At 35.7% G+C, this 72,089-nt stretch overlaps 2 protein-coding genes across 2 annotated transcripts in view; both read right to left on the bottom strand.

Moving 5' to 3' along the window:
* Positions 1-1,060, bottom strand: part of LOC105444805 (clumping factor A-like) — a 2,107-nt gene extending 1,047 nt beyond the window's left edge. Inside the window, exon 1 of the mRNA XM_011679515.2 lies at positions 430-1,060. Coding sequence (XP_011677817.1) covers positions 430-536 — 107 coding nt within the window. The 5' untranslated portion in view covers positions 537-1,060. The remainder of the gene's footprint in view (positions 1-429) is intronic.
* Positions 1,061-16,291: 15,231 nt separating this feature from the next.
* On the bottom strand, positions 16,292-55,866 carry LOC105447146 (NACHT, LRR and PYD domains-containing protein 12-like). Its single transcript, XM_030978745.1, has 16 exons — positions 55,766-55,866; positions 53,321-53,610; positions 50,279-51,954; positions 48,495-48,653; positions 33,928-34,089; positions 31,919-32,086; positions 29,865-30,032; positions 28,943-29,110; positions 26,919-27,086; positions 25,998-26,165; positions 23,868-24,035; positions 22,948-23,115; positions 20,181-20,348; positions 18,158-18,325; positions 17,235-17,402; positions 16,292-16,474 (listed from the first exon to the last, which is right to left on the bottom strand). Exons 1-16 carry the CDS (start codon positions 55,855-55,857, stop codon positions 16,292-16,294), a joined length of 4,242 nt encoding a protein of 1,413 aa, XP_030834605.1. The 5' UTR covers positions 55,858-55,866.
* Positions 55,867-72,089: the final 16,223 nt, after the last annotated feature.

Consider the following 72,089-nt stretch of genomic DNA (forward strand, 5'->3'; position numbering starts at 1 on the left):
TTATTATCTGTTTGAAAGATGAGAGATAAAAAATCAAATACTATTGGTATTATTGAAATTACCTGTCTCAATAAACATTTTGATCAGTGAATGAAGAAGAAGAAAAAAGGAAGAGACTACAGTGTAACAAAAATATCAAGAACACACACAAAGAAAAACCAGGAATGCCAACAAATCTACAAATTTAAAGTTGATAGCACATTACAGTAGGATTTGTTCTTCAATAAAGCTGTAACCGAATATTTAGTTTTGTCAGACCAGAAATTTGTAATTGTTTAAGGTACACAGTGTCACTTTATCACATGCTTCCTGCTGTGGTATATATCATAATTATATATTTTCTTAGTATACCATTAGAGGCTCTATAAAGGCACATGAAAAGTATACATGCTGTTATCGATTAAAAAAAAACACATTTACTGTACTGACCTTTGCAAACATGTGAGGGCGTAAAGAAATGAGTCCAAGTCATCTTGAGCATCTCCATTGAACCTGAAGTTTCCCTTCCTGATCTGAGGAAAACAATCCTGTAACATAGAACAGCAACACTGCTTGTTAACTCTGTATCAGTAACAAGTAAGTGGATCTATTTCATTCTTGCTAATAATCTATTTTCTTTGGGAATATATACACTCAAGATCTAAAGTTACGTCACTTAAACAAAATGAAAATAAGAAAGATAAAAAGAAGTATGAAGAATTAGAAAAAAAGGAAGAGTAAGAAACATTTTGCGCAGTAGATTTACGAAAAATTCAAAAAGAAATTGATCCAATACATATTGCAATTGCATAAAAACTGTAATACTAATATTAATGGTAGTTTTACTGTAGTATTACTGTAGTAGTATCCACTACCTATAGCAGTAGTAGTTGATATTTGGTATCGACATCAAGTTTTAAAAAAATACCTGTTAGAATTTGTTTTAATAGTTTTTTTTTCATAGTATTAGGGGATCAAAGAACAGGAGAGCATTACTCTTACAATTAAACCCTTATTATCTCATAACATTTATTGAATTCCCAATTTCTGCTCTTGACCCATAACTACACCTAAAGGCAGAGCTGCCAACCTTGTGCAACCCCCCCCCCCCAAAAAAAAAGGAACCATGATGGCAAAAAAAAAGGAATTTTAAGCAACAAAAAAGGAATTCATTAAAACGAAACTTACAGCCACACGCGACAAACTTTTAATGCAGAAATGTCCATTCTTCATGCTGTTATTTCCATATTTTGGACCTATAGTTTTGGGGTTTTTTGTTGTTGGTGGTATTACGTAATTTGGAGGAAAAGAACAGAATAATTCCGGGAAAAACGTAATGGTTGGCAGCTCTGCTAAAAGGGGTGGGTCGGATGGAAGCTGGCTCCTCTCCTCTAAGCAATATGTTTGAGAATAATTTATTTTCCAAGATCTGTCCTGACTTAACAGTCTAGAACCTTGTGCATCTTTGATAATAAATGTATAGAATTTAATCATGGGTTACTGTGCAGTGCCAAGAATGATAGTACAGTGCACAGCCAAAATAGACATTTACCCATATGTAATGTACACAATGCAGATTTAAGAGGATAAATGTGACTGTGTCTCCGATATGACTCCCTCCCGGGTCATAAAAATTAGGTTCCTGTTTCCCCAAATTGTATGATGATGAAAAAAATAAGCCCATCATAAGTAACGTTTCTTAACAATGAAAAACAATCAACACATGAGCATCTCGGCACAGATTGGTATATTATTCAATTTGACATTATATTCATTATATCCATGTTTGACAATGTTTAGTACCAATATCATGCCTTTAAGTGTCAAAATATGTGGTAAAAGTAGAAATAGAATATGGGACACACCATTTTGATTCATGCAGGATGAAAGAATCATGCTAAAAAAAAATGTTGGAATAACAAAATGGCTTTCTAAAAATTCTTCTACACAACATACAGCTCAAATATTTTTTTTAAAACAATTTTTCTTTTCTTACTCTAAACACTGCATGCTTTTTAAAAAGTTGATATTTAGTTTGTAATCATACTACTTTTTACCGCTGAGGGTAGTAGAGTTGATTTAAGCGTAGTTATCAACATGAACAGTACATGTGTAAGAACCTCATAGCAAGCCCATTCTGATCAAAATAGACCTAGTAATTCCTCAAATATCTTTATTTCTGTGGTATTTCTTGGAAAAACTATTGAATGCTCTGTCCAAGTTATGTATCTGTTTAAAACAATTTTGAGTAGTTGTTGTCTTTCTCATTATGCCCTTATAGTTTTGAATGATATCTTGGTACGATCACATTTTTAAAAGGGTTTGTTTCAGCATGTACTACAGCTAACATACTATGCCTATACCTTCTGTGACTAGTCCAAACTTTCATTGCAGTAGCGATCAGAATCAAAATTTGTTGTGATTACTAAGTAGATATATCGGGTTTTAAAAGAAACACACAAGGTACAGTCAAACCTGCTTTAGTGGCCACCTGTATATAAAGACCACGTTTTGTTCACTTTGAAAATGGTTTTTCATTGAAACATGTACTAAAGCAACCTGTCTACAAAGACCACTTTTTGTGTTTCCCTTGGGCGGTCGCTATAGACAGGTTTGACTGTATTTAGATTAAAAGAACAGTATTTAAAATTGCGAAACATGGAAAAAATATAACTTCATATGAGATAAATTCTGATATCAGCCAAGGCATGTATGCTTATTCAAAGGTTTGTGATATATAAGCATATTGTAAGGTGGTGTGATGAGGCTGGTGGGGACACTTGGTCATCAATCATCAAAGCTTTAGAGCTTTGGATCTGCATTGTTTGTGAATATATTTAAGGGTTGTTTTACAATCAGGGTACACAATAGAAAAACTCACCTTAATGGCCGTTAAAAACAAAACAATAAACAGCCAAGAATTTTTTTTCTTGGTCAACTATTTTGCACCATTAGATCAACCTATAACAGCAAATAATTTTTTTGAAAGGACCAAATACTTTTCAAAATATGTAATTATATGCCGTTTTTCACATTTTTGCTGTCTCATTTCATTTTTCGCAAAGTTTGAACATGTGCATATCAGACATACGTACCCCCAAAACATTATCAACTATCAGAATTAACTCTTCCAACGGTTCTTTGTAAGATCCGAATTGGATGTAATATTTTGGAAAATCTACAAATTTTAACTTTCACCAAAAATGAGGTGCAAAATGTGTCAAAAAATGTCCTTTCCAAAATCAGCGCTATAAGTTAAAATAAGACCGCACTCAATTATTTTTGTTTTCTTCCTTGAAAAGAATCACTAATATCCTACAAAATCATTTATATTAACTTTACCCACACTTTTGGTAAATGCGCGTTTCAAATTTGTTTGTCAGGGGTGTGACAAAAAGTGTCCTCCCTGAAAAAGTGACATTTTTTTATCAGCACTCCTTCAAGAAGAGCCAAATTTTGAAACCAACTTATGTCATTAGTAGGCCTAACATTGTTTTTTTTATGTGCAATAGATAATATTGTTTTTTGTTTAATATTCACACTGATTTTGAAGTAACATTACAAGCCAGAGCAATATGACACCGAGTTCCTATAGGACATCTATTTCTTCAGATGGTCATATCTCAGCCGATACTTAACATATTCAATTGGTTTTCAACATTTGGAAATTATTTTTGATGCTCTTTCGGAAAATGAAGAAAAATTAAGAAATTCCAAAAATACATTTTTATGATGTCACAGTTTCAGTACTGTATAGTCTTACCAATCCACTTTACCAAAGCTCAAAATTACTTGTCATTCATAAGCTTCAAAAGTTAGTAAGTAAGAGGCTTCTTACAAAAAAGAAGCAACAGTTGTTATAACTTGTTTCTTAACAAAAGTTGTATTCATTGTGCAAATGATTTCCAAAAAACAAAGAACATGGTAATGACACATTATTTAATTCCAATACAATGATTGCGATGGACTTTCAGTAAGTCCTCTGCTGCATTTAGAGAAAACTACTTTGGAGAGAACATTGTAGGCCTGGTATATGGTATGGCATATATCTGCCAGTTTAGATGTTTAGTTGGCAGAGTGATATAAGGGGCATGAGACATAAAACTTCTGTCTAAGATTGTACATCTAAGTTGCACACATAGTATTGTTGTCTTTATAAAGAAAGATGGATTACGAGCATAAACCAATCATATGTCAAAATATAATGTCCTCTTAGAATGTTAGTGGAAAGGATGTAAAATCTCCAAAACACTGTTATGTGGTTAACTATTCCTAAAAACTTGTAACTATCAGGCCTGACAATAACCTGATTTAAATCAGTTTCCCGCTTGAAAAAAAAAAGAAATTCCTGATTTGGTTTTTCTTCCCATTTTTTTTTTAATAATATTTTTTTCCCGATTTTTTTTTAAACATTTTTTTCTTCCCGATTTTCCCGATTATCCCTATTTGTTCCCAATTTTCTCACTCAAATGGGGTGAATGTTTTTAAATACCATTTTGTCACCCAGAATCCTATTTATTTATTTTTTTACTCAAGGGGGGACGGGTTGAGGGGAAAAATTGCAAAACTGAATTTTACATGAATAAAACCATTTTGCACTTGAAAAATTGAGTTGTATTCTGACTCCATATCATCAAGCTATCAAACTATGTCATTCACATTTACCCAAAGAAACAATAAATATTTTCTTTCTGCATAATGTCATCAGGTGACACTTGACCCTATTTTTTTAAATTAAGGACAGGTTTAATGCTTGAAAAAAAAAGTTTGACACTTGTAGCCCTGAAATTTTTCAGACTTTACCAGTAACTTAAATACAACACACAAATAAAAATTCAGAAGAATCAATGGAACTTTTTTTTCACCCCAAGTGAGACAAAGTGTGTACCCTGATTGTAAAACGACCCTTAAAGGGATCGTTTAACAATGTCAAATCTGAGATACACGGTCCTACATGTTACCAGTGTCTGTGATATGGTGTAATATTGAAGCCCTACAAAAATCGCGCTTCAAAATGATCAAGAAGTGCCTCAAAACATTAAAAATCTTTGAGTGACCGGTTTTACCATACTCGTTTTCCCCAATCGACTGTAGTGTTATGAAAACCGTCAGGCGAACGGTGTTCAAAATTTGTAATTCCAATCATAAATATCTTGATAATCAGACAGGCGATCGGCTTGTAAAAGTCATGGGGTTCCTGACTGACCTTAAGGTTTCTAATTATCATTGCATCATGAGCTAAATCCAGAATTTTGTTTCAGAATCTGTGACAAAGTTACCGGATCCCTTTAAGCAGTTCATCAATACATGCATATATGTTTTATTGACTAATTTCAGACTATTCTTACATTTCATACAAATTCCATTAATCACATAGTTATATTCATAATGACATCCTCAACAAAAATTAATGAATATATTTAATTTTTAAATGCATTTCTTATCTTTTTGAAAAAGAGGAACATACCAAAGTTTCTATGGACAGGAGAATTTAGTAAAAGTCATTTTCTTTAAAATTCTAAATGTATTCTTTATAGGGCTTCCAACCTGTTTGCATTGATAGGTCCTACTCCTACTAACACTGAAAATTAATAGTACCCATAAACATGAATTTGCTATTAATGTGTTAAAGGTATTCATAACTCTGGACTTTCATGTGCACATGACCCCTAATGCCTGGATTACATTTCGCTTGCGATTAGTCTACAGGGCCCGTATCCTGCCCGTATCCCCTTTTCCGTGCGGCCTCCATGGGGAGGCAGAAGGCGGCCGTGAGATTTTCGTACGGATTCACGGGTTCCGATTTAGTTTCGTGGGGAGTTATGGGGCTTCCACATATACACTCCGGGGCCCGTACGGCGAGTAAAAACGGAAATTTTGGGAATTTTGGGCCGGTGTCCGGCCGGTTGCCATAAAGTTCCTACGGGCGCTGTGACAGTTTTTTAAGCCGTACGGGCACCGTGGTGCTGAGTTGGCTGCTCCCAATATTACCGGCGTTTTCATCTGACCGTTAGGCCATAGAAAGCCCATAAAGGGCCCGTAGGGTACCTAACAGGTCCCGTGTGGGCTCCGGACGGTGCCCGAACGGCCCCTCACGATTTTGGGGGTCAATTTTCTTGAGTTCTCAAGGGTTCCGTACGTGTACCCTACGGCGCCCTCACGGGCCCCTCAAGAGCCCCGGGTGATATGCACAACAATAGGCGTCTGCCGTCCGGGGGCCATTTAAAATGAATATTGCCCGTGCGGTTCCCTCACGGCGGCATCTCGAAATGTACAACGCAGTTTTAAATACAGGAGATGCGGATACCAGAGGACACCTACAGAGTGAGTCAGAAAAAATGTGCCACTCTTTAAACGTTGTATTGTTTGAAGTATGAATATTTAATCATGAGTTTCATGATACGTCTTGATAGAGTTATCCTCCTAGTACATTAAGGTACCATTTTCATTTGAATCTCTGCATGCATGACTGAACATCAGACAATCTTTACAAGACTGGCAGATCTCACTTGCGCCGAGTTGCCATAGGTGACGAAACCAAAGTTTATGCAGACATAGAAGGAGAAAGCTTCAATGGGGGCACCATACCACCAAACATAATACGTACCCAACATAAACCAGACATTTGCCACATTGACAACAAAAATAAGGACATTATCGTCATCGAACTCACAGTCCCCTTCGAAACTAACATTGACAAAGCACATCAACGGAAACAAGACAAATACGCAAGCCTCACACATGACATAACATCAACAGGGTTGGAAGAGCAAACTAATCTGTATTGAAATCGGTTCACGTGGACTCATAACCCCACAAAATAAATACCGCCTAAAGGAAATCCTCAAAATCACTAACTCAACTAGGTACCCGGAATCCAGGGACGAAATATTGAAGGCCGTTCTTTTTAGTTCTTATGTAATATTCCAAGGTAGACGTGAGCCAGCATGGCAATTTGATCAATACCTTTAATTTATCAATCTATATACATTCATTTTTTGTTGTTTTTGTTTATCAATGAACTTGTAACCATTCTGTACCAAAATGACAATATTTACCGTAATACGCAATTTATCTCGATTCAATTATACACTATTCATTTATGTATCATGTATGGGGATCTTCTAGCTTCCTCACCATAATGTTACAATCTTCTTCTTTTACCCTGTTCTGTACTATACCACTTCTGTTTTCCTCTCCTTTTCTCCTTTTCTCCTTTTCTCCTTTTCACATCTTCCTTTTCCCTCTCTCTTTATCCCGGTGCTCCTTGTTATCACATATATTATTACACTGTAACTTGTATTGTTATTGTTAATGTACTTTGCTATTGTATGTATTGTTCATTATAACCTGCCGCCTAACCCACTGGGTTGACGGGCCTGGTTTTTTGTGTACATGATCTCTAATAAAGACTTGATTTACCACCCGTTTTGAACAAAGACAGCAATTTTTTTTTTAATTATACAATTATCCAGACAGACAAAAACACACAAATACACACGAACGCACACACAGATACGCACACACAACACACACGGTGACCATTGTTTCATAATTAGCTCTCATCTTAACCAATATAGTGAAAGCGTGATTTGTCTTCATGATCATATCCACATTCAACAGCGCATAATGATGACGCGCGTAATCATATGCGCTGTGGCATGTGAATCATGAAGACAAATCACGCTTTCACTACATTGGTTAAGATGAGAGAATTAAAATCGTCATATCCTAGCATGTAATTTCTTAAAAAGTTCTCATCTGTGATGTTTCCGGTCAACACACAATCTTCTTCTAACTCGTCTATTGGCGCGAAGTTGGTTCTGGGCAAGAAATATTGCCGCCATTATATCACCACGAAAGATACAATAACCCCCTACCTGTTGTAAATATTGTTGTAAATACCATGCAAGATAAGATAAGATAAAAGATACAGCAACTTTCAGAATACCAATTATCTCGACATATTATCTCCCGTGTGCATATGCAAATGAGGATTAAACGCCACTTTATTAATAATACGCACAATTACAAACGCACCAAACTATAAGCGCAGGCGCGGCCAATGAGATGAGAGAAAAGATACAACAAAAGATAACACAAAAGTTACACAAATGTTCAGAATACCAACTTTATCTTATCTCCAAAGATACAACAATATTAGAGATAACACAGGGTTCAGAATACCTCCCCTGGCAGTCTTGTAAAGATTGTCTGATATTCAATTTCAATTTAGTATTAATTGTCCATTTCTTGATATTTGATTCAGTGATACATGCAGATATTCAAATGAAATTGGTACCTAAATGTATTGGGAGGATATCTCTATCAAGATAAATCATGAAACCCATGATTCATACTTCAAACATTACAACTTTTAAAAAGTGGGACATTTTTTCTGACTCGCTCTGTAGTTCAGTGCATCGCACGGCACTAGGCCGGGCGCCTTGAGGACCGCGGCCGGGCCCCGATAGGGCACCTTCCGGGGCCCGGTTTATATGTGACGTAGGCATATTAAACAAATTTGAAAAATCGTAAGCCCGTAGCCCGTAGATATGTCGTAGGTGGCATTGCACAATCCCTTCACGGCCATTGCGTGGAGGCCTAACGCTAATCGTGCAGCAAACGCACGATTTTTCAGTGAACATGGGGGCAACAGACGCCGAAAAAACGGCACGGAGGCTGCACGGTCACCGCGCCTTCTCCGCGCAACCTCTGCACGGAAGCTGCACGAGCTCCGTACGATTTCCGTGCGGAGGTTGCAGAGACTGCACGGGTGTTGCACTGAAATTGCATGATTTCCGTACAATCTCCGAGCAGCCTCTGTACGGATGTGTCCCGGTCTGTCCCAGAGGTCCAATACAAGAAATGGCACGATGCTCGTAGATAATGTAAACACAAACATCGCAGCCCGTAGACTCCTACGATGCCCCAAAATCGCACGAAAAATCGTAGACCAATTTATCGTGCGGCGCTCGGGCCAAATGTAATCCAGGCATTAGTCAGGAGGTTTGTTGCTATGGTACAATCTGGTAAATTCAAGCCTTAATTAAGGTTTGCTCTTAAAAACTACATGACATAGTTTTCATATCAATCAAACTTGGAAAAAGTTCGAGATTGATTATTGATCAAAAGTATTAAAAAATGTCAATCGAATACACACTTGAATTTCAACTGACTCAGTACATGTGTATTTTGTTTTATTTCATGTTTCATGACTATTCCAATATACCAAGCAATTGACCTTTAAAAATGGGTGTTTTAAGAAAAAAAACTTCTATACATGTGCACTATATAACAATTATTGCTCTTTCTGTCTACCAATGATCGTCTCCATGCAGTTACATGGCAAAGAATGCCTGGTTTTTGTTTTTTGTTTTTTTTAATTCCAACGCATCTTTTATTGTGCTGTGTTAAAAGTTCGCCTTCTTTTGTTCAAGCAAAGCAACATGTGGAAATTAACACTTTCACTTTTTTTTGTTTTTTTTTTTTGTTGTTTTGTTAATGAATGACTATACTCAAATGTTTGAACGGGTGACCCACACGAACGCACCACCATGCACTTTCAAACGCACACGAACCAGACTTGCAGTTGATCACTCTCCAAATAAATGGTACTTTACATTTTTATATCATTAATGGTTTCACACGCCTTTACTCCCGACGCTCTCCTTGACGATATACACGATAGCCAATATTAAACACCCCTAGAATTTAATAATACATTTTCTCATAGTCCAGGTAATATTTCACTTTTACATATCAACTCAAGAAGTTTGAACAAGAATTTTGAATATTTTGACAACCTACTACACTCCTTAAATAACTTTGCATTTTCCGTCATTGGTATAAGTGAGACATGGCTACATGAAAATTCCCGAAATATGTTTAATTTACCGAATTATAAGTTGATCAGGGCAGACCATAAGGGAAGAAGAGGTGGAGGCGTTGCTTTTTATATTGCTTAAAATTTAAAATTCAAAATACGTTCCGATGTAAAACTAACACAAGCAGAATCATTGTTTATTGAAATTGACAACTCGAATCTCAAAAATGTCATTATAGGTTTAATTTAAAGACCCCCTGACTCTAATATTGATTTACTCTATAATGAACTGGATATACATCTTCATAAAATAGGGGATGAAAATAAACATATTTTCATGCTTGGTGACTTTAATATAAATTTCCTGCCCTCATCTGATAATGATAATTCAACTAATTTTATGCAATTAATATATTCATATGGTTTCCATTCGATTATTAATAAACCTACTAGAACTAATTTGTATTCATCAACTCAGATTGACAAAATCTTTCCAACGTGCATAATAACAAAACTATCGGGGGAATATTATGTTCTGAATTTTCTGATCACCTCCCAATATTTTTAACCTGTGAATGCCAACTATGTTACCCTAAATCATTTGATGAGTATTTTTATCGCAAAGAATCTAAAAATAATATAGAATTACTGAAACAAGATTTATTTCTAGAGCGATGGACAGATGTCTACAATGAAGACGACGTCAATACTGCATATAATCACCCTTATTACAAATTACAATACTACTATGATAAGAATATCCCTGTAAGCAAAGTAAAAAACAAACGAAGTAAACCCAAGAAACCTTGGATACCGAAAGGTTTATTGAAATCCATACAAACACGGAATCGCCTCTATAAACGACACATACACAATCCAGCTCACAATAACTTAAATACATATAAGATATACCGGTATCGCAATAAATTAACAGAATTAATCCGTTTCTCGCGTAGATTATATTTTTCTGATAGAATAAAAAAGGCCAGTTCAAATACTAACGCGACTTGGAAAATCATCAAAGAGGTTAAGGGAACAAGGACAGATCCCCCACCCACCGATAATATGACTCTAAATGGTACTAAAATAGATGATCAAAGTCTTTATGCAAACTCATTTAATTTATTTTTTACGAATATCGGACCTGAACTCGCCAGCAAAATTAACTGCCCCAGTGCTCAATTTTCAGACTTTTCCGAACAAAATCAAGAATCTATTTTATTAAACCCAACAAACCCCAATGAAATTATTAACATTATCCGATCTCTTAACAACTCAAAATCTCATGGTTGTGATATAATAAGTATGTCTCTTCTGAAGGAAATAATCTACCCACTTGCCATGACTTTAACTCATATATTTAATCACTCGTTATCACAAGGCGTATCCCTTACAAAAATGTCCTGTGGTAATTCCTGTGGTACCTGATCTTACCACACAAAATACCACAGGAATATAATGTACCACAGCAACTTGTGTGGTAATGTCACTAGACTCCTGTGGTAATGTCAACGGCTGGCTATGGTAACTTTGTATTTCCTGTGGTACTTGATGGTACCACACAAAATACTACAGGAATATTTAGTACCACAGCAACTCGTGTGGTAATGTCACTAGACTCCTGTGGTAATGTCAACGGCTGGCTGTGGTAACTTTGTATTTCCTGTGGTACTTGATGTTACCACACAAAATATCACAGAAATATTTATTACCACAGGAACTCTTGAAATATTAACTCGACTCATGTGGTATAATGTCAAAGGCTGGCTGTGGTAACTTTGTATTTCCTATGGTACCTGATGTTACCACACGAAATACCACATGAATATTTAGTACCACAGCAACTCGTGTGGTAATGTCACTAGACTCCTGTGGTAATGTCAACGGCTGGCTGTGGTAACTTTGTATTTTCTGTGGTACCTGATCTTACCACACAAAATACTACAGGAGTGTTATGTACCACAGCAACTCGTGTGGTAATGTCACTAGACTCGTGTGGTAATGTCAATGGCTGGCTATGGTAACTTTGTATTTCGTGTAGTACCTGATTTTACCACACAAAATACCACAGGAATATTATGTACCACAGCAACTTGTGTGGTAATGTCACTAGACTCGCGTGGTAATGTCAAAGGCTGGCTGTGGTAACTTTGTATTTCCTATGGTACCTGATGTTACCACACGAAATACCACAGGAACTCTTGAAATATTAACTCGACTCCTGTGGTATAATGTCAAAGGCTGGCTGTTGTAACTTTGTATTTCCTGTGGTACCTGATGTTACCACACGAAATACAACAGGAATATTATGTACCACAGCAACTCGTGTGGTAATGTTACTAGACTCCTGTGGCAATGTCAACGGCTGGCTGTGGTAAGTTGATATTTCCTGTGGTACCTGATTTTACCACACAAAATACCACAGGAATATTATGTACCACACGACTCGGTGGTAATGTCACTAGACTCCTGTGGTATAATGTCAACGGCTGGCTGTGGTAAGTTGATATTTTCTGTGGTACCTGATTTTACCACACAAAATACCACAGGAATATTATGTACCATAAGACTCGTGTGGTAATGTCACTAGACTCCTGTAGTATAATGTCAAAGGCTGGCTGTGGTAACTTTGTATTTCCTGTGGTACCTGATGTTACCACACAAAATAGAGAGCGAGATCTTTATTTTCAATTTCCTATTCCCAACGGCGCATTTCCACCATTACTTTGCAATTTCACCAGATTTGTCTTCCTTTAAAACCCAGAGTATGGAGGGAAAGGTTAGATTTACACCAGGAAAAACGAATTTTAAGTGTATTCCAAAGCAAGAATTTAAAAAAATGGGGCAGGATCGCAGAGTTTACCATACCAGGCCAAGTTTGATACATATGGCTCAGACTGTAGTCCCACACAACCACTCTTGTGTGGGGAAATACAAATAGTCGGTCTGCAGAAAATGATTAACTTTGCTGCTCTGGACAGCTAGCTGCTGGAGCTACTTTAAAGATCATCATTTTGACCAGGAGGTGAGTAATACAATTACACATAATTCAAGACAGAATGGTGTTTGCTTTCTGTACAAAATAGGAAATTTGGTTAGTAAATCTTACTCTTATAAATTTGGTTCATGAAAAAATGAAAACCGATCGCATTTGATGAAGGTGTACTGCATCTAGACAGTAGGTCTACATAATTATAATCATCTATATTCTGTGTACAAAAGGCTTATCATTGGAAGTGAAATAATAAACATGAATCTTAATTAGTAATTAAGAGAATGGGATTACTAGTACAGACGTACTGTCAGTAGTCTAATCCACACATAGCTGCATTACTATCCTGGTTGTGTACTTCCAAGCTGTGTTATTGATTCTCAACATTTCAAACACTACTGTACAAAACTCAACTGATATCACTCAAAATCGGTACTTTAGTGACAATTGATGACACCTAAATAGCAGTAAAATACAATTTTGTCAACTTACCGATGTTAAAAAGAATAATTTAAAAATTCAAACTGTAAGTCTACTGTCATATAGCCGATCGGCATGATTGTGTGAGGATCGTCCGCGAAAATTTTGAGAAAGTTTTTTTTTTTCTTCTGCGGGTTTTGGGTTCCTGATCCGTCTACTTCCATGGGTTGTCCGTCTTCCCTTGGATTTATCGCTCAAAACTTAAAAGTCTCTGTAGACTACAAAGTAAATGTAAAATTATTGCGGAACCCGTTTTTCGCATCGCCAACGTGCGGATCGGAAATCAGAATCTTCAGCGAAAATGCGGACGATCCTTTTTTTTGCGGGCATCTCGATCACGTCATGAATTTGTGAGGGATACAAGTAATTGTAGTTTTTAGATGAATTTCATTTGTACAGTTATATGCCATGTTCAACTCTTAATTTTCGCTGGATTTATTTTGAGAGCATAATAGAATACTACAACGTGCTTATTTTTGTATTTGTTTTTTTAATTTTTCAGGGTATCTTCGGCTGCTGGAAAGTCATCAACGTGGACTGTGTGGCACTGGCATGCTTGTCTTCTGGTGTACATGCAGACATGCAGTCTTAATTTGTAAGACTGAACTGTCCAAAATACATCAAGGAAATGCAAGACATGAGTGAGAGTGTGAGACCCATACTGGGTAAATGTTCATCGGTATGGGATTTCTATATTAAATGGAAAGCATTTCAAAATGATGTAAATTATGCCGATCAACAAGCATTCAACAAGTACTTCCAGGTCGCCACGCCCTGTCATAATCACCTTACGTTCGGTCGGAATGAATCTGAGAAATAAATCTTCAATACACATCTTTGTACCAAGGCAATCTCGACGAACATAAATTGAATTAACTTACAGCGTAATAAAATATTTACATATATCCTATATCTGTGTGTGAATATATCTTCATAACTTTATTTCTCTACACTTTTTGTCATGACAGCTCATTGCTGGTATAGTTGATGCCAGTATTGTGTAACACTTTATAGATGTGTATTCATGTATCTATAGCTTTTTTTTAGTATTCATTTAAATGCATCTGAAGACTATTCATGTTTGATAATTGACATCTTTTGACACTTGACAGATAGACCATAGCTGCAAGTGCTATTAATTAACACTTTTAACACTGTTATGGATGTAAACTTATTTTTGTATTGTATACCTTTAATTGCCTTCACATGTATTCATTCATATACATGTGGTATTACCACAGGACATTTTTATAAGGGATTCCCTGATTTATTCAAAACAGCTAAAGTCAATCCAATTTTTAAAAAAAACGATCCCCATGAAATTTGCAATTATCGCCCCATTTCTTTACTTCCAAGTATATCAAAAGTCTTAGAAAAAAATGTTTATATTAGGCTATACAAATTTATCAACAAACACAATATACTTAATTCAAATCAATATGGTTTCAGGAAAAATTACTCAACTGACCTAGCATTAATTCAAATTTATGACAAAATTACAAGCGCCAAGGCTAACAAAGAACATGTTATTGGCATATTCTGTGACCTGAGTAAAGCGTTTGATACGCTCAAGTACGCTATCCTACTTTCCAAACTCAGTCATTACGGGATTCGGGGTCAATCACTCTTATGGTTTAAAGATTATTTAACAAACAGAAGACAATATGTTGCATTCAATGGGTATAATTCTGATTCCCTATTAGTCAAATGTGGTGTCCCTCAACGCTCCATTCTGTGCCCTCTTTTGTTTCTGCTCTATGTCAACGACATTATCAATACATCCTCCCTTCTTTCTTTTGTTCTATCTGCTGACGACACAAATATCTTTTGTTTTCACAAAGACCTTAACTCATTAAAAAATATCTTATTAAACTGGTTTAAGTCCAATAAACTTTCTCTTAATATAAAAAAGACTCATTTTATGTATTTCAAACATTATTCTCACAATAGGGACCCACCAGTATATATTAAGATCGACGATATGCCAATAGAGAGGAAAACTAAGTCCACATGTTTGGGTGTAATTATAGATGAAGCTTCGACATGGAATGAGCATCTACTCCAGTGACGTTACAATGAGCATTTCCAAAAGCATTGGGATACTTTCCATGTTAAAGTTTCTTCTACCCCATGCAACCTTATTCTTATTATATAATACGCTACTGCTCCCATACATCACATATTGCAACATCGTATTGGATAATTGCGGTTCGACCAAATCCAATTCTATTTTTGAATTACAAAAGAGAGCTATCCGTATTTGTACACGATCACATTATTTGGCTCACACTGACCCCTTATTCTCTAAACTTAGAACACTAAATCTTTTTGATTTAAATACTATTCAAGTTGCAGTTATTATGTTCAAGTATATTGATAAACAATTTCCACCATCCTTTGATAACATGTTTAGTTTCAATTTTTCTGTTCATTCCTACCCCACTCGCATATCTAGAAATTTCCATCTAACTAACCCAAAATTATTAATAACGCACAAATCTATTAGACATTGTGGTCCGGATATTTGGAATAATTTTCCCAACATCAAATCTTGTTCAACCCTCTATTCCTTGAAAGCAACACTTAAACGAGAAATAATACAATCATATGTGCCAAACGCTCCAAATTAGTATACCAATATAGCTTTGTCTGAAACCAATGATTTAATATTACTTTTACTCAACTGCCGTCTGCTGCAACCGCACCTGCAATTGCACCGCGCCCACTTGGCTCCTCAAATCAATCCACGAAATATTTTTCATATCAATCAAACTAGGAAAAGGTTGGATATTGTTTTTTGGTCGAAAATATGTCAAACTTATACACACTTAAATTGCAACGTAATCAGTACATGTGTAGTTTGCTTTTATTTCATTATTCATGGCTATTCCAATATACCAAGTAAATGGCCTTTAAAAAGAGTGTTTGGAACATGCAACTTATGTACATGTGCACCATTACAATAACAATTACTGCTCTTTCTGTCTTCCAATGACCGTCTCCATGCAGTTACATTAGTACACAAATACCTTTATTGATGATGCCTTTGCTTTCCATGTAGAGTAGAACTCCTCACGTAAATCCCCTCCATCGAGTGTCAAGACAGTCGAGTGTGGCATAGAACACAGTGCCTCTGATAGGTTTTGTGACGAGGCTGGTGTGGGACACTTGTGATCCTCAAGCTTGAGGGTCTCGACCTGCATTCATGGTGGATATAGTTAACCAGTACGTCTTGAATAGATATATCTCATTTACTAATTTCTCACTGTATTCTTACATTTTACACAAGTTCCATTAATTACATACTTGCATTCAAGATAACATTCTAAACAAATGATGAAATAGTTTTTTATTTTCAAAATCAATTCTCGTCTATTCAGAAAAAAGAACTTATTAAAGTGTCAATCGAAAGGATAATTTACTAAAAGTGATGTTTTTAAATTCTATATGTATTCTTTAGAGGCGTTGCAACCTGTTTGCATTTACAAGTCAAATTCCTACTTATACTGAAATTAATGATACCCAGAAATATGCATGTGCTATTAATGCATTAAAGGTACTCATAACTGTCGATTTCATGTGCACAAGACGCCCTAAATCAGGAGGTTTGTTGCTATGGTACAGTTTGGTAAGTTCAAGCCTACGTTAAAATTGGTTCCTCAAAACAATCTATAAAATATTTTTCATATCAATCAAAGTAGGAAAAGGTTGGATAATGTTTAGTGGTCGAAAAAATGTCAAACTTATACACACTTAAATTTCAATCTAATCAGTACATGTGTAGTTTGCTTTCATTTCATTATTCATGGCTATTCCAATATACCAAGTAAATGGCCTTTAAAAAGAGTGTTTGGAAAATGCAACTTATATACATGTGCACCATGCAATATAACCATTACTGATCTTTCTGTCTACCAATGACCGTCACTATATGCAGATACATTAGTACACACATACCTTTATGGATGATGCCTTTGCTTTCAATGTAGAGTAGAACTCCTCACGTAAATCCCCTTCATAGAGTCTCAAGTCAGTCAAGTGTGGCATAGAACACAGTGCCTCTGATAGGTGATGTGACGAGGCGGGTGTGGGACACTGGTGTTTAGTCAGGTCGAGAGTCTGGACCTGCATTCATGGTGAATATAATTAACCAGTACGCCTGAATAGATATATCTTATTTACTAATTTCTCACTGTCTTCTTACATTTTACACAAATTCCAATAGTTACATACTTGCATTCAAGATAACATTCTAAACAAATGATGAAATAGTTTTTTATTTTGAAATCCAATTCTTGTCCATTCAGAAAAAAGAACACATTAAAGTGTCTATCGACATTATAATAAAGAACGATTGTTTTAAATTATATATATATTCTTTAGAAGGATTGCAATCTGTTTGCATTTATAAGTCATATTCCTACTTACACTGAAATTAATAATACCCAGAAATATGCATTTGCTATTAATGCCTTGAAGGTTATCATAACTCTTGATTTCATGTGAACAACACCCCCTAAATCAGGAGATTTGTTCCTATGGTACAGTATGGTTAGTTCAAGCCTACATTAAAATTGGCTCCTCAAAACAATCTATGAAATATTTTTCATATCAATCAAACTAGGAAAAGGTTGGATATTGTTTAGTGGTCGAAAAAATGTCAAACTTATACACACTTAAATTTCAATGTAATCAGTACATGTGTAGTATGCTTTCATTTCATTATTCATGGCTATTCCAATATACCAAGTAAATGGCCTTTATAAAGAGTGTTTGGAAAATGCAACTTATATACAGGTGCACCATGGCATATAACCATTACTGATCTTTCTGTCTACCAATGACCGACACCATATGCAGTTACATTAGTACACAAATACCTTCATGGATGATGCGTTTGCTTTCCATGTAGAGTAGAACTCCTCACGTAAATCCCCTCCATCGAGTGTCAAGTCAGTCAAGTGTGGCATAGAACACAGTGCCTCTGATAGGTGATGTGACGAGGCGGGTGTGGGACACTGGTGTTTAGTCAGGTCGAGAGTCTGGACCTGCATTCATGGTGAATATAATTAACCAGTACGCCTGAATAGATATATCTTATTTACTAATTTCTCACTGTCTTCTTACATTTTACACAAATTCCAATAGTTACATACTTGCATTCAAGATAACATTCTAAACAAATGATGAAATAGTTTTCATTTTCAAATTCAATTCTTGTCTATTAAGAAAAAAGAACACATTAAATTGTCTATCGACAGGATAATAAAGAACGATTGTTTTAAATTCTATATGTACTCTTTAGAGGGATTGCAATCTGTTTGCATATATAAGTCATATTCCTACTTACACTGAAATTAAAAATACCCAGAAATATGCATTTGCTGTTGATGCATTAAAGGTTTTTATAACTCTCGATTTTATGTGCACAAGACGCCCTAAATACTAAGAGTGATTGTTTTAAATTCTATATATATTCTTTAGAGAGATTGCAATCTGTTTGCATTTATAAGTCATATTCCTACTTACACTGAAATTAATAATATCCAGAAATATGCATTTGCTATTAATGCATTAAATGTTCTCATAACTCTCGATTTCATGTGAACAACACCCCCTAAATCAGGAGATTTGTTCCTATGGTACAGTTTGGTAAGTTCAAGCCTACATTAAAATTGGCTCCTCAAAACAATCTATGAAATATTTTACATATCAATCAAAGTAGGAAAAGGTTGGATATTGTTTAGTGGTCGAAAAAATGTCAAACTTATACACACTTAAATTTCAATGTAATCAGTACATGTGTAGTTTGCTTTCATTTCATTATTCATGGCTATTCCAATATACCAGGTAAATGGCCTTTAAAAAGAGTGTTTGGAAAATGCAACTTATATACATGTGCACCATGCACTATAACCATTACTGATCTTTCTGTCTACCAATGACCATCACTATATGCAGATACATTAGTACAGGCATACCTTTATGGATGATGCCTTTGCTTTCAATGTAGAGTAGAACTCCTCACGTAAATCCCCTTTATAGAGTCTCAAGTCAGTCAAGTGTGGCATAGAACACAGTGCCTCTGATAGGTGATGTGATGAGGCTGGTGTGGGACACTGGTGATTAGTCAGATCGAGAGTCTGGACCTGCATTCATGGTGAATATAGTTAACAAGTACGTCTTGAACAGATATATCTTATTTACTAATTTCACACTGTCTTCTTACATTTTACACAAATTCCAATAGTTACATACTTGCATTCAAGATAACATTCTAAACAAATGATGAAATAGTTTTTTTTTTCAAATCCATTTCTTGTCTATTCAGAAAAAGAACACATTAAATTGTCTATCGACAGGATAATAAAGAACGATTGTTTTAAATTCTATATGTACTCTTTAGAGGGATTGCAATCTGTTTGCATTCATAAGTCATATTCCTACTTACACTGAAATTAATAATACCCAGAAATATGCATTTGCTATTAATGCCTTGAAGGTTCTTATAACTCTTGATTTAATGTGAACAACACCCCCTAAATCAGGAGATTTGTTCCTATGGTACAGTTTGGTAAGTTCAAGCCTACATTAAAATTGGCTCCTCAAAACAATCTATGAAATATTTTTCATATCAATCAAAGTAGGAAAAGGTTGGATAATGTTTAGTGGTCGAAAAAATGTCAAACTTATACACACTTAAATTTCAATGTAATCAGTACATGTGTAGTTTGCTTTCATTTCATTATTCATGGCTATTCCAATATACCAAGTAAATGGCCTTTAAAAAGAGTGTTTGGAAAATGCAACTTATATACATGTGCACCATAGCATTTAACCATTACTGATCTTTCTGTCTACCAATGACCGTCACTATATGCAGATAGATTAGTACACACATACCTTTATGGATGATGCCTTTGCTTTCAAAGTAGAGTAGAACTCCTCACGTAAATCCCCTTTATAGAGTCTCAAGTCAGTCAAGTGTGGCATAGAACACAGTGCCTCTGATAGGTGTTGTGACGAGGTTGGTGTGGGACACTGGTGATTAGTCAGCTTGAGAGTCTGGACCTGCATTCATGGTGAATATAGTTAACCAGTACGTCTTGAATAGATATACCTTATTTACTAATTTCACACTGTTTTCTTACATTTTACACAAATTCCAATAGTTACATACTTGCATTCAAGATAACATTCTAAACAAATGATGAAATAGTTTTCATTTTCAAATCCATTTCTTGTCTATTCAGAAAAAGAACACATTAAATTGTCTAGCGACAGGATAATAAAGAACGATTGTTTTAAATTCTATATGTACTCTTTAGAGGGATTGCAATCTGTTTGCATTTATAAGTCATATTCCTACTTACACTGAAATTAATAATACCCAGAAATATGCATTTGCTATTAATGCCTTGAAGGTTCTCATAACTCTTGATTTCATGTGAACACCACACCCTAAATCAGGAGATTTTTTCCTATGGTACAGTTTGGTAAGTTCAAGCCTACATTAAAATTGGCTCCTCAAAACAATCTATGAAATATTTTTCATATCAATCAAAATAGGAAAAGGTTAGATATTGTTTAGTGGTCGAAAAAATGTCAAACTTATACACACTTAAATTTCAATGTAATCAGTACATGCGTAGTTTGCTTTAATTTCATTATTCATGGCTATTTCAATATACCAAGTAAATGGCCTTTATAAAGAGTGTTTGGAAAATGCAAAGTATATACATGTGCACCATGCAATATAACCATTACTGATCTTTCTTTCTACCAATGACCGTCACTATATGCAGATACATTAGTACACACATACCTTTATGGATGATGCCTTTGCTTTCAATGTAGAGTAGAACTCCTCACGTAAATCCCCTTCATAGAGTCTCAAGTCAGTCAAGTGTGGCATAGAACACAGTGCCTCTGATAGGTAATGTGATGAGGCTGGTGTGGGACACTCGTGATCAATCAGCTTGAGAGTCTGGACCTGCATTCATGGTGAATATAGTTAACAAGTACGTCTTGAATAGATATATCTTATTTACTAATTTCACACTGTCTTCTTACATTTTACACAAATTCCAATAGTTACATACTTGCATTCAAGATAACATTCTAAACAAATGATGAAATAGTTTTCATTTTCAAATTCAATTCTTTTCTATTAAGAAAAAAAAACACATTAAATTGTCTATCGACAGGATAATAAAGAACGATTGTTTTAAATTCTATATGTACTCTTTAGAGGGATTGCAATCTGTTTGCATTCATAAGTCATATTCCTACTTACACTGAAATTAATAATACCGAGAAATATGCATTTGCTATTAATGCCTTGAAGGTTCTCATAACTATTGATTTAATGTGAACAACACCCCCTAAATCAGGAGATTTGTTCCTATGGTACAGTTTGGTAAGTTCAAGCCTACATTAAAATTGGCTCCTCAAAACAATCTATGAAATATTTTTCATATCAATCAAAGTAGGAAAAGGTTGGATAATGTTTAGTGGTCGAAAAAATGTCAAACTTATACACACTTAAATTTCAATGTAATCAGTACATGTGTAGTTTGCTTTCATTTCATTATTCATGGCTATTCCAATATACCAAGTAAATGGCCTTTAAAAAGAGTGTTTGGAAAATGCAAAGTATATACATGTGCACCATGCACTATAACCATTACTGATCTTTCTGTCTACCAATGACCATCACTATATGCAGATACATTAGTACAGGCATACCTTTATGGATGATGCCTTTGCTTTCAATGTAGAGTAGAACTCCTCACGTAAATCCCCTTTATAGAGTCTCAAGTCAGTCAAGTGTGGCATAGAACACAGTGCCTCTGATAGGTGATGTGATGAGGCTGGTGTGGGACACTGGTGATTAGTCAGATCGAGAGTCTGGACCTGCATTCATGGTGAATATAGTTAACAAGTACGTCTTGAACAGATATATCTTATTTACTAATTTCACACTGTCTTCTTACATTTTACACAAATTCCAATAGTTACATACTTGCATTCAAGATAACATTCTAAACAAATGATGAAATAGTTTTTTTTTTCAAATCCATTTCTTGTCTATTCAGAAAAAGAACACATTAAATTGTCTATCGACAGGATAATAAAGAACGATTGTTTTAAATTCTATATGTACTCTTTAGAGGGATTGCAATCTGTTTGCATTCATAAGTCATATTCCTACTTACACTGAAATTAATAATACCCAGAAATATGCATTTGCTATTAATGCCTTGAAGGTTCTTATAACTCTTGATTTAATGTGAACAACACCCCCTAAATCAGGAGATTTGTTCCTATGGTACAGTTTGGTAAGTTCAAGCCTACATTAAAATTGGCTCCTCAAAACAATCTATGAAATATTTTTCATATCAATCAAAGTAGGAAAAGGTTGGATAATGTTTAGTGGTCGAAAAAATGTCAAACTTATACACACTTAAATTTCAATGTAATCAGTACATGTGTAGTTTGCTTTCATTTCATTATTCATGGCTATTCCAATATACCAAGTAAATGGCCTTTAAAAAGAGTGTTTGGAAAATGCAACTTATATACATGTGCACCATGCAATATAACCATTACTGATCTTTCTGTCTACCAATGACCGTCACTATATGCAGATACATTAGTACACACATACCTTTATGGATGATGCCTTTGCTTTCAAAGTAGAGTAGAACTCCTCACGTAAATCCCCTTTATAGAGTCTCAAGTCAGTCAAGTGTGGCATAGAACACAGTGCCTCTGATAGGTGTTGTGACGAGGTTGGTGTGGGACACTGGTGATTAGTCAGCTTGAGAGTCTGGACCTGCATTCATGGTGAATATAGTTAACCAGTACGTCTTGAATAGATATACCTTATTTACTAATTTCACACTGTCTTCTTACATTTTACACAAATTCCAATAGTTACATACTTGCATTCAAGATAACATTCTAAACAAATGATGAAATAGTTTTCATTTTCAAATCCATTTCTTGTCTATTCAGAAAAAGAACACATTAAATTGTCTAGCGACAGGATAATAAAGAACGATTGTTTTAAATTCTATATGTACTCTTTAGAGGGATTGCAATCTGTTTGCATTCATAAGTCATATTCCTACTTACACTGAAATTAATAATACCCAGAAATATGCATTTGCTATTAATGCCTTGAAGGTTCTCATAACTCTTGATTTAATGTGAACAACACCCCCTAAATCAGGAGATTTGTTCCTATGGTACAGTTTGGTAAGTTCAAGCCTACATTAAAATTGGCTCCTCAAAACAATCTATGAAATATTTTTCATATCAATCAAAGTAGGAAAAGGTTGGATAATGTTTAGTGGTCGAAAAAATGTCAAACTTATACACACTTAAATTTCAATGTAATCAGTACATGTGTAGTTTGCTTTCATTTCATTATTCATGGCTATTCCAATATACCAAGTAAATGGCCTTTAAAAAGAGTGTTTGGAAAATGCAAAGTATATATGTGCACCATAAAATATAACCATTACTGATCTTTCTGTCTACCAATGACCATCACTATATGCAGATACATTAGTACACACATACCTTTTTGGATGATGCCTTTGCTTTCAATGTAGAGTAGAACTCCTCACGTAAATCTCCTCCATCGAGTGTCAAGTCAGTCAAGTGTGGCATAGAACACAGTGCCTCTGATAGGTGTTGTGACGAGGCTGGTGTGGGACACTGGTGATTAGTCAGCTTGAGAGTCTGGACCTGCATTCATGGTGAATATAGTTAACCAGTACGTCTTGAATAGATATACCTTATTTACTAATTTCACACTGTCTTCTTACATTTTACACAAATTCCAATAGTTACATACTTGCATTCAAGATAACATTCTAAACAAATGATGAAATAGTTTTCATTTTCAAATTCAATTCTTGTCTATTCAGAAAAAAAAACCCATTAAATTGTCTATCGACATGATAATAAAGAACGATTGTTTTAAATTCTATATGTACTCTTTAGAGGGATTGCAATCTGTTTGCATTCATAAGTCATATTCCTACTTACACTGAAATTAATAACAAATACTAAGTGTGATTGTTTTAAATTATATATGTATTCTTTAGAGGGATTACAATCGGTTTGCATTCATAAGTCATATTCCTACTTACACTGAAATTAATAATACCCAGAAATATGCATTTGCTATTAATCCCTTGAAGGTTCTCATAATTCTTGATTTCATGTGAACAACACCCCCTAAATCAGGAGATTTGTTCCTATGGTACAGTTTGGTAAGTTCAAGCCTACATTAAAATTGGCTCCTCAAAACAATCTATGAAATATTTTTCATTTCAATCAAAGTAGGAAAAGGTTGGATAATGTTTAGTGGTCGAAAAAATGTCAAACTTATACACACTTAAATTTCAATGTAATCAGTACATGTGTAGTTTGCTTTCATTTCATTATTCATGGCTATTCCAATATACCAAGTAAATGGCCTTTAAAAAGAGTGTTTGGAAAATGCAACTTATATACATGTGCACCATGCAATATAACCATTACTGATCTTTCTGTCTACCAATGACCGTCACTATATGCAGATACTTTAGTACACACATACCTTTATGGATGATGCCTTTGCTTTCAATGTAGAGTAGAACTCCTCACGTAAATCCCCTTTATAGAGTCTCAAGTCAGTCAAGTGTGGCATAGAACACAGTGCTTCTGATAGGTGATGTGATGAGGCTGGTGTGTGACACTCGTGATTAGTCAGCTTGAGAGTCTGGACCTGCATTCATGGTGAATATAGTCAACAAGTACGTCTTGAATAGATACATCTTATTTACTCATTTCACACTGTATTCTTACATTTTACACAAATTCCATTAATTACATACTTGCATTCAAGATAACATTCTAAACAAATGATGAAATAGTTTTTATTTTCAAATTCAATTCTTGTCTATTCAGAAAAAAAGAACACATTAATGTGTCTATCGACATGATAATAAAGAACGATTGTTTTAAATTAAATATGTACTCTTTAGAGGGATTGCAATCTGTTTGCATTTATAGGTCATATTCCTACTTACCATGAAATTAACAATACCCAGAAATATGCATTTGCTGTTAATGCATTAAAGGTTTTTATAACTCTCGATGTTATGTGCACAAGACGCCCTAATCACTAAGAGTGATTGTTTTAAATTATAAATGTATTCTTTAGAGGAATTACAATCTGTTTGCATTTATAAGTCATATTCCTACTAACACTGAAATTAATAATACCCAGAAATATGCATTTGCTATTAATGCCTTGAAGGTTCTCATAACTCTTGATTTCATGTGAACAACAACCCCTAAATCAGGAGATTTGTTCCTATGGTACAGTTTGGTAAGTTCAAGCCTACATTAAAATTGGCTCTTCAAAACAATCTATGAAATATTTTTCATATCAATCAAACTAGGAAAAGGTTGGATATTGTTTAGTGGTCGAAAAAATGTCAAACTTATACACACTTAAGTTTCAATGTAATCAGTACATGCGAAGTTTGCTTTAATATCATTATTCATGGCTATTTCAATATACCAAGTAAATGGCCTTTAAAAAGAGTGTTTGGAAAATGCAACTTATATACATGTGCACCATGGCATTTAACCATTACTGATCTTTCTGTCTACCAATGACCGTCACTATATGCAGATAAATTAGTACACACATACCTTTATGGATGGTGCCTTTGCTTTCAATGTAGAGTAGAACTCCTCACGTAAATCCCCTCCATCGAGTCTCAAGTCAGTCAAGTGTGGCATAGAACACAGTGCCTCTGATAGGTGATGTGACGAGGCTGGTGTGGGACACTCGTGATTAGTCAGATTGAGAGTCTGGACCTGCATTCATGGTGAATATAGTTAACAAGTACGTCTTGAATAGATATATCTTATTTACTTATTTCACACTGTCTTCTTACATTTTACACAAATTCCAATAGTTACATACTTGCATTCAAGATAACATTCTAAACAAATGATGAAATAGTTTTCATTTACAAATTCAATTCTTGTCTATTAAGAAAAAAGAACACATTAAATTGTCTATCGACAGGATAATAAAGAACGATTGTTTTAAATTCTATATGTACTCTTTAGAGGGATTGCAATCTGTTTGCATTCATAAGTCATATTCCTACTTACACTGAAATTAATAATACCCAGAAATATGCATTTGCTATTAATGCCTTGAAGGTTCTCATAACTCTTGATTTAATGTGAACAACACCCCCTAAATCAGGAGATTTGTTCCTATGGTACAGTTTGGTAAGTTCAAGCCTACATTAAAATTGGCTCCTCAAAACAATCTATGAAATATTTTTCATATCAATCAAAGTAGGAAAAGGTTGGATAATGTTTAGTGGTCGAAAAAATGTCAAACTTATACACACTTAAATTTCAATGTAATCAGTACATGTGTAGTTTGCTTTCATTTCATTATTCATGGCTATTCCAATATACCAAGTAAATGGCCTTTAAAAAGAGTGTTTGGAAAATGCAAAGTATATATGTGCACCATGCAATATAACCATTACTGATCTTTCTGTCTACCAATGACCGTCACTATATGCAGATACATTAGTACACACATACCTTCATGGATGATGCCTTTGCTTTCAATGTAGAGTAGAACTCCTCACGTAAATCTCCTCCATCGAGTGTCAAGTCAGTCAAGTGTGGCATAGAACACAGTGCCTCTGATAGGTGTTGTGACGAGGTTGGTGTGGGACACTGGTGATTAGTCAGGTCGAGAGTCTGGACCTGCATTCATGGTGAATATAGTTAACCAGTACGTCTTGCATAGATATATCTTATTTACTCATTTCACACTGTATTCTTACATTTTACACAAATTCCATTAATTACATACTTGCATTCAAGATAACATTCTAAACAAATGATGAAATAGTTTTTATTTTCAAATTCAATTCTTGTCTATTCAGAAAAAAGAACACATTAATGTGTCTATCGACATGATAATAAAGAACGATTGTTTTAAATTAAATATGTACTCTTTAGAGGGATTGCAATCTGTTTGCATTTATAGGTCATATTCCTACTTACACTGAAATTAACAATACCCAGAAATATGCATTTGCTGTTAATGCATTAAAGGTTTTTATAACTCTCGATTTTATGTGCACAAGACGCCCTAATCACTAAGAGTGATTGTTTTAAATTATATATGTATTCTTTAGAGGAATTACAATCTGTTTGCATTCATAAGTCATATTCCTACTTACACTGAAATTAATAATACCCAGAAATATGCATTTGCTATTAATGCCTTGAAGGTTCTCATAACTCTTGATTTAATGTGAACAACAACCCCTAAATCAGGAGATTTGTTCCTATGGTACAGTTTGGTAAGTTCAAGCCTACATTTAAATTGGCTCTTCAAAACAATTTATGAAATATTTTTCATATCAATCAAACTAGGAAAAGGTTGGATATTGTTTAGTGGTCAAAAAATGTCAAACTTATACACACTTAAGTTTCAACGTAATCAGTACATGCGAAGTTTGCTTTAATTTCATTATTCATGGCTATTTCAATATACCAAGTAAATGGCCTTTAAAAAGAGTGTTTGGAAAATGCAACTTATATACATGTGCACCATGGCATTTAACCATTACTGATCTTTCTGTCTACCAATGACCGTCACTATATGCAGATACATTAGTACACACATACCTTTATGGATGGTGCCTTTGCTTTCAATGTAGAGTAGAACTCCTCACGTAAATCTCCTCCATCGAGTGTCAAGTCAGTCAAGTGTGGCATAGAACACAGTGCCTCTGATAGGTGATGTGATGAGGCTGGTGTGTGACACTCGTGATTAGTCAGATTGAGAGTCTGGACCTGCATTCATGGTGAATATAGTTAACAAGTACGTCTTGAATAGATATATCTTATTTACTTATTTCACACTGTCTTCTTACATTTTACACAAATTCCAATAGTTACATACTTGCATTCAAGATAACATTCTAAACAAATGATGAAATAGTTTTCATTTACAAATTCAATTCTTGTCTATTAAGAAAAAAGAACACATTAAATTGTCTATCGACAGGATAATAAAGAACGATTGTTTTAAATTCTATATGTACTCTTTAGAGGGATTGCAATCTGTTTGCATTCATAAGTCATATTCCTACTTACACTGAAATTAATAATACCCAGAAATATGCATTTGCTATTAATGCCTTGAAGGTTCTCATAACTCTTGATTTAATGTGAACAACAACCCCTAAATCAGGAGATTTGTTCCTATGGTACAGTTTGGTAAGTTCAAGCCTACATTTAAATTGGCTCTTCAAAACAATCTATGAAATATTTTTCATATCAATCAAAGTAGGAAAAGGTTGGATATTGTTTAGTGGTCGAAAAAATGTCAAACTTATACACACTTAAGTTTCAATGTAATCAGTACATGCGAAGTTTGCTTTAATTTCATTATTCATGGCTATTTCAATATACCAAGTAAATGGCCTTTATAAAGAGTGTTTGGAAAATGCAACGTATATACATGTGCACCATGGCATATAACCATTACTGATCTTTCTGTCTACCAATGACCGACACCATATGCAGTTACATTAGTACACACATACCTTCATGGATGGTGCGTTTGCTTTCCATGTAGAGTAGAACTCCTCACGTAAATCCCCTCCATCGAGTGTCAAGTCAGTCAAGTGTGGCATAGAACACAGTGCCTTTGATAGGTGATGTGACGAGGCGGGTGTGGGACACTGGTGTTTAGTCAGGTCGAGAGTCTGGACCTGCATTCATGGTGAATATAATTAACCAGTACGCCTGAATAGATATATCTTATTTACTAATTTCTCACTGTCTTCTTACATTTTACACAAATTCCAATAGTTACATACTTGCATTCAAGATAACATTCTAAACAAATGATTAAATAGTTTTCATTTTCAAATTCAATTCTTGTCTATTAAGAAAAAAGAACACATTAAAGTGTCTATCAACAGGATAATAAAGAACGATTGTTTTAAATTATATATGTACTCTTAATAGGAATTGCAAGCTGTTTGCATATATAAGTCATATTCGTACTTATACTGAAATTAAAAATACCCAGAAATATGCATTTGCTATTAATGCCTTGAAGGTTCTCATAACTCTTGATTTAATGTGAACAACACCCCCTAAATCAGGAGATTTGTTCCTATGGTACAGTTTGGTAAGTTCAAGCCTACATTAAAATTGGCTCCTCAAAACAATCTATGAAATATTTTTCATATCAATCAAAGTAGGAAAAGGTTGGATAAAGTTTAGTGGTCGAAAAAATGTCAAACTTATACACACTTAAATTTCAATGTAATCAGTACATGTGTAGTTTGCTTTTATTTCATTATTCATGGCTATTCCAATATACCAAGTAAATGGCCTTTAAAAAGAGTGTTTGGAAAATGCAACTTATATACATGTGCACCATGCAATATAACCATTACTGATCTTTCTGTCTACCAATGACCGTCACTATATGCAGATACATTAGTACACACATACCTTTATGGATGATGCCTTTGCTTTCAATGTAGAGTAGAACTCCTCACGTAAATCCCCTCCATCGAGTGTCAAGTCAGTCAAGTGTGGCATAGAACACAGTGCCTCTGATAGGTGTTGTGACGAGGTTGGTGTGGGACACTGGTGATTAGTCAGCTTGAGAGTCTGGACCTGCATTCATGGTGAATATCGTTAACCAGTACGTCTTGAATAGATATACCTTATTTACTAATTTCACACTGTCTTCTTACATTTTACACAAATTCCAATAGTTACATACTTGCATTCAAGATAACATTCTAAACAAATGATGAAATAGTTTTCATTTTCAAATTCAATTCTTGTCTATTAAGAAAAAAGAACACATTAAATTGTCTATCGACAGGATAATAAAGAACGATTGTTTTAAATTCTATATGTACTCTTTAGAGGGATTGCAATCTGTTTGCATTCATAAGTCATATTCCTACTTACACTGCAATTAATAATAAATACTAAGTGTGATTGTTTTAAATTATATATGTATTCTTTAGAGGGATTACAATCTGTTTGCATTTATAAGTCATATTCCTGCTTACACTGAAATTAATAATACCCAGAAATATGCATTTGCTATTAATCCCTTGAAGGTTCTCATAATTCTTGATTTCATGTGAACAACACCCCCTAAATCAGGAGATTTGTTTCTATGGTACAGTTTGGTAAGTTCAAGCCTACATTAAAATTGGCTCCTCAAAAAAATCTATGAAATATTTTTCATTTCAATCAAAGTAGGAAAAGGTTGGATATTGTTTAGTGGTCGAAAAAATGTCAAACTTATACACACTTAAGTTTCAATGTAATCAGTACATGCGAAGTTTGCTTTAATTTCATTATTCATGGCTATTTCAATATACCAAGTAAATGGCCTTTATAAAGAGTGTTTGGAAAATGCAACGTATATACATGTGCACCATGGCATATAACCATTACTGATCTTTCTGTCTACCAATGACCGACACCATATGCAGTTACATTAGTACACACATACCTTCATGGATGGTGCGTTTGCTTTCAATGTAGAGTAGAACTCCTCACGTAAATCCCCTTTATAGAGTCTCAAGTCAGTCAAGTGTGGCATAGAACACAGTGCCTCTGATAGGTGATGTGATGAGGCTGGTGTGTGACACTGGTGATTAGTCAGATCGAGAGTCTGGACCTGCATTCATGGTGAATATAGTTAACAAGTACGTCTTGAATAGATATACCTTATTTACTAATTTCACACTGTCTTCTTACATTTTACACAAATTCCAATAGTTACATACTTGCTTTCAAGATAACATTCTAAACAAATGATGAAATAGTTTTCATTTTCAAATTCAATTCTTGTCTATTAAGAAAAAAGAACACATTAAATTGTCTATCGACAGGATAATAAAGAACGATTGTTTTAAATTCTATATGTACTCTTTAGAGGGATTGCAATCTGTTTGCATTCATAAGTCATATTCCTACTTACACTGCAATTAATAATAAATACTAAGTGTGATTGTTTTAAATTATATATGTATTCTTTAGAGGGATTACAATCTGTTTGCATTTATAAGTCATATTCCTACTTACACTGAAATTAATAATACCCAGAAATATGCATTTGCTATTAATCCCTTGAAGGTTCTAATAATTCTTGATTTCATGTGAACAACACCCCCTAAATCAGGAGATTTGTTCCTATGGTACAGTTTGGTAAGTTCAAGCCTACATTAAAATTGGCTCCTCAAAAAAATCTATGAAATATTTTTCATTTCAATCAAAGTAGGAAAAGGTTGGATATTGTTTAGTGGTCGAAAAAATGTCAAACTTATACACACTTAAGTTTCAATGTAATCAGTACATGCGAAGTTTGCTTTAATTTCATTATTCATGGCTATTTCAATATACCAAGTAAATGGCCTTTATAAAGAGTGTTTGGAAAATGCAACGTATATACATGTGCACCATGGCATATAACCATTACTGATCTTTCTGTCTACCAATGACCGACACCATATGCAGTTACATTAGTACACACATACCTTCATGGATGGTGCGTTTTCTTTCCATGTAGAGTAGAACTCCTCACGTAAATCCCCTCCATCGAGTGTCAAGTCAGTCAAGTGTGGCATAGAACACAGTGCCTTTGATAGGTGATGTGACGAGGCGGGTGTGGGACACTGGTGTTTAGTCAGGTCGAGAGTCTGGACCTGCATTCATGGTGAATATAATTAACCAGTACGCCTGAATAGATATATCTTATTTACTAATTTCTCACTGTCTTCTTACATTTTACACAAATTCCAATAGTTACATACTTGCATTCAAGATAACATTCTAAACAAATGATTAAATAGTTTTCATTTTCAAATTCAATTCTTGTCTATTAAGAAAAAAGAACACATTAAAGTGTCTATCAACAGGATAATAAAGAACGATTGTTTTAAATTATATATGTACTCTTAATAGGGATTGCAATCTGTTTGCATATATAAGTCATATTCGTACTTATACTGAAATTAAAAATACCCAGAAATATGCATTTGCTATTAATGCCTTGAAGGTTCTCATAACTCTTGATTTAATGTGAACAACACCCCTAAATCAGGAGATTTGTTCCTATGGTACAGTTTGGTAAGTTCATGCCTACATTAAAATTGGCTCCTCAAAACAATCTATGAAATATTTTTCATATCAATCAAAGTAGGAAAAGGTTGGATAATGTTTAGTGGTCGAAAAAATGTCAAACTTATACACACTTAAATTTCAATGTAATCAGTACATGTGTAGTTTGCTTTCATTTCATTATTCATGGCTATTCCAATATACCAAGTAAATGGCCTTTAAAAAGAGTGTTTGGAAAATGCAATTTATATACATGTGAACCATGCAATATAACCATTTCTGATCTTTCTGTCTACCAATGACCGTCACTATATGCAGATACATTAGTACACACATACCTTTATGGATGATGCCTTTGCTTTCAATGTAGAGTAGAACTCCTCACGTAAATCCCCTTCATAGAGTCTCAAGTCAGTCAAGTGTGGCATAGAACACAGTGCCTCTGATAGGTGTTGTGATGAGGCTGGTGTGGGACACTCGTGATTAGTCAGGTCGAGAGTCTGGACCTGCATTCATGGTGAATATAGTTAACCAGTACGTATTGCATAGATATATCTTATTTACTAATTTCACACTGTCTTCTTACATTTTACACAAATTCCAATAGTTACATACTTGCATTAAAGATAACATTCTAAACAAATGATGAAATAGTTTTCATTTTCAAATTCAATTCTTGTCTATTAAGAAAAAAGAACACATTAAAGTGTCTATCAACAGGATAATAAAGAACGATTGTTTTAAATTATATATGTACTCCTTAGAGGGATTGCAATCTGTTTGCATATATAAGTCATATTCCTACTTACACTGAAATTAACAATTCCCAGAAATATTCATTTGCTGTTAATGCATTAAAGGTTTTTATAACTCTCGATTTTATGTGCACAAGACGCCCTAAATACTAAGAGTGATTGTTTTAAATTATATATGTATTCTTTAGAGAAATTACAATCTGTTTGCATTCATAAGTCATATTCCTACTAACACTGGAATTAATAATACCCAGAAAGATGCACTTGCTATTAATGTATTAAAGGTATTCATAACTCTCGATTTCATGTGCAGAAGACCCCTAAGTCAGGAGGTTTGTTGCTATGATTCAGTTTGGTAAATTAAAACCTTCATTAAAATTTGCTCTTACAAAATTATATGAAATATTTTTCATATCAATCAAACTCGGTAAATGTTGGTTATTGATTATTGGTCAAAACAAAATCAATCTTATACACACTTGAATTTCAACTGAATCAGTACGTGTACTTTGCTGTCATATTTCATGACTATTCCAAGATACCAAGTGAATGACCTTTAAAACAGGGTGTTTGGAGAAAAAAACTGATATACATGTGCACCATATAACCATTACTGCTCTTTCTGTCTATCAATGACCCCCTCCATGACATTGGCATTTGGACACATATACCTGAATGAATGGTGCCTTTGCTTTCAATGTAGAGAAGAACTCCTCATTGAGATCCCCTCCCTTGAGTTCCAGGTCAGTCAGGTTTGGCATAGAACACAGTGCTTCTGCTAGGTGATGTGATGTGGCTGGTGTGGGACACTGGTGATCATCAAGCTCGAGAGTCTGTACATGTGTTGTTTGTGAATATAGTTAAGCAGCACGTCTTTACACGCATATATTTTATTTACTTATTTATGACTGTATTTTTCCATTTCACACCAATTCCATTTATTACATAGTTGCATTTAAGATAAAATTCTCAACAAAAATGATTAAATAGTTTTTATTTATAAAATTCAATATTTGTTTATTCTGAAAAAGAACACATTAAAGTTTCTATGGAGAGGATGATTTATTAAGAGTGGTTTGTTTTCTTCAATTATATAAATATTCTTTACAGGTCTTCCAACCTGTTTGCATTGTGTCCTAATCGTACTTAAACTGAAATTAATAATACCCATAAATATACATTTGCTTTTTTTAATTGGTCCTTAAAAAGCTATATGACATATTTTTCATATTAATTTAACTCGGAAAAGGGTTCGATATTGAATATTGATTTAAAAAAAACGTAAATCTTATACACATTTATATCTCAACTGAATCTTCACATGCACAAATTTAAACTCAACCCAATTCAATTCTATGTTTTGGCATGAAAAGAAAATTTAAAATCATAAATACAAAATAAATATTAAACAGGCCAGGACCTATAAAAATCACTTTGTGCTTGGTAAATGAGGCCCCTATCTAGGTAAACATAATATTCAATTGTAATGCAAGAAATAAAACTTAAAAGGTATATATACTTATATTTAGAAGGGGGAAAAAAGCTATTTACTACAGCAGGTACCAACCATGTGTATGTACACACCCACAGTCACAAACATACAACAGCAATACAAAAAAGGGAAGAGGTGAGAATGAGAAAGAGGAGAAAAGGAAGAGGTGGGAATCGTAAAGAGAAGAAAGTGGGAGATGACAATAAGACAGAGAGAAAGGGTCTTTTCAGTTAAGGATGACATCATATTTTTTTTTCTAGTAGTAATAATTTCACATTGCATTCTTATATTCATCACCAAATATATGCACAGTTCTATTAATTTTCACTTTTTTTCTCTTTTTCTTTTTTTTTCCAGAGGAAAATAAATAAATTATTAGTTTAATATCAATTTGCAATGTCACTACATCAGTTTTACACAGAAAAGATATTCAATTTATACAGAATATAAAGAAGCACAGGTGAAGCCTATTGCATAAAATAATCCAAATACGATGCCCATGTCATATCTAATTTATCACACTTATTTTTTTTAATGATAAACTTAAGGTGAACCTTTCTTGATCAAAATACCTCTTAACCTCTTCTTTGAGAAGATAAAAATTTGGATTTTTAATATTCATTTACATTTTGTAGATATGAAAACGAGAAATTAAAATGATAGTGTTCAAAGCACTAAATGTGAAAGATCTGACTCCAAATAAACACAACTCCTCATCAATTTGTATATGGATACTTGAAAGCTCCCTCAACCATTGAGCTACTTTGTTCCAAAACATTACAATTATCGGACATAAACAGAACAAGTGAATTAATGTCTCTTCTTCTTTGTTTTTTCAATATTCACTTTTAAACCTGATATTTTGGCAAAACTTTCAAGGACATTAAAGTTTGCATTCATAGAATCTACTGAACCATCGAGAAAGATAACTGTGTCGTGAGCATATTGTGACAGACAATATTCAATATTAATAACTTTGATACCCTTAATATGTTGGTTATTTCTGACCATCATATTCAACACCTCAGCACATAACAACAATAGGTAGGGGTTCAGTCCATCACCTTGTCGGCAACCTCTTCCCACTTCAAATGCTTCTGATATAAAAAAAAAATTAAAAAAAAAACCACAAAACAACAACAACAACAACATTTACCAATACCAATGCTTTAGCTTGACTATAAAATAATTTGATCTTTTTTTGTACTGGGGGACCAAAATTGAAATTGCGAATAACTTTGTTAAGAAAATGATGGGAAACAGAAACATACGCCTTCTGAAAATCAATCGACAAAAGTTAACCTGGAATATTGTCACGCTTGGCAGTTTGAAATAAATCATACATAAATCTAATGTTTTCACCTATGAATCGTCCTGACATAAAATCGTTCTGTTGTTCTTGAATAATACTGGGTAAACATGATTTAATTATTTCCGCAATACAAGCTGAGGCAAGTTATTTGAAACCTTCAAGAGCGATATGGGTCTCCAATTTAAAAAAGTCCCTGGGCTAATCTTCTTTAGGCAAGAGAGTGATGACACTCACCCTTGGGTAACAGATAACTGTCCACATTCATATGAATGATTCAATGACCGTAGTAAAATCTGAAAAGAAAAACTATAACATTCATAAGTAAACCCATCTAAATCTATAACAAAGTGGGTGTGCCTGATTTCTTTCATGGCTTTAATATCTACATTTTCCTCTATCTCTCTTTGGGAATACAGATTTCTATAATAATTTCGAGTTTCCTCAAGATTTTTCTTTGAACTTGTTAAACTGGCATTGTCACTTTCCTTTACAATACTACCAATTGTTTTATTCACCATATTTCTCTTCTCCATATAAACAAAAATACTTAAAAGGCTTTTCCCCTTCCTCAATCCAACGAGTTGTATACCTCACGAGCACACCTTCCATTTTGTTCTTACGGATATTGACTAACTCGCCCTCTTTTTTTTTTTGTGGAGTAAATCGGCAATAGAATTGTCACCCTTGGCGATCAAATCTGTCAGGACCCTGATCTCCTTCTCCAGGTCAAGTTCAACTTTATCCTCCTGCTTTTTATACGAGGCGTATGAGATCGTTGTGACCCTGATTTTCATTAAAATCATCTCAAACAAAAATTGATCGTTGATAGTAAACCGCAAAACGTTAGGGTGTGAGAGGACGTGGTACTGACCTGAAGTGACCTGAAGTTGTATTGATCAATCACCGTCCCTATAGTGTCTTTCACCTAATTCGCATACTTTTTATCTTTTAAAAGGGCATTGTTAAATTTTCAAAAACCTTTGCCACGCTCCATTTGTGGGAAATCAAATGAAATATCAACAAAGGAGTAATCGGAGCGGTACCCTGGTTTGATGTCACAGCTAAAAAAGTTGGCATTCAGCTCAGATGAGATCAAAAAGAAATAAAGTCTAGACTGTTTGAGTGTATCATGCTGTCTCCATGTATATCTACGGCAACCAGTATTATGAATGCGCCTTACATCAACAAGATCTAACTCTTTACACACCTCAATCAACTTTTTACGAGGATTATGATTATTTACCTTAACATAATTCACACAGTCCAACTTGTTCTCTAAAATCAAATTCCAATCACCACATATAATAGTGAGAGGCTTTTCATTGATAACATCCTTGAGATCATCATAAAAACTTGGGGAGTCATTATTAGGACCATAAATATTAATAAGGGTAATTCTAATATCGTCAATTTCAATATCCAAAGCAAGCCTATTTCCTAATTCGTCCATTTTACAACCATGCACTTTAAAAGTAAAATTGTTAGTAAACAAAATCGCAATCCGCTTCAATTGGTTATAAATGAATTAGAATAACATTCCAACCCCCATTCTGCTTCCACAATAGTTTCAACTTCTTTTGAAAAGTGAACATCTTGGAGACAGTAAATTGAATATTTTTTTTATTTCTGAGCTAATGCAAAAATAACCTACGCTTATCAAGCGTAGCTAAGCCATGGTAATTCATTGACGCAATGGATAATTTAAATTGTTGATCAGTCATCATAGATAAAATATTTGTCCACATATATTATTCGGGAAATTATACAGCGACTTTTTCTATTTTTCTCGTCCACTGACGCCTTAACCTGTTGTTGCAATATTCTTATTTACTTTGTCTAGGATAATTTCGAATTTGTTTTTCGTTTTATTGTTTTTTTCTTTCTTATGTCTGTTACATGTACTTTTCTCTAAGCACTGAAAGGTGGACCTGTGTGCTATACAAGTAGCCACTATTATTATTATTATTATTATTATTACATACTGACTAAAGAGGTATTCTCATATGCCCCACAATAAACACTACAAAAACAAGCTAGTACATTATGTACATATACATGTATTATCGAGGGCCATGACCCCATATTTACCCTAACCAATACACCTGGATCTTAACAATACAGAGGAAACTAGATTTACAAAGGTTGTTTACTACATAAAAAGTATGCAAATTATTCAAGCCCAAGGCATGTAAAACGTTCATTATACAGTGGAGCAGAAACCCGAGAAAACCCGAGGCATTAGTAATATGCAAATAATCACCACTAGTACTAGTCTAGTGGAAAAACAAATGATATACAAATAGGCAACACCTGTGCAGTTTCTACACACGTACACACCTTTCATACGTGAAATCTTACTTGTACATTCATTGAACCTCTAGATTTTTTTTTTTACAACACACTGAAAAAAATACACAAACAACGAAAAACACAAAACGGCTCCTCCCACCCCAAAGGAAAAATAAAAGAAATAAAAAGCTCCCAATCCCACAGCATAAATTTTTTTCAAAAATAATCAAGCATATGACACAGAGGGAAAGGTATGGCTTTCCTAAGTTTTGGTCGCACCCAAAAAGTAAGAAAATCCCTTGTCGGAGCTCTCAAACGAATCCCTATTCGTTAGAAATAGTCCACCATTAATACAAATAAAAAAACAACACCAATTCCGCTCCCCTGTCCCAGGGCTACAGAGTTTTCACTCACACTACCCAGTCATTCACCTTAAAGGTAAAGACCAGTTATGGTCATGCGATTGCATTGTGAAAGAAACGTTGTGGAATCGATCAGAAAAGGTTGATCATCTAGCATCTAGCATCTGCAAGGTTCTGGAATCATCAAAATGATAAGAAATTTGGCCCATTCTTCGTAAAGTTACAAGCACTATACACAGAAAGATCTATATGGGACTACCCTATATCTCTTACAGACCATGAGAGAAACAAATTTACCAAATATATGAATTAGTAGGCGGTTTCCCGGCAAATTTGTTATCATCATGTATTAGTCAAAACATATTCTTTCACATGATTGGTAATGAGAGCTTCCATTTCAATTTTTGAAATTGGGGCGTTTCCAATACTGGTCTTTACCTTTAATGACAAGAAAAATGACGTATGCAAAAATGCGCACCATACAACTGAGCCAACCCGCGTCCGCATTCCACAGATCCCTGAAGTTATAAACATGTAAAACTTGAGTCAAACCCTGCATGCTCCGGAATGCCGAGAACGAAACACGACGTGATGTGAATCAAATAAATATGGATCCGACACTCAGATATAAATATAATATAAATATCAGATATAAGCGCTAACTTACATATCAACTGATAATTAGTCCTAAGAACATATCTTACTTATATTCGCTTCACTTTCACTCTAAAAACACATTTTATGTGTATTAAAGTCAATTGAGTTCATAAAATTTGCCGAACTAAAACGTAGACTTTGCTAAGTTCGTAGACAAACACGGAACTCCTCTTTTATAGCATAATTTTTTACCAACCCTTCCTTGCCAAGCGTACGATAAATAACGTCATTTTTCTTTTCCATCGAAGAGGTAAAATTTAAACGAGAAAATCATTACGGAATCAATCAAAACCACATTCTTACCGCGAAGATTCAAGGGTTTTGGTTACTCCGGAATTCTCGAATGTTTTCTCCATACAGGACAAAACCAAAACACGTGCAGTTATTATGTCCACAGAATATTTTTATTTTGGAATTTGCAAAAGCAAATATCGGGCACAATATCTCCTTTGATATCTCCATTGCAAATACGGGCTTTTACTTGTAGAAGATCACTTCAGAACAGGATCTTTTTCCAAGCCACACAATTAATACAGGCAGATATCCTTCTCCACCAAAACAAGACTCGGGTAGATCTACATCCACACGGCAAAGTAAATCCGCGTATATTTCTAGCATAAATTCCGATTACTTGGCCTTCCAAATGAAAAATCATGCAGATCGACATGCATGTCGCTTTGCAAAATGATAGTCAATATCACCAAAAGAACTCTCTCATTAAAGTGCCTGTTCAATGAAAATCACAAATATGGCAAATAACGTATCATTAGAAACTGGTAGGCTAACAGATGGCCATCGTACAAGTTTTAGGCCAACTACATTTCGGGTTATTTAAATACAAATAAAACCACTTCCATAGCATCTGGGATATGCGAGAGATTCGCCAGGAAAATAATAATGTTTTAATGACGTCACGATATTAACAGATCCTGCCTAGGCAGACGACATCCCATAAAAAATTAACATAATTACAATGCTATTATTTCTCAAATTATAATGAGCTTAGTGTATATAAATGTAATGGAATTTTAGAGTATTCAAAAAGGGATGTGAAACCGATTCTGATAACTAAATTCTTTTGTTTGTAAATACACAGGATAGGGGTTAATGAACAATCAAAGAAACCACACTTTCAAATTGAAAAACACCCGGAATGATAGCATGGACGGCATTTGTATCCTCTTGAAACGCCGAACATACCGCGGTGTATGCAGGTGAAAATACAATGGCGTCTTATTTTGTTTACAAGCTACGGATTCCTTCATTTTGTTATTGCTGTATTTTCATCAAAATAATACCATGCGCGGGGTTTAGAGTGAGGCAATAGATTAAACATTTAGCCTGACGGTAGTGAAGTAATATAAATAACTGAAGAGAAGATGACAAAACAGGCACTGAAAATGTGTAAGATGTCATGGGACATCGTCTGATTGTGCAGATCATGGTCAACACGTGACGAAACATATATCAGCAGCGTTCGGAGAGCTTTTCAGGTGCTATGTCGGGGCTGTATTTAAGCGTTTTGTAATTGATAACAATAAAAACGGACATAATATCTTTAAGGCAGCAGTAATAATAATAATAATAATAATAATAATAATAATAATAATAATAATAGTCCGTTCTTGTATAGCGCATAACACATTATGATATAAAGTCTCTATGCGGTTGATCCTTTTCCGTCTTTTTAAGCGAGTGTTGGATGGCTGCCATATTGCACAGCACTTGTTACGATTACATAATATTTATGCCAAGAGATGGCGCTGCTGCTCAGCAAGCCAGGTCCGTATTCGAGAACCCACACGGGAAAGGATCTTTATTTTACTGAAGGTGCCGATTTGTGCCACAAATAATTGTAGCAATGTCGTTTTTAAAATGACCGACAAATTTTCCTTCGAGTACAAACAGAAATCCGGACATAGGAAGGTTGTTTGGTTCTAGTTTCCGAGTAGTAAGTCGACACCCGTGTATACTATGATTTAGCTGGGAGACTATTTTACTCACGGTGCCTTCCGGTGCTCTTCCGGGCACGGGTGAGCGTCACCCGGCAGCGTTATTTTTTTCTGCGGCACAGATAGGGGTTAGGTGCGTGTTGAGCCTATGTGAAAGTTTAGGGTTAGGGTTAAATCAAGACTAGACCCCTTAAAAAAAGCCCCAATCTGTGCCGCAGAAGAAAATAACGCTTTCGGGCACGGGTGAGCGTCACCTGGCACAGTGCAATGCAGAGGGCCATATAAATCGACACTTAAAAAAACAAACAAGGTGGCGGTGTATACGTGTATTAGAGATATCGGACATGTGTAATTGTCTAACGGACGTGTACACAGTCCTTCAATACCTAAATCTCAGACTTATCCATGTCTGCAATGATTCATTTTGAGTCAATATAATACTTTTTATTATGTTTTTCTGTAAATGCCTTTTATATATGTTGACGTTTGAGATGTTTTTTCTTTCTATCATGTCTTGATTGTTTGTGAGCTGTGAATTATGCGATTTTGGGAACAAATGAATTTTTTTTCTTCCCTACATTCTGTGGTATGTGTGTTGTTGATAAGAATCGGGTCACATATGAGGCCCTCATGTGACCTGAAACTTCAAGGTGCCAGCATATAATGATGCAATGGCTCTCCAGCAGCTTTCCTGCATACGAATTGCCACGTACTTCCATGTGGAAACCTTGCCGCAGACTTGCGGTGAAAATGAAAGAGTATACGGCAAGGATGCGGCAAAGTATGCAGCAAGGTTGTCACAGGTCTGCTGCAAGTATGCGGGAAGTATGCAGCAGGTCTGGAGCAAGTCTATATGGGATATGAATATTCATGATGAAGTCTGCAGCAGACTCCTCATCATACTGAAAGAGTATGCGACAATGTTACTAATTTGCTTGTGATAATGATGACTGTCTGCTGCAAGTCTGTCGCAGGAGTATGTGACAGGCTCATTTCTTTGCTATGGGGGCCGCCGGACTCGACTACTACGATCACCATCTGCATCAGCTGTCATCAATAGTAATGACCAGCAGACTTTACATTGTCCTCGTGAAGTAAAATTAGTGGAAAATATTGAGATCCACAGTGAAATCGGCCGTGCATATTCGCATTTATGATTGTAAACAAACGAATAGAATGGTATAAAACCAACAAATAAAATTTCTGACACTTTTTTGTTCTGAAAAAACCACGTGTATGCTTATCACTACTAAGACAATTTCCCTTCATCAGCTCCCTGTAGGAAAAAAACATTCACTATTCAATGTTCAAAGAGATAACTTTGCTGTCATTTTTTTGCAACTGATCTGATTATCCACTTGTGAATATATCCTGATTTGTCTTGCCATTCTGTACGCAAATGTGAATTGCACTCTCAAAACAGTCATTTTGAATGGACATATGAAAAAACCATGAGTTTGAAGAAAAAAACAAAGTCATTAAAGAATCAGAAATTGACCAAAAGATGTAAACAAAGCTGTCTGATATCCTTTCTTAATGTATTATTATGCAATAAGCTTTGATTATGTGTGTGACAAAAACTAAATGTGATGCAAGAGTGTATGCGTGCGAATGGCAGTTACAAATAAAGCCAGTCTGTGTTGCCCAGGTTTTTAATGTATATCAGAAATGTTATGCAGATGGGTAGTGGAGAAATATTATTCTACAGCGAGAAAGTGTGTGAAATGATTGTTTTTTGCTTTGCTCACAGTGCAAAAACAAAATCACTAAATAAGCTGAAATAAGGCCAAATATTTGAACATCGCATACAATTTGCATAAATTATCATTATTAAGTACATCAAAATAACTATTTTGGGCTAGAATTTTTTTTTACATATGAACCATGAGTTTCAACATTCCAAAAAGTCTGACAAAAAGATTCTAGTTCCTTGAATATTTACAGATTTGAATTTGTATTCATAATTTATGCAAATTAACCTATGCATTTTCAAATATAAAAATAATGAAACTTTAAAGAATTCAAAATGAAGGAAACATTCGTTCAATCCATTTTCAAGATTCTTCAAGAGTTAGTCTAGAGACAAATATATAAGTTTTTTCTGTAAAATGCATAAAAATTAGCATTTTGCATAATTAATAAGGCTATAACGACAAAAATTTGCATTTTAGAAAAAAACAAACATGGGAATTGTTGTGTTCATCGGACATTCGACGGCCGAGATCAAAGGCCCCCCCCCCCCCCCCCAATCGAGTCAGGAAGGTGCCCAAAGTAGCGTAGTACAGTAAGGGTTAAAGGGTGGTCCGTAATTTGTTGATGTATTTGTATATGATTATTCAAATAAAATTTCTGCATGAATCAATTTTGCAATACAGTTATAATTATGTTGTATTTTTGTTGATTTTTGTTGTTGGTGAATGCCATGCAGAAATATACAATATGAAATAGGATATAGGCTGTATAGAATTAATATGGACAGAACAAAAGAGAGGTATAATTTGCCTATTTTTCAAATTTCAATAAACCTTCTCTTTAAAACAAATTCAAGTGCAAGACAAATAGAGAGTGAATTCATGGTCTCATCCAAATAATAATCAAGTATCGAAATAACATCATGAGAGAGAGAAGGGGGTAGAAGCAAATTTTAAAAAAATAAACAGGAATACTTGACAAATCATTACATAGGGCAAGCAAGAGAAGTAACAATAAGAACCGATGGTTATCACAACAAAATTTAAAAGAGTATTTTCACCTTTATGTGGAAATCAATGAGTAAGTATACACAGAGCCAGGGATGGATTAATTGTTATTATATACCTCACTTTAGAAATCTAGCCATCTGATTGGTCGAAATTGGAGTCGTGATTTCAAGTAATGCCCCACTCACAGGGAAAAGCAATAGCCCACAGTCGAGACGACGATGATTTTCACTGATACACCTCAATATTCGCAGTGCAACTAAAAATTTCGATGATCTACGAGCCTTATTATTTACTACAAAACAACGTTTTTTCTGCGATTGGTGTGACCGACACTTGGTTTGTTGACGACATATCTTCTTCCTTATGCTCACTACCAGGTTATGATATTATTACAAATAATAGATTAGAGCGGTCCGGAGGTGGTGTCGCCATGTATATGTCTCAAGAATATGAATATAAGCTACAACCAGAATTAAATCGGATGGAAAATTTCATTGAGACGGTATTTGTTGAAGTCATTGTGCCAAACAATAAAAACATTATAATAGGAACAATTTATAGACCTCCTAATTCGAGCCAAGACGATTTCTCTCGTGTTTTCCATGAATTATTACTGCATCCATTAATGTTAAATAAAACGTTTTCTTTTAGGAGATTATAACATAAATTTATTGAACAACGCCACTGATACATTTGTCCAAAATTTTGGCGACACCCTCCTTACAGCTAGTTTACTACCACTTATAACTAAGCCAACGAGGGTTACAGAAAACACTGCTACTCTTATTGATAATATTTTAACAAATGCTAATTTTTTTCTCCAAAATCAGGTATAATCTTGTCTGAAATCTCAGACCATTTCCCCATTTTTACTCAATTTCCAATTGAAAAAAATTCGCTGATGCATCCCAATGTCGAAGTTAAAAAACGTGATTTTTCTGAAGAAAATATTGTTAGGTTTGGACAAATACTCGGAACTACTGACTGGTCGGTGATATATCAAATTGATAATGTTAATCAATCTTTAGACACTTTTATGGATCTTTTAAAAGATGCTTTTGATATTTGTTTTCCAGCTAGTAATAACAAACTTAGTTACAAAAAGACTCTTAGGAATCCCTGGGTAACGAAAGCTCTTTTACGTTCCATAAATCGAAAAAAACAATTTATATTTAAAGTATACATTTAAGCTATTGGATAAAGATAAGGTAAAATATACGGAATATAAGAACATATTGGTTACTACCTTGAGGAAAGCTAAACAAAAATATTTTTGTAAACAGTTTGAACTGTATAAAAATGACCTAAAAAATACTTGGAAGGTTATCAAAAGTGTTATACACGGGAAAAGCAAGTCTTCCACAATTAAAAAGATTAAAGTTAATAATGAAGTTATTGATAATACCGAACTAATCCCGTAATATTTTAATGATTGTTTTTCAAATATTGGTCTCAACCTTGCTCAAAAAATACCAGACTCAAATAAGCATTTCACTGACTTTCTTGGAACCCCAAATTCACTTTCTATATATTTCACACCAGTTCTTGAAAGTGAAATTATAAACATAATTAACGGATTGAAAAATAAGCGGAGTTCTGGACATGATGAAATAAGCAATTATCTCCTGAAAAAAATAACCCTTGATATTGTCCAACCTTTAATTTATATTTTCAATCTATCGCCTACAACTGGGGTGGTGCCTCAATCGATGAAATTGGCAAAAGTTGTTCCTGTCTTCAAGAAAGGAGATCCTTTAGAGTTAAGAAACTACAGGCCTATTTCCTTGCTGACATCCGTATCTAAATTTCTTGAAAAAAATTGTATTTTTTTTTCGTACTGTAAAATTCTTTTGTGCTAGTAATATTTTCTATCAGGCACAGTTTGGCTTCCGTGAAAAGCATAGTACAACACATGCCCTTTTGACTCTAATAAATAAGATGGCTCGCTCTATTGACAATTTCGAACATACGGTGGGGGCTTTCTTGTACTTCTCTAAGGCGTTTGATATGATTAATCATGAAATACTTCTTTACAAACTTTCTAACTACGGAATCAGAGGATTACCCTTAGAGTGGTTAAAGAACTACCTCCACAATAGAAACCAATACGTTCTCATATACGATGCACATTCTTCTATAAAGACTATTGAATGTGGCGTGTCTCAAGGTTCTATTTTAGATCCGTTACTTTTTATTGTTTATATAAATGATTTTTACATGTCTTCAACAACCCTGTCTTTTCTCTTGTTTGCTGACGACTCTAACATTTTCTTTTCTCACAAAGACCCAGAAATTTTACTGAGAACGGTTAACTCTCAATTACGAGAAGTTGCTGACTGGATCAAGGCAAATAAATTGTCATTGAATTTACTAAAAACCAATGATATGCTTTTTAGTAATATTATTGATAATTTACCAGAAAATATTGTACTTGATAATACTGTCATACAAAAAGTCTCTTCTACGAAGTTCCTGGGAATAATAGTAGATGATAAACGTAAATGGAAGCTGCATGTTGATGTTTGTAAAATCATCTCTAGAAATATTGGTATTTTGAACAAGGTAAAATTGTTTTTTCCATCTCGTATACTGCCTAATTTATACTCAACTTTAGTACTTCCTTACTTGAATTATGGAATACTTGCGTGGGGCACCTGTGGAAATACTCAATTAAATAGAATTTTACTATTGAAAAAGAAAGCAATGCGAATCATTTGTCACACTAATTTTCACGCTCATACTAAGGAACTCTCTCACGCAAATAATGTTTTGAAGATTCATGACTTATTTTTCTACAACTTGGGTATATTTATGTATACACTAGAAAAAATGAATTGCCACAAGTTCTCTCAAATATGTTGAACAAAAATACTGAATTTTATAGTTACCCCACGAGAAAAGCAAAATGTTATCACCTACCAAAGACAAGAACGCAATTTTCCAGCAGGATTTTCACTTTCACTGGCCCAAAATATTGGAATGCCCTTCCTGGCACATTACAAGAAAAGCCCTTATTAAGTGGTTTCAAAAATGCCGTCAAGCACTTTTTGTTGCAAACGAATCAGAATAAGTAGTTCCCCTCTTCCTCTCTGTCTCTTTCTCTGTCTCCCTCAACCCCTCTCTGTCTTCTTTTTATCTTCCTGCATGTCTTCCCCCTTTTCTGTTTTTTACTCTCTCATTCCTATAGTCTTCATTTATCATCATCATCTTGTCATTCTGCTAATGTTTCTGATTTGTTTTTGTCTCGTTAATTGTTTGTTTTTCTATTGTCTGTCATGTTTTTTTGATTCCGTAATTTTTTTAAAGTTACAAATGTATAAAGTATAATTATTATTGTGCGAACCTACATCTAACAAGCTTTGCTTTCAAGTAGGTTCGTTTTTTTCAATTCTTGTAATTAAATCATTTTGCATTACTATGACTAAAAAACAATGTCAAAGATATTTCAATGCTTATTTCTGTTATACCATTACGTTTATTATTGTTTTTTATTGTTTATATTATGTGAAAAAGAAATGGAAAATAAATTCGCTCTGTTTTAAGCTATTATATATATTTAAAAAAAATCAAAAAAAAATCACCATCCACCATTCGAACCATGGTAATTTCATTGTTTGATACCATTGTTCGAATGGTGGATGGTAATTTGGACAAAGAACCATGGTTGCCATGGTACTTTTTTATAAGGGCACTTAGTCCACTCCACTTCATTCGATAAATAATTTTTTTAATTCTTGCTTCAAAACTTCCTTGTAACAACTTTTGTATCGTTAATCGGATATTGCTCAAACTTTCAATTATTTTTGTTTATCTTATTTTTCTGCTTTTATTAAAACAAACTTAATAACATGATATCAAACTATGGTAATTTTATTGTTTGATACCATGTTTACCATGGTTCGAATGGTGGATGGTAATTTGGACAAAGAACCATGGTTGCCATGGTAATTTTTTACAAGGGCACTTAGTCCATTCCACTTCTAGAAATAATCATTCGATAAATAATTTCTTTAATTCTTGCTTCAAAACTTCCTTGTAACAACTTTTGTATCTTTAATCAGATATTGCTCAAACTTTCATTTATTTGTTTCTCTTATTTTTCTGCTTTTATTAAAACAAACTTAATATCAGGGTTGACTTCCCCTTTAAGTATGTTGCGATCTTCCTACATGTGAGTTTCTTTTAGAGCATTCAGGTTGTACAAGCATACGACTGTTTACATGGTGCTCCCCGCCCACCCTCAAGGTTTCCACGGTTAGCATTCACACTTAAATGCTTTTGTTAACACTGCTGCCGCCTGTGAAAAGTGTGAAAAGACCATTGATCCTTCTGTCAAAAGAACCAGCATATATGAGACATTTAAAAGAATTAAAGAAAAGTAAAATGTAGATTAGAAAAGGGAAGAGGGGGTAATGGGATGAAATTAAATTAGTCACTCATACATGCATCACAATTGTGGATGAACTGCTCACCTTTGATTCTCTTTCTTTCCTTGCAAGTGTTTCAAAAAAACACTGATGGAATGCACCTGATAGAGAAGCTTTCTTCAAGGATGGCATGGAGCATGATATTATGTCTGCCACATCAAGTGACATGGTAGGTCCACAATCTCTCTCTCTACCGAGTTCAACCTGGATAAAATGAAAAAGTGATTACTGGTTTAATGCAGAATATAGATGTTCACTTGGATGTTAGACATAGATGTGTTACCTACATGAGAGGTTGCCCTAGATATGCTGCTAGAACGTACTACAGAGAGTAAGAGGGCAGCATTTACACATCTCTGTTTTCATATACCTTTCTTTTGGCCTACCTACCTCCACTATCCTAGATGCTACAGACTTCTAACAAGTTACTCTAGATAGTGCAAAAGTGTTTTTTTTTATCTTTGTCATACAAAAGGCTCCTCAAAATGCCATCTTCATACTCTAAATTTAACTCCAAAACCAACTCTTTCAAGAATTGATGAAATTCTTTAAATATTGACCAATGAAAAAGACAAATTGCCATAACTTTGACATATCAATTCCATTCGGTCCAAATTTTTTACAGCATCTTTATCTTTGCATTGCCCACGTTTCGGCCGAATTTCACAGATCAATGGTTACTTATGATATGAATAGCACCCTCTAAAGTTTTGAAAATGGATGTGTTTATGTGGCAATAGCTATGTCATATTCGGATTTAGATACTTCAAGATATCCCTTTTTCAGTAAAAAAAAAAAAAAGAAAAAGAAAGAAAGAAAACAGATGCACCTCACTATTGACCGACTGCGCGAGAAATTGCTCTCAAAAACCGTACTAGGTCTATGAAACTTTATAGCAGACATGTGTATCAACCTTCTTCACAACTGCCTGCCAAGTTTGGTAACATTTCTTGACGTTGATCATTACAAGGTTATTGTAAAAAAATGCTCAATTTGCTATGCATAACATTACAATGTGTGACATGCTTCTAGTACATTTAATTGTCATCCACGCTAATAGCATGGATGACAATGGGGTCAAAATGACTGTAATGAAATGCGGCTTCAAATGATACCATAAACAGTATACATGTATGTCCACTCAGAAAATTTTGAGTAAATCGAAATTGTAACAGGGCACAAATCAGATTACGCAGGGTTTCTGCCCAACTGTAACATTGGCTATAACATCAATTTTCAGATTGATTTTGTCCCCTTTTTTATTTATTTTTTATCTTGGAATTTTGCAAGTATATTCTGGGGGCCAAACTCAGGGCATCTCATTGTCTCATTTTGAAAATCTGTCAAGCGGGACGTTTTAGATGCCATTTCATACCCTGCACTATATGCGTCACGTATTAGTATGTTAGCATACAAGGTCGTATACGCCAAATTATATGGAAAACCATACGTGCGTAATGACATGTGCCTTGCCGAGCGTGTGTACATAGGATCATTCATCTGCTTAAAAATAGAAATATGGGCATCAATGCATGCATTTCATTCTACGATTGCAGTTCTAGTTTCCAAATTATTACTGTTCAAACCTCTTTGATTTGAGTTCTTTTCCAACAGCAATGCAGTAATACATTTCTACAATGATATTTATATACTGAGAACAGAAACTACTGGTTGGTAAAAAGGGGAAAATAAAAGCACATGTGCTAGTCGAGATGCACCCTGCCATAAGTATACTGTTGTACTGTAAGAAAAGTGCAAAAGGTATAAAAGTAAGAACTTGTACCAAAATGGTTGAACTATCATGTTTATCAAACTATGATTAAACTTACCACATGTGGTCCAATGAAAGCATAACCAGCTACAGTGTGTGCTGTCGTGTATGGGGATATGGCCACCTCAATATTCAATGAAGAAACCCTGTCCTTCACCAAGGCTGCAACATCTGGGTCCTGACTCTCAAAAGCTACATCAACAATGAAATCTATCTCTATCTTAGAAGCCTTTACCGATAGTTCTTGAAGCATAGAGTTAATTACATAGGTTGCAATACTTTTGTTCTGTGACACAGTGAAGTACAGGAGATACTTAAACTCCTCCTCCTTTGGCAGCACTATTTGATCAATCAGCCTGTTGAATTCATCACGATCTGACTCATATAGGGAAGCAAGATGGACTCCAGCCATGTACTCCTGAAACAGTTTGTGAGGGAAGAAAACTGGCAATTGCACATGAGAATTCCTCTCATGTGTATCCGTGTCAGCAGTAATTCTGTCCTCCTGAGACAAAATCCCGACCCTGCAAGCAGTGTCCTTGGATTCTGGGCATACTTCGAAATCATCTTCACCGAAAACCAATGTATTTTCTAGCAGACCATTGAGGGCCTGTTTGGCAATAGGTCCAAGGAGCTCCTCAATATCTTTCAAATAGGCAATAAGTGACGAGCTGCCTACTTTATTCACCTCTTTCTGAGCATAATGTTCTTTTAGAAAGGCAATCATTTCTTTGAAAATCTGAGAAAAGGTTTTCAATGATTTCATTTCCTTTAGTTTTTGCTTGTCACGTTCTTTCCACATAAGACACAACATGGCTACATATATAGGAAAGTGGGCCATGTTTTCAGATATGACATCATTCTCACTGATGAACTGGATAAGCCGATTTGCTTTATCCTCATCCTTTGGAAAGTATTTGTGAATGTAAACTGACAAATTCTCTCTGTTGAAACCCTCAACATGAATGAATGTGTAGAGCTTCATTAGATCACCATCTGATCTAATCTCTACTGCTCTCCATGGGCGAGTGGTCACCAAGACTGGGCAAGAGGCAAGTTGATCTGAACAAAGAATATCTTCAAGTCCAATGTCATCAGTCTCAGATGAGCTTCGACATGCCTCTGAGAGGGTGACACTTTGCTGTGATGGCTGAGGTTGCATATGATAAGAAGGTTGTGATTCGCAAGATTTTGTCTTCATGAATTTGCCACTTAATTCGTCTAGCCCATCTAATGCGATAAATACCTTGTTAGGATTTGACCGGATATACTCAGTTATCTGAGAAACCTTTGCTGGATTGTTTTTGGCCAGATAAGACTTTGCAATCTCGCCAATAGTGTGTTGCTTAAATTTACGTAGAGGAACGATCAAGACCCACACAAAGTGACTGAAATGCCTCCCTTCAATCCAGTCCCAGGCAATCTTAGCACAAAATGTAGTTTTTCCAGCCCCTGCCTCTCCCTGAACCAAGATCCGCTTGGGGAACTCTCCATTGACTTTGAGATCAATAAAATTGTTGTAATCTATTATTTGCTTGCCAGTTCCATCCTCTTCTTCCAATACAAGATTTGTGTGTAGTTTTTCAAAACCCACAAGTGAAGAAGGCTTGAGAGGATCAGCTCTGATCTTACAGAGAGTTGACCTGTAATTGAACTTGAAATCATTTGCACACTGCTCAACCAGTTCAGGAGAAAGTTGTTTGGACTGTGATTCTGATGGTCTTGATGGCCCTCCTAAAAATTAATAGATAATCCACATTCGCTTGGTATAGATAAACATAGTTTGATCATATGTACATCTGAAATGGTTGAAAAGGCCCGAGGCTAATAGTGTGACCTACAATGTACGACTAGGTGCATGTACTCAAGGAGTCCTACACGTTTGTCTGAATTTATATGACTACATTCAATTTTAAGGACATTTAAAATCTGAGTAATTATTGTATTCAGGAACTAGTAGATGAATATCAATGGCATAATTTTTCCTACGACATTTCAGCAATACAGAGTTTCCCTGACAATCACACATCTTATTTTGAAGGAAAAAACAAGACAAATGTGATTGCGTCTCCAGTATTCCTCTGCCTAAATTCAGTTAAGATCAGGGCTAGAATCAATCTCTTAATATTACAATGAGAGCAAAAAGCCTCTCTCTCTACATGTATATATATATATATATATATATATATGTATATAATTACATGTTGATTGAAATACCTTTCCAACCCTTGACCTTTGACCTAAAAAATCAACATCTGATCACTTTTCTCCCTATGGTGACGCAAACCATATGTAGTTAGTAATTGACCCTCTTAAGTTAACCCAAATATAATCAGTTTGTCTCAATATGGGGATGCATACCAACACCACATGGCTCAAACCATTCTTGAGACATTGCAATAATGGGGCTAAAACTCTGAATTTTTTTTTGACCCTCATGGCCTTTGGCCTTTGACCTTCCTATCCCGAAATATAATCACTTCATCTTGCTTTGGTGATGCATGATAACACCAAGTTTGAAGTTCATACCTCAAATGGTTCTTGACATATCATGAGGCTAAAACCTGTAATTTCTTAAGTTTACCTCTATGACCCACTTACACCCAAATCTAATCGAAGATTATCTTCTTATGGTGATACATATTATCAACAAGTGTGAATTTCATACCTCAAGTGGTTCTTAAGATATCGCAATAGCAAACACGTAGGATGAATGGACATACAACCCGAAAACATATTTTGTCCTACATTAAATTCCGTGAGCAGATGCATAATTACAGTTATCATTATGGAATGACCCGAAATAATATAATTTGTTTGTAGAACATGTGCACATAACGAAAGCTGACACACATTAAATGCTGCTGTCACTCAAAGTGCTTGTACTATTTTGGGGTCCAGAAAATATCTAAGATTATTAAAGTTTAATTAGTAAATTTTTAAAACATGCATGGGGCCTGATGAAATTGGACACTTCTGTAAACAGAGGCAAATGTTTAGAACACAGAGCACGATCACTATCTAAATGGTAAAAATTGACTTCGCTTTTATGAATGGTTTTCTATGTCTTCTGGTGTAGCAATACTTAGAGTCTGTTTACCTGTGATCTTTGGAAATGGAGGTCCATCAAGTAATCCGTCTGATAGGCCACCCAAGTCAATCTCTTGTAGTTTGTCTGCCAAAAGCTGTCGTTTGTTTGAGTGTGGAGGTTGCTGCTTGACATTCCATTTCATAAAGACATCCATAAAGGCATCTTTGAAGTTCTTCGAATTCTCAATCAGGTTTGCCTTAAGCTGAGCATGGGAGAACCCTAGAGATATCCCTACATTGTAGTAGTAAGATGGATCGATATCCTGGGCCAGCTTCAGGAACTCCATTTCACTGACAGTACTGTAAAATGAACAATAAATCAATTGGGTATGATAGTATTTTAGTTGGAGAGCATCCTATTGGCTGACAAGCTTTTATGTGACACTCAACAATTTGCATTACGTGCTCGAGCGTGCAATTTAACAAGCTGGGGATATCAGAATATATTGCCTGTGATATTAACATTTGAAACATACTGCCCCAAATTACAGGTGAGTGCGGTATTGTTCTCGCAAAGGTAATCATTCTGCCTAAAGCAGAATCTGGCAGTACATACAATTATGGTTAGATAGTAATGATAATATCAATAAGAAAAAGATTACTACTAGTTCTAATATTAATAATAATGATAATCGCCTATTGAATACTTAGCAATACAGCGGCATTCTCATGAACTTCGCGATCGATGCCTCACTAGTTTTCGCACTGGCCTGTTTATTTTTTTTTAAATACCCGACACTGCTTGACACGAGAGGTCCAGGGATGAGCGAGTAGACCTTTAGCTAGTGTATGGGAGTGTGAATTGGAGTGTGTATAAGAGTGTAAATGTGAGGGTTTATGAGAGTGTCCAAGGTACAGGAGTGAGAATAGGAGCGTGTATAGGAATGAGAGCGTGTATTGAAGAGCAAAGGGCCTGCTTGCTCATCCTTTGACCTACTCTTTTGTCACCTCACAAAATATATTTTAAACGTGAATTAATTTGCCTGTTATTGCCTTAGTCATATTAGTTATGAACTTTGTTATGAATTTTGTTATATACTGTATATTATACTTTTCAACCACATTTGTATGTATTATAATTCATTGCCAATGTAAATTGTTCATAATTCAGCCATCTGGCTGCGAAGTGCAATCAATAAAACCTTTTCAATCTCAATCTCAAATCGCCTGTGAGAGGCGAGTGGGCGGCGCGCTGTCTGTCAGTTAATTATTCAGGCTCGTTCATTCTATTCATTTCAAATATAGTTTGATATGCTGGACAATTTCAAGAAATAAAAATATGTTAAATCATTTAGTATTTTTATTTTGACTAAAAACTGTACCACTCTTTGTTTATTTAATTTTTAAGCACCGGGAAAGAAACTTGCATTGTTAGATTTATCGATCGGCTTAAAATTGCGGCCAACGCCAACCTGTCTACAACGATCACTTTTTGTGTTACCCTTAGGCGGTCGCTATAGACAGGTTTGACTATACATACTATCATTATTATTACTATTTGATTCTACTAATATACTACAACTTCTACTACTACTATACTACTACTACTACTACTACTACTACTACTACTACTGCTAGTACTACTATAAGTACTACTACTACTATTTTTATTATTTATTATTATTATTATTATTATTATTATTACCTTCATCATCATGATAATTATCTGCATCATTGCATAGTCTATATGCATATTTTGTATTCACATGATAACTTAAAGTGTCACATACAAAGAGAAAGTCGAGTTCTGGGAAAGGTGTAAATAATTTGTGAGCCTTTTCATTCTGTTTATGTTGGTGTGGAAGAGTATCATAGAAAAAAGTTCCTTGAAAAAGATGGCTCTTCAAATGCCCTCATACTCAAAATATGACGAATAATTTGATGTGGACCACACTTTCACGACACATGTTTGTGTAGTCATATATACACATTTCTGTGTCCAGTTCATGTGACTTTTAGCAAGACTGGGCCAAATAATAATTTTGACGACTCCAAAACAAAACAGTATATACCAATACTGTTGCGCTACATGCATGATCAACCTTTGGAATCACTTCCACACTAGTTAGCTGTTTCTTTTGCAATGCAATCGCGTGACCAGAACTGAACTCTATTGTTAACCCACAAAGGTTACTCGTATAAAGGCTAGCTTACTTTGAATCATCGGGTCATCATGTCGGGTCAGGTTGTAGCGTTACCCGGCCTTTTGTGAAAATTAACATGCCATTTATTTATGAAATGTCAGGGGATATGTTTGTGAAACAAATCCTTCTCATCTTCAAATGGTCTGGTCCAAATTACGTGACACTTTGTGAAAACCTTTCAGTAAATCTACTTAAGATCGCATCCTGAACGTGCATCTTCACATGATCTTTTGTTTTATGCAAGGTCGTGTAACGCAACCACCCGACCGGACGCGATGACCCAATGACTCGAAGTAAGCCAGTATGCATACCTTTCTGCAGTGTTAGGACCTGGATTGGTTTCAACATCACCAGATCTCATCAAGAGGATCAGGAGCAGGTAGAGAAAGCAGAATCCACCCATGGTGTAAGATGTCCTTCGAACTCGACAGAAATGTAGCCCTCTGGAAAATGGTGATGACATCGTGGGCAACAGTGCCTGAAAATATTATTCAGAAATATCTACATTACGTACATAAAGCAGATGGATTGAAGATCCTTTAGAGGATTTCAATTCTCTATATATATCTATCTAATAATAGTGAACAATTTGGGGGGTTTTCGACGCCATAAATTGTGTTGCCCCCGCCTCCTGAAACCCGCCCTTAGGAAGAATTGCTGGGACCAGCCAAGAAGCTGTGCCTCGCAGGGTTCATATTCGAGAAATACAGTAATTGGGCAGATAACGATGATTTTGTGAATTGTTTTGGTAGTTGTCAATCGGGGCGGCCGAGTTTCTTTCACAGCGCGAAATAAGGGTCATCATGTACTGCATCGTATGCAGAGATCTCGGTGGAGCATGCATAAGATAGAAGCAGCAGTCTGGACTAAGGAAAGTGAGTGACGGTGACGGTAACAGTGACGCATAACAGCTAATGAAGTGTATTGCACATTCCTTCCGTGACTAGTCCGAACTTGCCTTGCAACAGCTATCAGTATCGAAACTTTTTATGATTATTAAAGTTGATACTCTAAGACAATCCCAAATATTGAGATAATTACATCAATAGAAAGCTTTTAACCCCCAGAATAACACTAAATGGTGTCCAACTGACAAAAACAAGTTTAGATTTTATGCGAGTAAACTCTACCAAACTGTCTGAAACCCGGAAGTGCATGTAGAGTCGGGCCTCTATCCGTGACGTCACGAACGGGACTCATGGGCTCAGTGAGAGTGAATGGCAGTGATATCCCTTCGTAAATGCTATCTAGTCAGAGCTTAGATTTGTACTTGTTAAGGAGTATATTTGATGGATTTTCTGTTTTCATTTGAATGAAGAATAACGAAGCAACATTTTCCAGTCGCTGATTTCTTTTTATATCCTCATATTCACCTATTTGGTAGAGATTTAAAACGAGTTTACAGCTTAGGAAACAAGGTTAAATCGTGCACGTATGAATAGGCGGATGCATTATCTTGTCATCAGATAAGATACAGGAGCAGTTTTGTAAAACGAATAGGTCTAGAACTATGATAGCACTTATCATAGATGAGTGTGACTGCCTCAAAAAAGGATAGGCCTACAGTACCAGTTAAACATTTTATGTTGTAAAATATCAAACTTGAACGAGATCATGCAAGCGCGCTTCCTCTATAATATTTTGGCTAGTGATGCGGCTCTTGCATGAACGTTCGTGAAGCGAGCAGAATCGGGAGGTAAGACCAAGCCGCTGCTCTAGGCGCTGCTTGCTTGTGATGGAACGTACGTGCGCTAGTTATATGTTTATCGGCAATTGCAAGATAATGAAAGCGACGTTGCCCAGCTAAGAAAAACAACTAACAAAGACTTGCTCCTGACTACCGGTGTCAGAATTGGTAGATGAAGGATCTTCAGGGCCAAGGAAGGCGAAAGACATGGGGAAAAGGAAGAAGAAACCATCGGGAGATCGCTGTATGGTAATGAACTGTGCATGGGTAGACAGCTACTGTTCACTCCGTGCCTGGGCCGATTTCAACACCAAAACAAAAATTACATGGTGAAAATATCGACTAATAGCACTTCGTTGGCATGTATATGTCATAATTTTTAAAAGGGGAATTGATATTAATACTATGAAGTACTAGGGGAAGGTAAAGAATTGTACATAGAATTATGATTTATTAGACTTTTCAGCCTTTGAAACAAAAATAAGCAGAAAATCGTATCACTCTGCACATGTTAGCTATGGAACATCCGGGTACGTGAATATACTCTTTCCCGGACGTGATGTCATATATAGTAGACCAGCGCCGTGACTGATTTTCTACGCAAAGAGAGGCGGATATTTTCGACATTTCAATTAAGGATTTCGAGTAGCCAGATTTTTTTGGTGATATGCTATGTAATTGAAAGACCTATAAATAACATATGCTTGCCGTAGGTACCAAATTAAGGGACATTTATTTGCTTAGAATATCAACTTTAAGTTATTCTCAGCTATTAAAAAAGCATGCAGTGTTTAAAATAGGTGGGAAATATTTATTTTGTGTTAAAAATATATTCGATCGGTATGTTGTAAAGAAGAATTTTTTAGAAAGCCGTTTTATAATTCCAACATTAATGTTTTTTTAAACCTAATTTATTCATCCTGTCGAGACCCGACCAGTTGCTAGCTTGCTTGCTAGCTGCGCAGCTGCGCATGGTAACAACCCCATGCATGCCGCGAACAGTGAATTGCTTTGCAACCCATATTTATATTGGCAGTTCGGATTGATTCAGGATGAGCTAGAGTATGAAAAACATATTGGTAAAAATTAAATACTTAAGAGTTTTAAGATGGATTAATTTTTGTGGTGTGCAATACTGCAATATCTTATATATTTAATTATTTTTATCGGAGCATCGGCTTCCAAAAAGCGAAACCGGGACCCGCTGGCGACGGTCGGGATTCGGTGTGACCGACCGAATCTAGCCTCTACTTCCTACTGCGATACCTTCATCACTGCATTCCTCGTATCAAAAGTTGTATTTTGTTTGAAGAAGTATACTTTTAATAGCCTGATGATAAATATTAAAGTTAACAAGCAGATCATATTATCAGGTAAAATTAACGGGGTTTTTTTCCCAGGGGGGCGGAGACCTCAGAAGCTGAGGGGTTTTATACATCAAATTATCGTCGGATGAGCATACTTTTATACCTTATTTGTGACACTGGCAGGTCACGAATTGGCGTGGGGTCCAAGGGGCGGAGCTCCGTAAGCTCAGGGGTTTAAGGCAATAAATAACGGTCAGATGAGCATATTTTTGTACCTTATTTGTGACACTGGCAGGACACAAATTGGTGTTGGGTCCAGGGGTTTTATTATCATCAGATGAGCATATTTTATACCTTAAAGGTGACACTGGCAGGTCACGAATTGGCGTTTGGTCCAGGGGGCGGAGCCCTTGGAAGCTCAGGGGTTTGGGATAATAAATTACTGTCAGATGAGTATATTTTGATACCTTTGTGACACTGGCAGGACACTAATTGGCGTGAGGTCCAGGGGGCCGAGACTCAGTTCAGTTCATTTTATTCAAAACCATACAAAGCATGATATAATCTGTTACATAAAAAAGAGACTGGTAATAGTACATCAATCAACATATTCTAACTTGATTACATCATAAACTGAATGGTTTTAGGACGCCTTTAGAAGCTAAGCTTGTGAGCGGGGCCCTGTAGTCAACAAAATACATACATTTACAGTAAAAAGAATGTTACGTATGATTATATAATGGATGAAAATACTAAGCTACAGAATATAGAACATACAAATACTCTCTTACACACACACACACACACACACACGCCCATACACAGCAAACACACCGACGAGTAGGTCCTTAGTGGTCAAAAAGCATTTCAGAATAAGAAATTACTAAGATGCAAATAAAAACTATGTCAGTCTTTCAAGCAGGTACGTTTTAGATAAACTTCTAAACCTAGAAAGAGTTGTACTATTTTTTATATCATCAGGCAGATTGTTCCATTCTTGCAAAAGGCTGTCGAATAAGACACCTTTGACGTGTATTATAATTATGAATTTGCGAGTTCTGACGGAATAAATCTTTTAAAGTACATTCATGAGGCATAGACTTAAGATTAAACATAAACAATATGCAATTGAACGACACAAGTCCACTTAGTGCAGGGACGTGATAGAGAAGGACTGGAATCAAGCCGCTCTCCTTTGACCCCATGCTCCAAGCCGCCGAAAAGTTATGCGCTAATCTGCAACTGTTGACCAGGTGGTGAGATAAAAGAGCGCATGAAATTTCAGGAGTTAGAATTCCTACATCAGACAATGGTATCACTGCAACTGTTTGCTGTCCCTTCCAATGATTTCTCATCCATTGTTGAATGTGTAAAGAGTAGAACAAGCGAACACAAACTTGTGTACTTTCATCCTTTTTTAAACTTGAAAAATACAAAAAAACACGCGAAAACACGCATTAGCAAACTTAATGTTATTGAAGATTGTAAATCATGGATCAAATAACGGGACATTAAAGCATGCACAAATTAGCGCATCATCCTAAAATATTGAGTTTTTGACAGGATGTAATTTTTCTTTTACCAACTCTGGCACACAAATTAAAGGAAGGACGGAGTTCTAAATTTGAAAATTTGTTTGATGCACTATTCCCAATAAAATCCCCATATAAAGTTTTTGATTTACACTGAAATTTTGCCGGTAATTTAATATTTTGTAATAAATGCAAAACTGGTGCCTGGCTTCCGAAAGTCCCCGCAGTGGAAGTGCGGTTCGGAGCATGGAACTTCAAAGCCAAGTGGAATGTTACACATAACATTGTTACGCTTTAGAACTCAAGAATGCGTTTGAATAAATTACAAGAGTTTCGCCTCCTTTTCTTTCACCTCCCTGCTTAATGGTAACATTCTAAGTCGAAGGAACAATGGAGAACTTGGATGTCTATAATAAGAATTAGTAATAAGCCGTATTGCCTTCTTCTGCCATACTCTCAACTTATCAAGATATGACTTAAAAGTGTTTCCCCAAGCAACATTACAATATGTCAAATAAGGAAGAATAATACTATTATATAATGTTATCAGCACTCTTTCAGGTAAAATAAATTTTAATCTAAAAATGACACCTACACTACGGGACAACTTTGTGCATACAGCATCTAAATGATTTCTTCAAGATAAATGCTCATCCATGGTTAACCCTAAGAACTGAACATTTTCACTAAGCGTAACATCATGGCCTCCAACATTAAGAAAAGTAATGCCATCTGGAAGCTTTTTACCCTTGGAGCGAAAAATAACACATTTGGTCTTTTGAACGTTCAACAATTACTTATTAAAACAATACCATGCATACAGTTTCTGAATCTCTTGATTCGCAATTAGTAATATATCTTCAGCCTTCTTATCAGCCAACAGCAAGCTGGTATCATCAGCGAAAAGTGAGTATGAGAATAATGTTGATGAGTGTATTATATCATTTATATAGATCAGAAACAACAGGGGACCAAGAACAGAACCCTGAGGTACACCATATTTAATAGTTGAAAATTAGTACCATTCACCACAACAAATTGTGTCCTGTCAAACAAATAGCTTTGGAACCAAGACAATGCTACACCACGTATTCCATAATGCTCAAGTTTCCTGAGGAGGATGCCATGGTCAATAGTATCAAACGCCTTTAATAGATCTAAGAATATCCCCAAACAATACTTGTCTCCATCAATAGCTTTTATGATATTACTTAATAAATTAAACACACCCATTTGTGTGGAGAAGTGCTTACGGAAACCACACTGCTGAGGAATCAAGATATTCTTTTTAGATAGAAATTCATTTAAGCGTTTATAAATTATTTTCTCAAGAATTTTAGAAAAGATAAGTAACAATGCTATTGGCCTGTAATTAATGACGCTTTTACGGTCAGATTTTTTATACACTGGTACCACTTTAGCTACCTTGAGTTTATCAGGAACAACTCCCTGAGATAAAGACATATTCATGATTTTACACAAGGGATCAATAAAAAGGTGAATGCACTCCTTTATAATCCTAGGTGAAATATCATCAGAACCACTAGATTTAGATGGTTTCCAAGACAACACAATATCGATGATCTCAGATTTTGAAGTTGGTTTTAGAAACATTGACGCATTATTATCACACTGTTTCATATAATCTTGAAAAGATTGTGGTACTTGAGGAATGTCTGCACTGATTTTCATGGGTAATCCAATGAAATATTTATTAAAACTTTCAGCCTTATCCTTGGCAGAAGAAAGAAGTACTCCATTAAAATCCATCTCTTGAGGGAGTGAATGCCTAGTTGACCGACCTAACAATTCATTGATATGAGACCAAGTTTTCCTAATATCACCTTTAACACTGTGGAACAAATCATTGTAATAATTTTGCTTGGCTATACGAAGAGTATTAACCAAGACATTCTTGTAATCGATATATTTCTTTTTATTCTCAGCTGTTGGTCTCTTGACATAACTACCATAAAGCTTATGTTTATGATTTATTGTTTTCAATAAACCACGAGTTACCCATGGCTTTTTACATTTACTTTTTATCGATACTTCAATTAATGGGAAACATAAATTATATAATTCCAGAAATATTTGTAGAAAATGTTCATATGACTCATCGGCGCCTTCCAGTGAAGGCAGAGCCTGCCAATTAATTTCAGCTAAGTGTTGCTTGAACTTTGAGATTCTTTCATCATTTATTGACCGCTTCATAACTTGTCCATCTCTCTTGACAGAAGTTACCACAGAGCCCTTTATAACACAAAATATAGGAAGAAGCTCAGGGGTTTTAAGCATTAAATTACCGTCAGATTAGCATCCAGCCGTCCGCCTTAGGGCCCTAGGTGGGGTCCAGGGGGCAAAGCCACCGGAAGTCAAGGGGTTTTAGGCATTTAATTACGGTCAGATGAGCATATTTTGATACATTCGATACAAGCGCGTAGCCAGGGTTTCATTTTATGGGGGGCGCGGTAGTGAGCACGCAAAACGTGCGAATCACTTAAAGAGCGCGCGAAGCGCGCTCCCTAGGGGGTGGGTGCAGGGAGGGGGATTTTCCCCTCTTTTTGCAAAGCGCGGAAGCTTTGACGTTTCATTAAATTATTAGAGAAAGAAGACGATTCGTAGGACCGTTCTAGACTCTTAGTCCTTGTCTAAATTTAGTTTCTTTTGACGTTTACCGGACATTTTGGTAACACGCATGCGGTCATTCCTACCCCAAAGTGGGGGGCCGGGCCCCTCTCCCGCGCGGAAGCTTTGACGTTTCATTAAATTATTACAGAAAGAAAACGATTCGTTGTACCGTTCTCGACTCTTAATCCTTTTTCTTCCTACGTCCTCTTCCTTTCTTCTTTCTCTCTTTTTTTTTTTTTTTTTTTGGCCGGCGTTTTTTTTTTTTTTGGGGGGGGGGGGGGGGGGGGTGGGGGTGACCGCCCTTACCACCCCCCCTGGCTACGCGCCTGCTTTGATATATTTCTCCTTTTATTTCCTTCCTTTTTTTTTCCTTTTTTTTTCCTTCTCTTTTTTTTTTTGCCAGGGGGGGGGGGGGGGGGTGGGCCCCCGGGCCCCCCTGGATCCGCCACTGAATACACAGATTTATGGTAATATTTATACGCTAAATGCCTGAGGTGTTGCCATACCTTATTCCGTATCAAATATTAAAATCAAATTGCATACAAAGGGGGAGAAATAACTCATCTTTACACTAAGTGCAAGAAACTGTTGAAATATTACACTATCTTCCTTACAAAAAGAAAGACAAAAAATTAATTATCATAGAAACAATATGCAGATTACATCCGGACAGTTGATTTAAAACGGTAATTTTAAGAAGTTAACCACTGTTAAAGATACTATGTCCCTTTTGCAGCTAACATCAAATTCTGTAGAACTTTGCAGGAATCATGAATATGTCATGTATATCCTATCTGTGAAATTGAAACATTAGAAGTGTCCTAGTATTAAAATTTTGCAAGGAAACCCATTAAACGTGTAGACTTCACTGTCAGACACTATTGAGTGACTGACTGACATCTCTTTTTCTTTGGTAATAACATACATAAAATGAGCTGTGTTACAGGTACATGCGCATTAGTTTACATCAATAACCCACTACTTAAATGCAAAAATGAAACTGATCGAATCTTAGTGCATGACCATTCGGGAAAAGTGTCTGAAATCAAACTTAACTTGCTTAGGTGATTGCAATAAGTCGATTTGACAACTAATGGTCGTTATTTTCACACTTTTTAAAAATCTTGATAAGTGATTTTCACACTTTTTGGGAACAATTCAAGATTCTGATTTTTCACTTTAACTCTCTGTGGTGTTTCATTGCTTTCAATAAATGTACATTCCTACAGAATTATAAATTTTAGATTTGATTTTGTTTAAAGTCCAATAAAAGTTTCAAATTTTAATCTTTATTTTGTTCTTATTTAGTTTTGTTACGTAAACTATTCAAATAATTTGTTTTTTGTTGATTTTTTTTATTGTTCTACATTGAATTGTAATTGTTTTAAGTTATACAGGCTTCGATCACTTGGAAAACAGTTTGTATGTACTGGAGAGACCACCCTCTATATGGAACATGATAAATAAACGAATTAACGAATAAAGATTTCTATTTAGGCCTAATATAGTATCCATTGTCAATATTCCAAGATAACTATTCCAATCTTTACTTGACCTATAAAACTTATAGACATGACATTAAAGAACCAGATAAACATCAGAAGTGAATCCTACTCCCTTCAGAGGCTGAAAATACAGCTATCATGCATCATCATGGAACATTTGGCTCAAAAGTTTATGCAACTTATGCAAATTGCCCAACATTGCCCAACATTGCCCAACATTGCCCGGATGTTGAAACTGTTCTCTAACGTCGAGAGATCACCATGATCATCAACAACAGCAACAACAAATTTTATCCTACCGGAGATTTCGGGGGGGGAACCGCTTCGAACAAGATGATGTTCCATACGTTACCAGAGCCAAAATGCCTTATCCTTGCTCAGGTATAGACTTAAACTTAAACTTAATATAGACCAGTTCTGATCATGCGATAGCATTTTGAAAGAAACGTGGAATCGATCAGAAAAGGTTGATCATCTAGCATATAAGTATTGGTGTGTACTGCAAGGTTTTGGAATCATCAAAATGATCAGAAATTTGGCCCAGTCTTAGTAAAGTTGCAAGCACTGTACACAGAAAGATGTATATATGGGACTATATACGCAATCGCGATATCTATCAAGTCCGGATCGATATGATGATTTACCAAATATATCAATTAGTAGGCGGTTTCCCGGCAAAATTTGTATCATCACGTATTAGTCAAAACATTTTCTTTCACATGATTGGTAACAAGAGCTTCCATTTCATTTTTGAGAGGGGGCGTTTCCAAAACTGGTCTATACCTTTAAGACATGCTAATGTGGGTATACTAATAACATTTAGTCAAATTGTTTATGATATTTACTAAGGATTAGGGTTTATGCAATATAAACATGGATTGTATGTGATTCTATTCCGATAAGCTTATATAGTGGCTAGGGCTTGGATCAACAAAATTTAAAGTTAAAAATGATATTATATTCACTGTTTGTCTAGATCCTGTTAAATGCAAAATGAATCGTGGAATAAGGCGTCGAGTCCTCTCCTTAGAAATATTTATCCAATTACAGCCGAGCTAAAAGTAACTGGCAACAATTGACATGAGAGGTCTCTTCTAGTACGTGTTAATCATAAAGGCGTTTACAATGTCTCTTTCGCAAGATAACAGGAGATAGAGTTTGTCTCTGGGTCATGAATCTGGTTGACAGATGCCAAAACATGCAGTGTATCGAAGAAAATGATCTAGAAATCAATCTAATGCAGATTCCCTTCACACAAATGTGCTTCGTTCCATCAGATTGTCATGTTGAAGTGACGGATAACCCGTATGAAATGAAAGATATAGGACGCGCGAGTCTGTATTGCACTGTCTGTCGACGTGGCATATAGAGCACATACCCATTTGCAGGTGCCAGGTAAAAATGTCAGAGGAAAAAATGTCAGAGGTAAAAATGTCAGAGGTAAAAATGTCAGAGATAAAAATGTCAGGGGTAAAAATGTCAGGGGTAAAAATGTCAGAGGAAAAAATGTCAGAGGTAAAAATGTCAGAGGTAAAAATGTCAGAGGTAAAAATGTCAGAGGTAAAAATGTCAGGGGTAAAAATGTCAGAGGAAAAAATGTCAGAGGTAAAAATGTCAGGGGTAAAAATGTCAGAGGAAAAAATGTCAGAGGTAAAAATGTCAGAGGTAAAAATGTCAGAGGTAAAAATGTCAGAGGTAAAAATGTCAGAGGTAAAAATGTCAGAGGAAAAAATGTCAGAGGTAAAAATGTCAGAGGTAAAAATGTCAGAGGTAAAAATGTCAGAGGAAAAAATGTCAAAGGTAAAAATGTCAGAGATACAAAGAAAATGTCAGGTACAAAAAAAATGTAGGGGAAAAAATTGGTGTCATCATTATATCTCGGCACTTTATCACACAAAATGTCAAGATGTAAGCTACTGGGCTTGTCTCGTATATTTTATAAATGACTGTGTATTGTACTTCGTACATGTCCTGAGGATAATACAATGTGGAAAATCAATTTGAAACTTATATTTTGTGATCAGGTTTGCATATATTAATTTCTATCATTTTTCGATATGTTATATTGGTTGATGTTTTAATGTTTATTTGGTTTTGAGGAAGTAGGTCATAAAATATACATAGAATATTAAGATTGAATGAGATACAACAGGGAATCAGTTATAAAGATCGCACAGAAATTCCCCAAATTCAGTAATTAGACCCATCTTCATGTCCATCCCAGCAAAGACTGTTATGACAAGAAAACGTTAATAAAAAGACACGGATGCTTTGTCCCCCTCATCAATACTTTATTACAAAAGTTTAACAATGTTAAATATATACCTCACTTAAGTAATCCAGCAATCTGATTGGTCGAAATTGCATTCATAAACTTTAACTGTTCCCGAAAATACCCGGTAACCATGGTTAAAAAACAGTTCAAAATCCCAATAACCATGGTTATTGGGAAAATAGGTCAGTCTCCATGGTTACCCCATAGGTTTACATGTTAAAAAATGGTCTGAGCGATCGAGGATACCGTTCGTGTGCGAAGAATTGGTCGTTAATTTCAATACAATTGAATCTCGATCGATCTTACCGACAATTTTATCTTGCATTGTTGACATGAAGACGAAAATAAACTTCCAAAAACAAAAAAACAACATCTGCCGATAGATCTTGATCTAAGTTCGTGCCAATATGCATTGCAAAAGTAAAAGAAGGGCCCGTTTAATGGAGCAGCGGCGAAGCATCGACCACGCGAAGCCGTTTTCAATTAATTTTAATGTATATATTAAAGTATATATTAAAGAAAACTACTATACATGGAGACATAGCGCGCTGGCCGAGCGGTTTAAGGCGCTGACTTTGGTAACATCACCTTTGGTACGCAAGAGTTCGTATCCCATCTTCGACAAAAGTTTTTTTTGTTTTTTTTGTTTTTTGTTTTGTTTCGGCATATAAAAGTATTAATGACTGCTTTAATATTCGAGAAATAGTTGTTTTTATACGCTCTCGGGAAGGTTACAATTGGGCTATTCCCCTCGGCACGTCTCGGGTAATAGCACAATTCTAACCTTCCCTTGAGCGTATAAAAACAACTATTTCTCTCAAAGCAGTCATTAATACTATAATATTGTCAGATAGTAGGCCTACAAGTGGTAAACGTTAAGACATATCTACCCAGGTATTTTGTCATGTGCTTTCGAGTTTCGACCATAACACTGCAACTTTATATTTAAAAATTACGATTAAGAAACGTGGGAGAAATACAGTATAAGTACCTCAATTTCAACTGTTTTTGTTCTGAAAAAATTCATGATGCATTTTGTTTAATGTGTAGACTTGTACGAATATGTACCTGCTGGAAACTGTCGTATACAGTGTATGCCAGCACACCTTGTATAAATCCTGCACCAAATATCCTTCAAACAATATTACCATGTATACAAGCAGTATCATGATCAGGGGCGTCAATCCTGGGGGGGGGGGGGGGGGGGGGGGGACACGTCCCCCCTCCCCACGAATGTTCAGGTGGTGAAATGTACCCCCCATGTTTTGTCAGAAAAGAAGTTCTTTAATAATTTAATGTAACGTCAAAGCTTCCGCGCGGGAGGGTGGGGGGGGGGGGAACTGAATTCAAACAAGGATTAAGAGTCGAGAACGGTATACAACGAATCGTCTTCTTTCTCTCAAAATGTATTGAAACGTCAAAGATAAAAAAAAAAGGCAATGAATGAACCGATCACCAATGAAATTACATGCCGTGAAACAGAATAACTAGAAAAAGAGTGTGTGTGTAGCAACATAACGTGGTATAATTTTGAAAGTAACTTTAAAGGTGACATGTAATTGTGTCCCCACCCCCCCCCCCCCATGCTCTAACTCGGATTGACGCCCTTGATCATGATGCTATAAATGTGTACAGTAAAACTATGTTTCTGATATGTTACTCATGAATAAATATTTGTCAATTTAAGTGTTTGATCTCTCACATCAAATTTATTATAGAACGATGTAGCTTAAACAGAACCTCTGCAGAGCGCGCGCTTATCTGGAATATGATGGTGCGGTTAGCATTTGATGTAACATTGGCGGCTTTCTGCTTTGTATCAGAGTATCAAGCTGCTTATTGATGTTCTCCCAGACTATTCATACCGCAATAGTGATCGACGATCAACTCTTTGCAAAGCGCACGCTTCTCTGGAATGTGATGGTGCGGTTTGCATTTGATACATGGGCGGCTTTCTGCTTTGTATCAAGGTATCAAAGTATCAAGCACACAAAAAAGTGAAATTGTTGGAAATATGCATTTGTAGGAAATTACATTTTATAGTAGTCATTGCCACATTTTAAAATGTCCATCAATCTTCAGAAGGGACGGTGAAGTGGGGGCGGGGGGGGGGCGGAGGACTCACGGCGTGATATGTTATCTTCTTCTTTCTCTTTTTTTTTTTGGGGGGGGGGCTGTAATGACTTTTCTTTTTATTTAGTGATTACACCATCGAGCCACAACTCGGCCTATAATTGTTCATGGCCAAACTACTCGATTTTAGACATTCTTTTTTCCCAGAAGTTTGCTCAGTGTACCAGTATCACTTGCTTAGACAAAGGCATATGAGGGGGAGGCAGCTGGGTCACTACGAAGGATGCACCCCCTCCCCCCCCCCCCCGTCTCCGCTCGGCAATATTTGGGCAAAAGGTCCCAATTTCGGGCAGTAAGGTAAATAAAAGTTACAGAAAGAAGAAAATAAAGCAGCGCTGAAATTAATGAAATTTTTACCTTTGACATTTTTACCTCTGACATTTTTACCTCTGACATTTTTACCTCTGACATTTTTACCTCTGACATTTGTACCTCTGACATTTTTACCTCTGACATTTTTTCCTCTGACATTTTTTCCTCTGACATTTTATCCTCTGACATTTTTACCTCTGACATTTTTACCTCTGACATTTTTACCTCTGACATTTTATCCTCTGACATTTTTACACCGAGCCCATTTGCAAGTAAGTTGGATCACGAGGTCCAAAAAGAAGCCAGTCAGAGGAAAATACGAATAACTAGAGCCTGCCGCATACTCCTGCGGCAGACTTTCCGCAGATCTCAAGCAGACCTGCCGCAGACAGTTATCTTTTTAACATGCAAATTAGTTTTGCCGCAGACTTGCCGCATACTCTTTCAGTATAATGAAGAGTCTGCGGCAGGTCTGCCGCATACTCTTTATCATGGATATTCATAGAAAAGGCTATAACAAAGAGTCTGCTGCAGACCTGCCGCAGACTCTTCATCATGAATATTCATATCTCATATAGACCTGCTGCAGACCTGCCGCATACTCTTTCATATCCAGTACGTGGCAATTAAGTATGCAGTCTTGCAGGAAGGCTATGCTGGAGAGCATGCATTGCGATCATTACATTCTAGCACCTTGAATTGGTAGAAACAGCTAAAACAGGCGGAATTGCTTCAACAATTCTACAAATATGGGTTTAACACAATGCAGAAGTAGAGGTAGAGGAATAGGAATACAATAACTGAATACATATAGTCCAGAGTAGAGTCACAGATCCATGTACTAGTTACAACAAAAAAAGTGAGTTAGTGGGGCTGAAGATAAGATCACATATGGCACAACAAAAAAGTTTGAAACAGTCCGTTAATTCCTCAGTCTCCTCTTATGTAACTTATTCCTCTTATGGTACCACTTAGAACTTGAAGCAAATTGTTTGGTTTGACAGAAGCTAAAAAGACAATTAACAGTTCTAACACAGGAATTAACAAGATCATGGGCTCAGCCTGCAACCTCAAGGCCCTGCAAGGTCCTCCAAAAATGGCCGCCTATAGCCTTGCTGTAGACTGTATAATTTCCCACTTTTTTGTGGCAGACCTGCCGCAGAATTTTCCTGTGGCATACTGGTATGCGGCAAGTCTGGAGCAAAGTTTCATACTGCAGCAAATCTGCCGCAGACTGTTCCTGCGGCATACTGATATGCAGCAAATCTGGAGCAAAGTTTCATCCTGCCGCAGACTGTTCCTGCGGCATACTGATATGCTGCAAGTCTGGAGCAAAGTTTCATCCTACCGCAGACCTGCCACATACTATTCCTGTGGCATACTAGTATGCGGCAAGTCTGGAGCAAAGTTTCATCATGCCGCACATCTGCCACAGACTGTTCCTGTGGCATACTGGTATGCGGCAGGTCTGCAGCTAAATTTCTTTCTGCCGCATACTTCGGCATACTCTTTGCCGCAGACTAAAAGTCTGCCGCAGATCTGCAGCAGATCTGCGGCAGGTCTGCGGCATACTTTTCACTAGCCAATCGAACAAAATAATACATATATCTCTCGCTCAGTGAGTGGGTACTGATGGGCATTCTGATGCAAATAATACCATGTGATAAAGTGGTCTGGGAAGTGGAAACTTTAGTCTGATCCCAAACAGAAATGACGATTTTTTTTTATTTTTTTTTTTTGGGGGGGGAGGGGTTTAAGGGTATGCCAGGCTTTGGTTTCCCAGTCACTATTTAATTATAATTTGAATTTTTTTTACATTCGAGTTTCGTTTTATCATAGTAGTTATACATTATATTATATTATTAGATAGATAGATAGATTCTTCATTGATCCTTATTCAAAACATAGAAAATTGGCATCCACTGGCAGCACATATACAAAATACAATGTAGTTACAAGATAATTGATAAACACATAGGTGTATACGTCACATAAATGTACATAAATTCACGCGAGTCATGACATTTGAAAACAAAAGCATAAAATATACAGTACATGTATTACGTAAAAATATGAACAACTTAAGAAAGGAGTCGACATTTAAAGATAGGGAAGAGAGAAAGGGGTCGAAAGGAGACTAGATTGAAGAGCAAAATAGTAAGGAGAGAAAGAGAGAGAGAGAGAGAAAGGGAGAGAGAGAGAGAGGGAGAGAGAGATAGGAACGAAAGGTGGACACGGTGGAGGAAGGAAGGGAGAGGAGAGGATAGAAATGGAGGGAAGGGGAAAGAAAAGGAAAAGGAAGGGAGACAAGTTGTAAACGACACATGTAGATAAAATGCTTACAGTGTGTCAGAAAAGTGATAGACCAGTCTCGCAACGTGTTCACACAGGTCTCCGAGAAACGCCCGGACACGACTGACTTCATCCACCCGCCAGCTAGAACAATTGTATCCCAACAAACAGAATGCGAATTGCACACGATAGCCGCTACCAGGTTGGCAATAAATAAGAGCATGCCCAACCTAGCAACAACTAATTCACGCAACCCACACCCCACCCACCGAAACACAACCACTCCCAACAACAGGTGAATGGAGCCACCCGCATCCAAGCACCCCGAAAAGACCCACACACCCAACCCGAACACATTACGAAACTGGTCCATTATGTGCCACATTAAACCAAAAAAAAACGGCTTTATGATCCTGATTATGCGTAACAGAACACAGGCAAGATTCAGCAGGAGGGATTACAAGGCAAATATATATATATAACAACTGGCAATTAAGAGACTGTCAAAGGGTCGATTCGTCAACAACAGGGTCAAGTTTATCGTCTAACATTAGCATTAAACATTTGAATAACATTCGGTACAAAGGATTTTCTGTAACGACAGCGGTTATGTCATTATTACATCATGTAGGGAGGAGGCTCTCTATGTTAAAGGGAGTGTAGCATGGCAAATACTGGTTAACGCCAGCTACGTCTTCTTTTGGGCAACTGCACGTAAACGAAAGGACTTGATTAACGGTAGTCAGCGACTTAATCTCTACTTGGTCAGCGCGCTAGCGTTCGCGAAACAGACCGAAGTTCTCCTCACGCTTCGGTTTCGCGTATGTTGCACGAACGTGATTGCTGTGGTCGCGTCGTCCGCAGTCGTATTATACCTGATTGGCCCCGAGTAGGGCCACGAGAAAGACACATAGTCTCGTCATGCTACACTCCCTTTAAGTTGAAGACAAAATTATCACCC

The sequence above is a fragment of the Strongylocentrotus purpuratus genome, unplaced genomic scaffold (genome assembly GCF_000002235.5).
Source record: "Strongylocentrotus purpuratus isolate Spur 01 unplaced genomic scaffold, Spur_5.0 spur5_scaffold_1, whole genome shotgun sequence".
NCBI classification, from domain to species: Eukaryota; Metazoa; Echinodermata; class Echinoidea; order Camarodonta; family Strongylocentrotidae; genus Strongylocentrotus; species Strongylocentrotus purpuratus.

Excerpts from the sequence above, each read along its gene's own strand:
- LOC105447146 (XM_030978745.1), bottom strand. The coding sequence starts at position 55,857 with ATGGGTGGATTCTGCTTTCTCTACCTGCTCCTGATCCTCTTGATGAGA. Across the intron at positions 29,111-29,864 it reads CAAAGGCATCATCCATAAAG|GTCCAGACTCTCGACCTGAC; the intron begins GTATGTGTGTAC and ends CCATGAATGCAG. Across the intron at positions 16,475-17,234 it reads CAAAGGCATCATCCATAAAG|GTCGAGACCCTCAAGCTTGA; the intron begins GTATGTGTGTAC and ends CCATGAATGCAG.